The sequence below is a fragment of the Cryptomeria japonica genome, chromosome 3, assembly GCF_030272615.1.
Source record: "Cryptomeria japonica chromosome 3, Sugi_1.0, whole genome shotgun sequence".
NCBI lineage: Eukaryota > Viridiplantae > Streptophyta > Pinopsida > Cupressales > Cupressaceae > Cryptomeria > Cryptomeria japonica.
The window spans coordinates 593,601,357-593,673,445 of record NC_081407.1 but is presented as its reverse complement, the minus strand read 5'-3'; the positions used below and the strand labels follow the sequence as shown (position 1 = coordinate 593,673,445).

Sequence of the window (72,089 nt, the reverse complement as noted above, 5' to 3'; positions counted from 1 at the left end):
TTAATGTTTGAAAATTAAAATTTGTCCATCTTTGTCAAATCTTCTTGTATCAAATAACAAGAATAAAAGGAATTACATAATAATTAACCACGAGATTTTTTTCATATGCCGCATTTCTTACTCCTTTACCAATACCTTTACTTCACATGTTACTCTTTCACTTTATTTTTATTTTTTGGTGTCTAGAGACTTTGGATTTTACATATTTCTAATTGGATATAGACACTCTTATTTTTCAAGATCTACTTATTTTATAGAGACACATCTAGCATGTACTCCTTGAGTGGTGACCTCCTTGTAGTATTCTTTGAATTTTCTCTATATTCTCACCTTTATATTTTCCTTAGATTATTAGTGTTGTTGACACCTCACGTGCAACAATATTTCTATCTTTACCTTTGACATCTACTTGTCTATTTCATAGCTAGTACTCATCCCATGAATCTATATTATTGTCCACAATAATTTTACATCATCATTTAGCACTTTCTTTTGGTGATTTCATGAAGAGCTTCATCGTTGTCTTAATCTTCTATTGCATTTTTTACAATTATATTGATGAAACATCTTAACTGATATTCACCGATTACATAATTGTTGCCTTGGAATTTTGGCATCTTTCCCTTAATCTCATTTGTAATGAAATTAGAATATCCTAGAATGTTCCAAAATTCTAACTCCTTGTATCTTTACATTCTTAAAATTTGTCTAACTAGAACAAACCTTTGAGCTTGTTACCTAATATGAAGATTTACACTCTATTAAACATTGGGCTATTGATGGTACTTTTGATTAGTATTTGTTTGATTGTATTACAAGTTATGTACTTGCTAATTTTAAATCTTTTGATCATTGTTTTGGTTCCTATTTTTTTTTCACAATTTTTTTTATTTTGGTGCAATTGATGTGCATTTAAGGCTATTTGAGCTTACCGCATTTAAATTTATGCCCTCAATTTATATTTCCTTTTCCTATGTATATTGTTTGATTGAGTGGCTACATCAACATCAAGAAAATGAAGATCCATTTCTTTTTCTATTTTGTGGGACAAGGTAGGAGAATTTTGATGTGTAATTCCTCTAATGTTCCTCACATGAGGTCATGGAAAGTTAGTGTTTGCATCTCCAACATGCATTCTATGTGATAAATTTCTATATATAACATTAATGTTCATTTAATTTCTTTGCATACTAAAATAATGTCTAAGACTTCTCCTACCATTCATAATCATGTTATCAACTGACTCGTCAAATTTATATTGATATTGATTCCTTAGATCATGCATTGAATCTCCTCTACCTAACTAGCAACTATTTATAAATTGTAAGAGATTGGAATTGAGGAATTTCCTAAATTATTAGGTCTCCATGTAGTTGGAACTTGGATGTCATATGTCTCTAAGAGGTCAAGTATTATTACTTATAGTTCTTGAGGATTATTTTAGATGGTGTAGAGTAAGTGAAAGGATGCACATTGAACTAAGGGTTTCTAGGTAGCTGAGATGCAGATAAAAGCTTCAATCCAAAAGGGATCTATGGATATGTACCTTAAGGTGAAGGAAAAATTTTTGTATAAATTATAATCATATGAAGTTGCGCACACTTCAATGGATCAACCAAGAAACTATCCAACCACACAAGAGAATGATGCAACTTGAGCAATGGAGAACAATGGAGATCAAAGAGCAAAGCTTGATATTAACCTACAATGATTTTTTGTGAATTGATATGTTACAATGTACAAATGATCCTTCTTATAGAAGCAAGAGGCTAGACAATTGAGAGCACAGGTAATGCCATGTGGCTCAATAAGATGAGAGAGTGGTTAGGAGTAGGTACAACTACCCTGTAAAAAAATTAAGTGCATTAAACTAACTCATCTCTATCTAGAATGACACCTAAGATAAATAATATGAACAATATTAAATGATTGTTTCATGAGACAGCTAAGATATCTTAAGTAAACATAACACGTGTGAATAGGTTCTAACTAATAACTAGTTAAGAAATATCCTTATTCACACCAACACCCCCACTTAAGTGCAACTTAGGGATAAAAATTATTATGAATATGATGCAAGACTAATGTGAAGATGCAATATATGAGTCCCAGAAACTAAGCCATGTTAGGTACTCATGTATAACTAATCATGCAACTAATCTCTTACAAATAGAGAAAAGGAGAAAACCTTATGGGACAAAACTCCTCTCCAAAAAAGAGATGCAAATATATACAAGTGATAGATCATGTGATGTATGGAGGTCTCAAAATCAATAGCTCCCAAAAACTATATCCATCACAATAATCCAATCAATAGCTCCCAAAAACTATATCCGTCACAATAATCCAATCAATAGCCCCCCCATAGAAGGGAAGATGAGAGACTATGTAGCCCTCCATAATGGATAATCACCTGCAAGAATGGTAAGTGTTTTAAGACAAAACATGATCCAATGCTTACAAACTACTTGTCTCCCCTTAGAAAGAAACAAAACCATATATAGATGCTTCCCATTCTAGATATGCAAAGAAAAACATAAGCATGAAGAATGAAGATGGTGTCTCTAAAAACTACTCATGTGTCTTCTTTTCCAAGAAAGATGATGATGACACACTTCAATCAAGAACAAACCTAAACATTTAAGAAAGTGACAAGTTGGAAATTTGTAGAAATTGATATGGAGCGAGATTTAAAGATGAATATACTAAAAAATTTCCTCCAACCAAATGGGATGGACAATGATAGTCCCACTGGTCAAGAATGATAAAAGTCTCAATCAGTTACTCTGGAGAAGAAATCATTGATATTGAAGGTGGATCAACTATATCTGAAGAAGAATAGGGAACCTTTGAAGCAACCTCGACTGAAGTGTCCAAAAACTCCAAAGGATCTGTTAGCACCTAGGAAAAATAAAATAATTTCCCTATGTAAGGTTGTCATATAGGCTTGGAACCCCCATTATTATTCATTTTGGTCCCCGTAGACCACAATAATATTACTTAGATACATGTAAAGTTGTCAAAATACAAGCGATGTGTCCAGTGAATAAGCCTAGCATTTAATTTTAGTAAAGCACCTCAAAACAAGAAAATCAACAAGACCCCCACTAAGCCATACCGATTAGACAGCTACTCTTCAAACTGGCATTATAGGCATTTTTCAAGAGGACACCATTGTGTTATACCAATAAGAGATCTAGTTGTGAAAAGAGGACTTTCACTGTCATCGAAGAGAGACATACCAATAAACAGATAGACAAATTGTAACGGTTTGATAACCCTTGTTGGTTTCTTACAATGCATTAGTAATAAAGATTTATTTCCTTGACCAGAAGGCTTAATTATCTACTATCACTAACTTGTTTATAAGGAATTCATTCAATTTTCAACCTGGGAACATATACTTGAAACAGGACTGCACTGTATGTGTACTAAGAGACTTATGAGGAACATTGATTCAAACTTGAAACAACTAAACAAGAAAGTAATGGAAAACATCAGATTTTAACATTGCTTCTACTGACATTAACTTGGATTATTGAATGTGAAGCTTATAATTCTATTGGAAAAATAAACTAACCCAACCGGTAACTAAAACTTTGCTTTCCTTTGGCTACAAGAACAATCACAGAATGAGGTTTCTATGACTACGGGACAGTCAACCGAAAGACCTTAAACAACAAACTTAAGCTCGATAGTAAACTTACTTAACAAAGCATAGAAATGAACAAGTGTGGATACTCTCCAATTGGGCCCCCTTAGTTGAGCCCCCAAGATTCTAACCAGACCTAAAGATTATAACATCATCTCATGCACATTGAAATCTTAAACAACAGATATGACAGAACTAAAATATCTTTCTTTATTAAACTATGAAAGCAAAGTACATTAAGTATTTGAAAGATAAAAATTGTATTCTAAAATTCATTCAGAACATCTTTAATGGCTTGAAATAAGGGTATTTTGACACAAACTTGCTTGAGTTGGTCTAGAAAGTCAAAGGATGGCTCTACTTCTAGTTCTTTGATTATTAATCTATGAGGAAATGGAGGGTCTAACTCACATGTTTGTGTTTTCTCAATGTGTCCTTTAGGAGTAGACTATGTGACCTAAGGATGATCATTTTCTAATTGTTCCTCCTATTCAGGAGAGAGTTCAGTAATAATTGGTGAATGAGGAACCCGTAAATCCTTTCCTAAGTGGAGTTATATGTTGTTGATATTCATAGCATAAGTAGGGTATTGGATAGGGTCAGTAGAAAATGCCTGCTATTGTGGTTTACTATTAGGATTTGGTGCATATTGTGCTGGCAATTGAGTGGTTCTAGGTGGATTTGCATTTGGGCTAGCTTAAGGTAGTAGTGCTTGTTAAGGAGGAGGAATAGGTGGTTGCATGTAACCAGCAAACTGATTTTTCCATCGTTGTCCTCCTCTCCATTGAGGTACTGAGTGCTAGTTCCCTTGAGGGGGTTTCCAATTCCCTTGAGGTTGTTGCATGTTCATATTCAGGTAATTTGGCCAGGAAGGATTCTAGTTTCCCCAATGGTTTTTCCCATAATTTGACCAATCAGTAGTATTTTGGGACTACCATTTGTTATTAGCATTGGTATTTGCATAAGGATGATTAAAAGAGAGAGGGTTTGAAGGAAGACCTTTTCGTGGTGCCCATGGTCTCCTTTGTGAAACAAATAAAACTTGTCCTTCTTCATCCTCAATTGGTTTGAATTCTAGATACTCTCACTTGCTTTCAATTCTTGAAATATTCTTGCATCTGCAATCCCTCTTCTTTTATCTGCAATGGAGGCAGTACTCTAATAACATGACTCCTGCTTTAGCATGCTTCTTATTATCCTGAAGTGTGTCCAATTCTATTCCATGTTGTTGATAATGTCTTTCTTGAAATCCTTGAATAAATGAGTTATCTCCATCCTAGAGACTGTTGAAGATGCCTTTGTAGATGTAGACCCGGCTCTATAGTATCTTCCTTTCTTGGCAAAAGCTTTGGAATACTTCAGACAAATATTTCTGATATCATCTCATTCAGCTTGAGTAATGTCTCCTCCTCCCATGAGGTCAAGTGCTTCAATACAGTCCTCATTTATTCCCCTTAGAAAGATTAATTTAATAGAGTCTGCATTCAAGGTGTTATGCTTGGAATTCTTGACACTGAACAGGAACCTCTCAATATAATCTTCTAGGCTTTCATCTTCTTTTTGTGCCATTTAGAAGAAATCATCACCATGTCTATCCATTCCTCTATAGTAATCTTTATATTTTTCCAAGAATTTTTCCTTCATCTCATCCAAATAGTTATTGTATCCCTACCTCGACTCATGAACCACCTAAGAGTGGCTTCTTTCAGGGCAGCAAGGAATAGCTTGAGTTTATGATAATTAGTTGTATAGTCATAGCTTCTGTAGAGGATAAAAAATTCGAACAAAAAGGTATATGGATCTTCAGTGACCAGGCCATAAATTTTTGCAAGAGAGGAGGCTGGTATATTCTTCAAATTTTCATTATCATGTTGATCAAGAATGGGGAACTCAAAAGTAGGAGGTGGAGCAGCTCCTCCTCCAACATCTGCCATATTTGGTTGATAAAGAACCAAAGGTAGAATATTTTCCTTAGGGGGCTCAATTAAGAAATCAAGATCACCCTTTTCTAGATCAAAAATACCTTGGTTCCTAACTGCCACAAAAGCTTCAACAAAAGGATTTATATCAAGAGCTTGGTAAGGATTTATCTCAAGGTTATACTAAGAGGGAAGAAATTTTCCTAATGCATCCCTTCTTCTCCTTCCCATATGCATGTAGATTTTGCTTCAATTGCCAATATGCCTACACAAAATATTAGGTAATAGTTTTGAATTGTATTTATCAAGTAACTTACTTACTCAACTAACTTTTAATAACATCAAACTTGGGCTTAAAGATTCAAAATTCTATATTCCCAATAAGTTCTTGGTTAGACACTATCCCCGGCAACAGCGCCAAAAATGTTGGCTTATTACAATGCATTAGTAATAAAGATTTATTTCCTTGACCAAAAGTATTAATTCTCTATTATCACTAGCTCATTTATAAGGAATTTATTCAATTGTCAACCTGGGAACGTATACTTGAAACAGGACTGCATTGTATGTGCACTAAGAGACTTATGAGGAACACTAATTAAAAATTGAAACAACTAAACAAGAAAGTAATGGAAAACATTAGATTTTAACATCACTTCTACTAAAATTAACTTGGCCTATTGAATGTGAAGCATATAATTCTATGTGAGAAATAAACTAACCCAGTTGGTAACTAAAACTTTGTTTTCCTTTGGCTACAGAAATAGTCACAGGATGAGGTTTATGTGGCTGCAAGATAGTCAACTGAGAAACCTTAAACAACAAACTTAAGCTCGATAGTAAACTTACCTAACAAAGCATAGAAATGAAAAAGTGTGGATGATTTCCAAGTGGGCCCTCTTGGTTGATCCTCCAAGATTCTAACCAGACCTAAAGATTATAACATCATCTCATGCATATTGAAATCTTAAACAGCGGATATGATAGAACTAAAATCTCTTACTTTATTAAAATGTGAAATAAGAGTACATTAAGTATTTGAAAGATAAAATTTGCATTCTAAACTTCATTCACATTTGATGAATTTATAGGAAATTCAACAACTAACTAACTACGTAGCCGATCCACACCCAAAAGACTAGGAGGATGGCTTTTATTGAAAGTAAAAGCATAGAAGGGTGAATCGTCCCAGGACTTAGTCCAATGCACAAATATAGGACATGACACCCTCTAGATATTCTCAACAGACCAACACATGTTCTAAAACAACAACTAATCAACTACAACTGGGAGATCTGCTAGGGCCATCAACTGCAAAATTGACTGGTTCAATAGTTCTTATTTGAGTAGGACTGCAACTCTCTTAAAACAACAACTAATGTCTCTTCGTTGGCTTAGTCTCTCTTCCAGCTACACAGACAAAAGTTAATGCACAAAAACACATATTTGAACAATATTACTTTCAACCAACATTTCATCAAGCATTCCCATATCATTAAAAGAGATTTATCACATCATTAAGGTTGTTTTAATAGATGGCAAAGTTTATAGGTTCAAGCTGCAAAAAGACACATATCCATCTTAAATGAAATGTCTAAGCTATAAAATGACAATTCTAACATACCATAAGTCCATATAAAACAACCAAAAATACCACCTATCAACCCTTGTCGGAGTGAGCATGAAACAGTCAACCCAATCTCATATGTCATGCCGATACACATCTGCAGGTGGAAAACTATCAGGAAGAGTCTGGCCAATGAGTTTGACACTGGCGGTAGATATGAAGTAAGAGTGAGGTTTCAGAAGTCATCCAAACATTGAAAGTCATCCCAACAAAACCACATGAAAGACATATCGAGTTGATTCACTCTGATACAAATAATGAGACAAGTTAAGTAAATCAGCAAGACTAATACCATCGGGATGAAACCATAAAAGACATACCGACAAAGGAAGAAGTTAAATACATCGATAGGAGATCCATTCGTCATCCTGAAAAGGTAAAATGAATGATTATCTTCGTCATCTAGACTTGCTCAAATCGAAAAGAAACATTCACAGTTAGCCCGACTTTAGGGGTCACACAGATAAGGAAGAGTATTGAACGACTCTATGTCTAACATAATGTTCATATCAGCAAGATAATAGCCTTCAGCCAGAGTTATCTTTTGTGATTCCGACATCCACTGTCCCTCGGATGATGTTTGATCATTGTAACTCTCAGTGATAATTATAAGGAAAGGAAATCCAAGAGATAAAATGGATCGAAGAAGGTTTCCCCGATGAGAAAAGCATACCAAATTGAAAGGTCACCAATTGAATCAAAAATATTGCTAATTTTCAGCCCGAATCAAAGGAAGACGACCAAAAGACATCCCCCATTGACAACATATAACTCAAGTCTTGGCGATATACAAGCAAATGGTGTTACACCGAAAAAGGAAATTGTCACATCAGTTTGATGGTTTGATTTTCAAAATTTATTGAGGCATTAATCGTCGTAGATGACATTAATGTTGCACAAATAGAAGTGCTCTGTATTTTAGCCTGAAGCATACTAGCAAGCTATCACAAGGAGTCAAGGCGGGAGAACAAACCAGAATACTCAGGCAGTAACAAGTAAGCAATTGTGTTTTTTTTCGTAACTCTACGAAATTCATTTCAAATTGCATTATGTCATTTAGAGGAATGGCTAGCCCTACTACATCCAAGGGAAAGAGACAAAAGGGGGAAACTAGTAAAATGAAAGGCAAGAAACAAAAAACATAGAAAGAGAAACCTCCAAAACAGTCAGAAGTAGTTGAATTAGAAGAAGTGGTTGAAGAACAAAGATTGTGTCAAAACTTAATAGACCAACTCCTTGGTTCAGGGATAAAAGCCAGAAGATCAATTTAATTAGACCCTAGTGCTAGTAAATTTGAAGACAAATGTCAGGATGTAGGGGATGTATGGACCAACATTGGGGATATGAATTGTTTCTTTTCCATTACCATAGGAGGACCAAACATGAACCCAAATGTAACCCTTGGAGAATGAACCTAGGAAAGATAGTTGTTTCAAATGTATTTGTAAATGTGGACTTGGTAAAGCTTTTGGCCAAATATTATAATCCAGACCTCAAAGCCATATGTGATTTGCAAGGAAAACCATTTGTGCACTTATCTAAGGAAGCGATTGAGGAGGTATTCGAGTTTGAGGATGTATGTGATTATCAGATTGTATATGAGGATTTAATCAAGGAATATTAGAGGCTAGATACTACTTACAAGGGTTGGATATCGACACTGTACAGACCTAAGGTGGATGAAAATTTAGTGCCCCTAGAGGATGATGATGGACCACCATTCAATGTAAGTTTATTTGAGAATTATTTCAATATACTCATTATTCTGTTGGACAAGTGCTGGAATTTGAGGTACCTGAGTTTATGTCAATTGAACCTATGCTAGTTACTGCAGATGTCCAAAGCCATAACCCTATAAATTTTGATTGTGTAGCCCTAGTTCATCGACTAATTGACTTAGCCCTCATGGGAATCAAGAAGAACCCTTCCAAAATGTATTTCAATCATTATTCAATTCTCATGCATATGATCCTATACTATGGATATGAGAAGGGTATGTGGCTAGATGAGTTCAAAATAAGGCAGCTTGATCAAGAAGGTGAGCCTCTACTAGTCTAATTGTGGACATCTATTTGGGATAGCAGGTTTTCTAGGCAAAATTATGCATACTTTGAAGAATACTTTGTGAAAACATTTTTTTAGAATGTTCAATCATCCATGTGACCATTCTCTATCAGAGGTGATTCGGAGATTTTTGAGACCAAAGGATTATGGTGGCCCTAAAACTGTGGAACATAATTGGGGAGATTGGTATTGCTATTCATATGCCACCATAATTAGAGTTTATGGGTTTGAGGATACCCCTTTTGTATTCCCTAAAATTGTTCCAGACAGATTTGCTTATTTTGAGATAGTAAGGGAGTTATATTTTTCTAATGTTATGGTATCGCTATTTAGATGCCACCATAATCAAATTTTATGGGTTTGAGGATACCCCTTTTATACTGCCTAAACTGTTCCAGACAGAATTGCTTATCTTGAGATAGTAAGGCAGTCAAATTTTTCTAATGTTATGCACTTAAGATCTTATGAAAAGCAGTCTTTTATGCCAGTTGCTTTGTGTTTCAGTGATTTCACTATACCTTCTAAAGAAGGATGTGACCAAATTCTGGGCAAACTGATGCCTTACAACATAAACAAAGCAGCACCAAGAATAGGGTTTGATCCAGAAGGATTCATTGATCATGTTAAAAGAATGCATAAGTTGAGTGGCTATGATCATAAACCTTACCTCGAGGAAGATGTGATAAGAAACCTAAATGAAATTGAGACGATAAGGACTATTGAAATATATAACATGGACATAGAGGCAAGAATGAAGGAGATGCAATACACACAAATTCTCTCCTTTGCAAGTGAGGGGTCATTCGATGAAGAAGTTGCACCTCCTAAACCAAATAGAATTCCAATTCTCAAAATTGAGGCATATCAGCTAGTGAGAAGGGAGCAGGAAGTTAGAGAGCTTACTAAGGAGGATACTAGACAATTGGCATGTAATCTTTTTATTTTTTATGACCAATTCATCAAGACTTCAAAATTTAAATCCTTTTTGTATAAAATGAAAGGAAAGGCCTTAAGAGAAATAGTTGACACAATCACAAATAGCAATGAAGGTCAGCTACTTGGAATTTTAAAAATGGATATCGATCACGAGATGGAGACCATGACTCCTGAGAAGGGGAGAAAACTTTTAGAAGATGCAAGTGTTTTGATCTTCCTTGGGTGGGACCTGAAATATGCACTGGTTTTTGATAGTTTCCTTGATAACACTGATGCTAAACATAAACTGAGTCCTGCAAGTGTTACTCAAGTCTTTAAGGGGTCAAGATTTAATCCAAATGAAAATTTACTCTTGATTTGGCCACTCTATCCGCCAAACAAAAAGCCCATGATTGTTGACACTGAGAAGGCATTCAGGCATGTGATGGCTTTCAAAGTGGGTGAGATAGACCCCGTGATCACAGCTGACCTGAACATAAATGTAGCCAAGTTGAATAAGGCTCAAATTCAGTTAGTTGTGAAAGAGAGGGATGCATACAAACACAATAATAGCAAATTGATTAAAGAAATTGAATTCTTAAAAGATATGATCAATACCATCGAGCAAGCACCCATTCTCACTCAAGGAGAAAGCTCCCAACCGAAGGATAAGTATAGAAAATTGAAAATGGAGAACCAACAACTACAACATCAGCTCACCAACATCAAATTTGATATATTGTCAACATTCATCCAGAGGAGATTTACTGTTATGATGACATGGATGGACAAATATTGGACTACCTGTTCAAAGAACCGACTAGCCATCACAGAGCATGAAAGGTTAGAGGTGAAGGAAAATCTTGATGAAGTATAGAAAAGGAGTAGTTTCGATACCTCAATAATAAAGGATATTGAAAGTTTGATAGAAGACCACATGAAACATGCAAAAGAAAAGATTGAAGAATCTGAATATTTTGTCTTTGATAAGGAAAAGGGGATGCCACCTTTTCTAACTGAGAATGGAAAACTAAAGAAGCAGATTAGGTGGATCCAAGATTGCCAATTTAGTACCTAAAGGATGCCTTGAAAGCAACCAAGAGGGGAGATTCTGATGCAGTCAGCAACCATATGGAGGATATGATCATTGTAGAGAACGTGGCAAGGAACAATGTGGAAGATTGTGACACTCATTTGAGCCAGAGATATGTTGATCATTTAACGAAAGTGCAGATGTGCTTAATTAGATCCTAGGGTACTTAGTTGTCAGGTTAATTTCTATGTTAATTAAGATTCAAAAGACTCTTTGAAGGGGCATGACCCCTCGCTTTAATATAAGTATGTAATGTACTTATTTGAAAAGACATCGTCATCAGTAGTTTTATACACATTCTACAAAAAACCTTTTTCATTGCAGTAATAGAATCGGTATTTTACTTCAGTTGTGTTGTGGAAGATCTCTTGTTTCTGGATATCAGTTCTCTATGATTTTCATTTCTAGTAAATGAATGCTATCTTAAATTCTTTTATGAAAGAGTTACTCGCCATCATAATAATCTAATAAAATAAGATACATCTATGACGACCTTATCCTTATGTTCTTGTTGGTTGGTCTTTGTAAGGCAGAGTTAAATTCAATCAAACTCATTGTTGTGGTGACTAGTATTTCAAATAGTATTAAGAATTGGGTATGCTAACAGATTCATCTAAAGGGTGGATTAAAAAATTGTCTCATAGGGTTATATGTGACAATCCAAAAGAGGGTGACTCTGTAGCCCAAAAGAAGAAAGCATTGGTCAGTTGCTTGCAAAATTTTATTCAAAATACTCACCTTATTTCATATTACAGTAGGAAATATAAGTAAATACAAGAGTAGGAAGTAGGAAGATTAGAAGTAAGGATAATAGAAGTTAGAAAGAGTTAAAAAGCACGTGAAAAGATATAGACTGTTATAAAAAGCATTAGCTTGAAGAATCAGTTGGTGAATAGGTATACCCACCTCGGCCTTGCAAAGCCTGAAGTGCAGGGAGTGAGTAATCCCAAAAATTCACTCTGTTCGTTGGCCAAGTTAATTGGAAAGTTTGAGCATAGATTCTGATATACTTTTACAACTATCCAATCTGTTGATTTGAGTACCAACAGGATCACAATCAATGTTTCTAGGGATATGAGTGGCAATCAAGGCATAACCCTCTCCTTTGCAATCAAGAGATTTTTCCTCATGTTTGGGAGGAGATAAACTTGATGAAGAATAAATAGAAATGTTATGCAGCTTAAATAATTGTCGCAACTCATGAATTTCCTTTTCACGCAATTCAATCCTTGGGTCTTCCATCACATATAGGAACATAAAAGGATGAATTTTCAAGAGATAACCCCCGAAGAATAGACTTTAACAATTCTCAAATGTCAAATTTTCCAAGTGAACAAATAATTACAACTGTGACAAATTGGAAAATAGCTCATTAAGCTAGAACAAAGCACCTCAATTAGACGAACTTGGCTACTGGGAGGTGGTCGATGACGATTGATCAGCGTTGAAAGATGCTAGTTTTGATGAATTGTTGGTCACCAAAACACTCCAAGTATTTGTAGCCTTAAAGGAAAATATCACAATCCAATCAACAATTTCGCAGGTTGAATAAACAGTGGAGGAAAACACTATGTCTCTCCACAATAGAAATGTATGATTGAAAGAAGACTATCGCTACCAATAATAGCGCTGGAGGAAATGGACTCTATCGCCAATGTCAATATAGCACTGCCCCAAAAATGATTGCTCCAAAGACTGCAATAATATCACTAGCAAGAAAAATTCAATGCAAATCACCACCCAAATCGTAGCACAGCCATGAACCAAGTAAGAGAATATCACTGGTGAATATATCATTGTCGACTTGGGTAGCAAGGTATTGCAGGAAGCATATCACTGCTAATAGTCTCAAACTAGTTGATATATCACTCCAGGTTGATATGTATCATTATAACCGCAACACGATTGGAATAAATCACTCTTTCTAGTCGTCACAAGTATGTATGTCACTGTCACAAACAAACAGAAAGAGGAGAATATTGTTATCGCTACAACACAAATAATAATAATTGCTACAGGTAATGTAAGCCATTGTGAGCAAGTGGATTTGCCGCTGCAAATAGGAAAAATTAATATCACCACGGTCGTTATGATAGATTGAATGGAGGTGACTTCTGAAAATTCTGAGAATTTTCAACATCGAAATGAAGTCAAATATGCAAACAGGATTGTGGGAGATTGAATAATAAATCGCTCTCTCTAGTCATTACAAGTGTATATGTCATTGCAACTGACAAAAAGAAAGAGAAAAAATGTCGGCACAATTAGGAACAACAGAGTGAGGCGACTTCTAAAAATTCCAAGAATTTTAAATGCGAAATTGATATCAACTCTGCAAATTGGTTTGTAGGAAGATAAATAACAAATCTCTTATCAACTGCTCAATTCTTTGATCGGGAAGGTAATTTGCCTAGATGAAGCTCCAATATCATGTTGTAGAAATTATAAGCTCATGAAGTTGTGCACACTTCAATGGATCAACCAAGAATCTATCCAACCACACACGATAATGTTGCAACTTGAGCAATGAAGAACAATGGAGATTGAAGAGCAAAGCTTCAGATTAACTTGCGATGAATTGCTATGAATTAATATGTTACAATGTACAAACAAGATTGCTTATATAGGCAAGAGGCTAGACAATTGAGAGCATAGGTAATGCCATGTGTCTCAATGAGATGAGAGAGTAGGTAAGAGTAGGTAGAACTACAATATAACAAAATTAAATGCATAAAACTAACTCATCTCTATCTAGAATGACACCTAAGGTAAATAACATGAACAATATTAAATGATTGTTTCATGTGACAAATAAGCTATCCTAAGTAAACTTGACATATCTAAATAGGTGCTAACTAATAACTAGTTAGGAAATATCCCTATTCACACCAACAAAGTTTTGGGTGTTTGCAAAAACTAGGGATGCACAAACAAAAGGCTTGGAAGGGAATAGGTGTCTTTGTACTAAGTGCAAAGGGGAAATATTCCTCCAATACTCTAAAGTTTGAGGAAGGGGGGAGTTTTCAAGTTTCAGACCAAAAAGAAAAAGGCACTAGGGAACATGAAGGAGTTAGGGTGATGGACTATGAGGAAAAGTGAGGACTTTGCACAAATTGAAAAGGTAGAAATTTCCTTTAGGATCCCAAAGTCTAAAGCACAAATACTTATCTAGATCAAGTATCTAGAGGGGAATGATAAGAGGGACGAAAGTGAGGATGGGGAAAGGAAAATAAATGAGAAGAGAATAGAGATGGGGCCTAGAAAGGATTAAAGAGAATGGTCCATCAAGGAACTCGGGGTTTTTGGGATGTATAAAACTCTCTGATGGAAAATAAGGAAGGTCAAGGTTCCAAGTTCTAGAAAAAATTAGAATCCTGAAATAAAAGGGAGCACAAGTAGAAGGGGCCAAGAGTTAGGATTTTAGGATGACCTGGGACATTGGCACTTGGTGCACAACTACTAGTACCATTTAGAACTCCAAATATAAGGAAGAGAAATAAGTAACACCCTAAACTAGAAAAACACAAACCTAAGATAGATTTTAGCATGCACTCTAAACTCCACAACAACAATTCTCAACCCCCAACCCAATTTTAGCAGGGGAATTGAAGATAAAACACTTTAAGTGAGTATCTTTAAACAACTCTTAATATAGTGGATGCAAAAGGAATATTTCTCATATCAGCCATGAGTAATAGGCAAGATGGGCAAATATAAGGAGACTAGAAAATAGATAGACGGGACAAATTAAAATAGATTACCAACACATTCTTTAATCCCATTATCTTGAGAGTCGTTTAGAGTTGTCTTATGCCTCTCTATGGAATTCTCCTCACATTATTTGTCAATCTATGGAACAATACTTGCCACCATAATTAATTCTCAATAACTTTATATTTTTAAGAGTTAATTTGTTGAGAGAACCTATAGCATCATAAACCAACCAAAGACATCAAATTTACTATGAAGAAAATATACCCATGTCCTTTTAGAATAATCATCAACAAATAATACATAATATAAATATTTTCACGAGAAAGGGACATCTATAGGACTTAATATATTAGAAGGATTAAGATCCAACAACAAAAAATATTTATAAGAACTATGGAAAAACTAAATATGATTCTATTTTTTTAGGAATACAATGCTCACAAAAATCAAACTCAAGAAAACAATCAACACACCCCTCTAAAAGAATTAATTTTTCAAGATTCGTAGATATTTCTAACCAATATTATATGTGTTTTGGTTCCATAGCATTTTTTCTCAGTTGGTAACTTGCTATCTAAGGTGAGAGCATGATTAGGTGCTCAAAATGCCTAACTCTCAAAACTAGATACAACATATCTTGTCACTACCAATTATGATGAATGAGTTGTAGACTCCACAAATATATTTATCAAATGTACAAAATAACAATTACATTGTATGTATTGGAAAACTGGTTGAGAAAAGGGAGTTTTGTAGTTTGAAACCTTCTTCGGCAAATCAAATGTGCTCTCATCAGCAGTTTGTTGATGATTCTATAATAATGGGAAAGGCCACTGTGAAGGATGCTAGAAGACTAAAAAAAAGCTTTGGATATCTATGGAGAGGCTACTGGTCAGCTTATAAATTGGTCTAAAAGCTTTGTTTATTTTATCAATACCCCAGAGAGAAGGAGGATTAAAATTAGTAACATTCTGGGTGGCCAAATTGGTAGCTTGCCTGCCTCATATTTGGGGCTCCCTTTAGGTCAAGATCCTCCGGATACCTTTTGGGGAGCCTTGGTGGATAAATTCCATAAAAAGTTGTCTGGATGGAAGGGAGCTCTACTTAGTCAAGCAGGTAAGGTTCAAATGCTAAAAACCACTCTTCAAAGTATCCCTCTCTATGCCATCAGTCTGTTCAGGATTCCTACTAAGTATGTTGAGGCCATTGAAAAAAGACAGAGATACTTTTTATGGACAGGGGTTGAGGAGAAGAAGAGAATGAACTTAATTGCTTGGGAGAAGGTCTGTAAGCCTATGACTATAGGCAGTTTTGGCCCTAGAAGAATAAGAGACATAAATGAATACCTTACGGCTAAGCAGATTTGGAGAGGATATAGAAATCAAGGAGAGTGGAAAAAAATATGGGACAACAAATATAAAAGCCAATGTCCAAATCTTCAAAGTTTCCTCAAAGCGGAGATTATCCCAATTGGATCCAATATTTGGAAAAATATCTCTAGGACTAGAGACTTAATCATCAAAGGTACAAAATGGAAGCTGGGGAAAGGGAATCTTATTCAGTTCTGGGAGGATCCTTGGCTTATGGAGATCCCTTTAAATGAAAACCCTGAGTGGAAAAGATATCAGAACCAATGCAAGGAAAGATTTGGAACCAAGGTGGAGGATTATTGAAAAGATGGACAGTGGAAAGACTTATCTCGAGTGGATCAGTCTTTGGGTAGTTTGAACAAAGTCATGAACTCAATGGTGAGGATTGAAGAAGAAGACCAGTTAATTTGGAAACTCACTGCTAGTGGTACTTTTACTGTGGCATCTCTTTATCATCAACAGTACAATAAAATGGAAAGTCCTTGCTGGGCTAAAGCATGGGTGAAAGGCCTTACCCCCAAGATCAACATTTTCTTTTGGATAGCCCTCCAAGACAAAATTCTTACAATAGAGAATATAAGAAAAAGAGGTATTAGCATACCAAGTTTCTGTACACTCTGTAAGCAGAATGAGGAGACAATAAATCATATGCTCTTTCATTGCCCCTTCTCAGCTGATGTTTGGGGAAGTTGTTTGGATCAATTCAATATCAGTTGGAGCTTCCCCAACTCGATTCAGGAGATTTTCAAGTCATGGCATCATCCTTCAAAAAACAGAACCACTACCTTGCTATGGAGAATTGCTTTACCACACATGTGTTGGGGTATATGGAAAGAGAGAAATGATAGGATTTTCAGAGAAAAGTATACTAAGGCTAACATTGTGTTTGAAAAAATAAAAAGAAGCATAGTGGAAAATATGAATATTATAGGTGGTATTGATAATCCTAACACTAAGGAGGATCAATTTGTCTATAAAAAATGGAGATTAAAACTCAAGAGAGTATCCAGAGTAACCCTATAGAGGGAGTGATATGGACCATCCCACCTAGGGGATGGATGAAAATCAATTTTGATGGGGCCTCTAAGGGAAACCCGGGGGTTGTAGGATGTGGAGTGGTCCTAAGGGATGAATGGGGAATATGTAAAATCATAAAATGTATTCCTATAGGAAAACAGACCAACCATGTTGCCGAAGCCATGGCGGCTTATCATGGGATTATCCTCGCCCAAGAAGCCAAATGCACTAAAGTTTGGTGTGAAGGAGACTCCTTAAACATTATCAATTGTTTATAAATGAAATTCCTGCCATCATGGTCGATTAGTAATGCTATTAAAGCAACAAGGAAAATCAGCGAAGAGTTTGAAATGTGTGTTTTTACACATGTTTATAGGGAGGCCAATTCTTGTGTTGATTGGGCAACCAACCTGGCTTGCCAATTGGGAGACATCATCACTAGTTATGGTGAAAAGGAGATTGCAAGTGAAATGAAATCCTTACTCAATCAAGACCGAAGCTATACAAGGCAATGTGGTACTTTTAATCATTATTTCTAATGACCTTTCTGCCTTTTTTGATGCAGGGCTTGCTTGAAGATAATGAGCTATTAAATAGGTGTCATATCATAATTATTTGGCACAGATTATGGGCGCTCTTACAGAATAACCAAAGAAACCAGAGGAAAAGTTATCAAAAAGAGAGAAGGCATTGCAAGGAAGGTGCTGGAAAAATGGGAGGAAACAAGAAGAGATTTGAACCTGCATCATGCTCTGAATGGAGAAAGAACGAAGAAGTCTTGAGTATCTTTCAGCAGGGGGGGCTCAATGTTTTCATGGAACGACTGAATGGGAAGGACCCCACAATTACCAGCTACTTCATCAAGAACTGGAAAAATGGAAAAGTTTTGATTGGATCACATATGATGAATGTAGATGAAGAGGTTATCGCTGAGGCCACGGGGATGACTACAGAGGGTATGAAATTTTATAGGGACAGAGGGATATCAGATAAGGCTGCAGACAAGTTTCCTGTTACGGATGGTGAGAGAAGAAAGATGATCAAAATTGGCAACTCCTACCACTACCGAAGAGAATTTGTAGGCCATGGAGGTTTGTCTTATTTGCTTCTATTGAATATATTACCTTAGATGGTAGGTTTACCAGGGCTTATGGGCATCACTTCGTCCTTCTTAACCATTTCCGTCATGGTGAAAGGGTTAGCCTACCCTATTACCTGGCTTGTTCAATGGATCATACTATAAAGGAGATCCAGAAGGACCCTAAAGGCGATCATGTCCTCCACTAGGGGCTCATGGTCCTGGTTTATAAAATGCTAAAGGGGAAGTGCATTGAAAAGCCTATTAAAGGCAAAAATGCCAGAGATGAGACTACAGAAAGTAAGGATAGTGGTTTCAACTTTGATTCTGAGACCGAGGAGAGTCAGAAGAAACTAGCAAAAAAGGGAGGACTAGGGCTAAGAAGAGGAGGATTATTGTGGAATCTGAAATGTCGGACTCTAAAACTGATTCCCTTGAGGAAAAACCTGTTAAAAAGAGGAAAGGGAAAGCCTCTGGAAAGAAGGCTCGGAAAAAGAACACTAAAAAGGGTAGCAATCCTGATCTCAATTATATTCTGGTTGAGTCTGAGGAGGAGGATGATGATAATAAGAGGATTGATAGTCAGGACAAATGAGGGGAGGGTAACCCGATTAAGGATAATTTAGAAACCGTGGAGACCGTGAAAACCACTAGACTACATAACGAGGAAAAAGGGGGTCAAAGTGATAGTGGTGACAAAGTTACCATTAAGGCTTTCTGTGAGACCATCACTACTTTGGTGAAGGATATTAATAGTTTAAAAACAGACACACGGGCCATGGCAAGAATTACAGTTGGTGACAAGCCCTTGGCGGAGCATGTTAAAGAGTTAGTGGTCATTCTGCACAATGCGCAAGCTATTGAATGTATGCGTGGAAAAATCTTAGCCACGGAGAAAAAGGTCAATGAGATGGGAGATAGAAAGGAAATGGACAACAAACTGAAAGATTTTGGCAGCAGAATTGACAAGCTGGAGCACAATGTCAAGCAGCTTGCTTATCAAAATTTCCAAATTCTTAAATCTTCGATGGACAACATGAACATCTTTATCAACAGGTACGAGAACAATGCAGAGAAGGAAGGTGATAAAGAGCGGGTGAACAAGAAGGGTCATGAAAGGAGGACCAGAGCCAACACAAAGAATAAGGTCGACATCGAAGGTTGTGAGTTGGAGGATATGAAGACCTCAACGAACAACATGAAACAAATGGTTGTTCACGTTGAGGAGATCCTGAATAGTATTTAGTTCCAGCTATTGTCCTTGGTTCTGTCTCTTTGTTGTCTTTTGCTTTCCTGTTGCTGTCCGTTCCGAGTTTTATGTAATTATGTAATGATGTTTTAAGTTGTGCCCTTCCGGTGGGTTCATTTTGACTTTTTGAAGTGATCAGGGACTTTTTTATGCTTTTCTATTCTCCTAGCTTGTAAAAGGTTCGGGTATGTTTCAAATACCTATTTTTACTTAATCAAAACAATTACATTGTATGTTAGTGCATGCGTCAAGTCAAAACATAGTACCAACTCAAACACCTTTCATGGGCACCATAACGCCTAAAACCATCTTATTACATGCATTATCTAAAACCACTTCCATATCCATAATATTCATTTTACTTACAAATAATAGGTTTTGCATCCAACTAAGGATTTGTAAGAATCTAACTATCCCTTTGTTCCTACTATTTGAAAATATCATCTCGACTCACGCATAGCTAACAATTTTCAAATATGAGTTGTCAACAAGGTATACCTTCCCACCATCACACTTCTTGTAATTTGAAAACCACTCTTGATGGAAATGATATGTAAATAATCTCTAAAGTCAATCATTCATACATGCATTGCTAAGGTTAAAAAATAGCATCTTCTACATCCATCTAAGAATAATTTTCAAAATCATCATCAAGTTTATCTTTTTATTTTTTCTCTTTACAATATCTCTTGAAGTGGCTTGTATTGCCTCTATTCTAATATTTACCTTAGACTTTCTCATAGATTTGGATCTCCCATGACATTTAAAGTTTTTCGTTGTCCTTGTTATTCTTAACTTTTTCTTTAGACCACCCACAAACAACCAAGGTTTCCTCAATGGGTTCAAGAGCCTTCCAACTCATCTACTCTAAAATAAAAGAAACCATGATCTTGTCAAGCACCAATTTTTGGATAGTGCTTCCAATAGTTATTATTAGGTTGTCCCACGAGTTTAGCAAAGAACATAGAAGGATCGTGCATCAATTTTCCTCTTCCATCTACAAAACCATGAATTACAACTAATTTTTAATCATGTTGAACATATTCAAGTGCTCAATAATAGAACCACTATTACAATCCTCAAAGTGTAAAAATTGCATAAAATTTTCTTATTAACAAGAATTCAACCTAGTACAATTTCCTCAACTTTTTCCAAAGATTTTTGTAGTGTATTATTCACAAACATTCAATAACACAAAATCTACCAAAAAGATTAATAAGGCTTCTTTCCTTCTCTTCCAATATTATCCAATCATCTAATGACATTATAATGAATTTGGAACTAGATATTACAACCCATAGATCTCAATCTACAAGCAAATCATCTATTTTGAGTTTTGACAATTAAGATTGATGTCATAAATTTGCTTTGCATCTTCCCTAAAAACAAAGATCTTTCCTATCCATGTTCTCACTCAAACCATGACTACTACAGAAAAAAACTTTATTCCTACCACCTAGTCCATGTGAGTTGATTAAACTCTCATACTAGATGAAAGGAAGCTAAGGTGCAAAAAAATATCTATAGTAATCTAGGAGAAGAGATGAATACAAAACTCTCTCTAAAATAATTTGTAGGAATGAAACACAATTAAATAAATTATTGTAACACAATGATGTATGTAGGGAAAATTGTTTTGAAAATAAATTGTATCCAAACTTTGAGACAATATATTATTGATTAACAATATTAATTACAATAATATATAGGCAAGGAAACTTCACAGGAGACAACATCACTTAGCAGATCTAGATTAATACTAGCAAAAATAATAATACCCACAATATACACCATGTGAACTTCTTCCCAAGTACCCAAGAAATAGAAAAACTAATACATGAAACCACCAAAGAAGAATATTGCCACCCAAAACTAGTGCACAAACCCTAGGAAGACGACTCCTACAATATATGAACATATTCCTTATAGCTATCATAATAATATGTTGTATGTCACGTTTATCTTTCTAACTTGAGCACTCCAAGTTGTCTTATTTAAACCCTTCAAATATGCTTTATGGAATGTCATAGTTGGTGAATATTCTTAGTCAATGTGTGTAACTCCCTTTTATAGCTCATTTATACTCTTAAATGCTCTTACATTTTCGATGTCAGGACCTAACTTCTAAAGGTCATTCATTTTTATCTAAAAAGTGTTGGCATTTGGTATTATAACAAGACAAGGAGAGATTGTTGGCATTTCAATAAGGATATTGAGAAGGTTGTTGATGATTATGGGTAAAACTGATTAAGGATGTTTACTGTCTTAATATTATTATTTTGTCATTGATGTCAAGAAATTGATTTTCTAATTCAGTATGATGTTGCCATATCTTGAGAAGTATGATTTGATGAGTATAAAGATGTCGGTAAAAGACAAAGAAAGAATATGATGAATAAGGGGAGGAATAAGTTATTCAATGGGCAACTATTACTGAGTTAGACAATGATGAGATCATAATGTTTAGATTGTTTTGATATCATACATATGTTATTGATTGTAAGGTTAATACTATACTATGTTACCGAGCAAAGAACCTAGTCGGTAAACCCTAAGGTTATTGCTATCGGTTAATGAAGGCAGAATGTCTACCGAGTGAAGTTTAGTATTTACCAAGTTGCAACCGAGTAATAACAGAATGCATTGACTGAATAAAAGCATTATTTAATGAAGGAAGCTGATGAGCTGGCTATGATTAAATGATTGGTATGTCGTGAATGAAGTTTGTTAAAGAATCTATGGCAAAGGAAAATCGGCAGGAAGATCTACAACTCAGATTGAACCGCAATACCCTAGCACAAGTTCCAAGAAATGTATGCAAGTTCCAAGGTGGGGTAAAACGTTTTCAGATCGAAGGATACATTGAACCTGGTCAAAGTTTGAAGATCTGATGGCTATGATTGATCATGGGAAATATGATCAAGGAGATTAAGCGGTTGGCGAATTGTTTATAAATAAGGAACTGTTGATAAACAATGTATGCGGGCAAGTGTAAGCATAAGGGATGCTACATAGTATTTACCGAGCATTGAAGCTTGAAGACCTGTTTGAATAACAGAGTATAGAGCCTAGCAGATGGACAAGATTAGTCCTATTATAGTGAGCAAATAAGAATCTGCTTTAGCATTTTAGATGTGAAGTTGCAGATAGATTTTTATTACTGTTATTTTGTAAAGTGACAAAAAATCTCTTAACCGAGTGGACTTAACAATCTTATTTGTAAAACCCTCTAGCAAGGTGACATTCTGATTGAGTGTTTGAAATCCTTTAACAAGGTCACTTCTAACAAGGTGAAGATCCTAACAGATCTGAGGGAAATCCCTTAACCGGGTCACATCTAGCAATGTGTTTATAATCTTTAACAGGATTTGCTTTTAACCGAGCATACTCTAGAAGAGTATATTTCTTAGTGGGTCTGAAATCCCACAGTGGTTTTTGCCTATTTGGGTTTCCACGTTAAATCTGGTGTTATGAGTGTTATGATGTTTATATGCTTTTGAGTTTGCATGTTTAGCAGTTTTGGTTATATTACTGAAGTATATGTTACCGAGGTTGAATTTGTTGTTTTTATGGAAGATTAAGTTTGTATGATTCACACCCCCCCCCCTCTCATCTTATTAGCTTGGCATCTGTACTTAACATTAAGTATCAGAACTATCAAAAAGACAATTGAGCCCTTTTTTTTAAATTAAAGATCTCAAAGAGTTCACCCCACCATAGTATAGTTTAAACAATTAAAATCCAATTTCAATCATTTTGAAAGAAATAAATCACATCTATACCCTAGAAATTATGTGTTTGGTGATCATCTCAATATTAAGGTGCAAGGTTAAGACACCTTTCCTAACAAACACAATATCTACAAAGTAGTACTATCATTAAGGACTCGATATTGTACAAAAAACAAATCCAACATCTACAAAGTGTTACTCTAATTACAGACTCCATGTTGTACCAATGACAAATACAATAAATATAGGTAGAAGTACATAAGAAAGAAACAAGAGAAATTTGAAGCATGGTGTCACTCCAATTAGCAAGAGCGTGAGGAAAAAGTATGGCCTTTCACATGATGCAATGCATTTTCCACACTTCACACCTCTAATAGACAAATTTGAGGGATAAATGATGTATACTAACTAGCAAATGCGGTAGTGAGCATTAACATCAAAAACACAAGACTTAAATACATAGTTGAGTTCCTTCAAGAGGGTGCAAAAGTAGTCAACACTTTATTAATGTTAGAGGGTATTCATTTTCCTACACATTATATTTAAGCTTGCTTAGGTTATTAGGAGTGGTTAATATGAGCAAAAGTGGCAAAAAAAATTTACTCGATGTGTAAGTCCCACCTACTCATGGGTAGTTGAGTTACACACCCTATTCCTTGGCTTTTTGTGCCACCTCACATAACCACTACTTTGTCATTTTCTAAGTGGGTTATGGGGTAGTTGGGTTTCTCACCCTCTTTTGGCTTTATGTGCCACCTCTATAACTCCTTTTTTGTTTTCATGTAAGGAGGTTATGCCACATGTTTTGGCATTTACCAAGTAGGTTAAATCTCCCACTTTTTATGGGGAGTGGGAGTTAATGCACCTCTTTGATTTATATGCTATTATTTTTTTATATAATAAGCACTATATTGTCACCTTCACTAGTTTACTGATAGATCAATGAGAGTCTTCTCAAAATTCTCTTATTTGTCTCTATTTTTCTCTCATTTCAAATTTCTCTTCATTCAGCTATTTTGATTTGTGATCATCTATTTCTTGGAGGTGCATTTGATCTATGACTGACATCAAATCTTGGCTCAGTTCTTGCTTCTCACAGAATCTAACATGGTATTAGAGCCGTGTTGTCTAGTATAGCTCATTGTTTTTTTTATTTTTCAAAGAGATTTGAGACAATCAAATAGCTATTATTTTCTTTCAAAACCATGTATTATCTTCTCCTGCATTCTCGTGTGACCTAGAGAATCAGAACAGTTTAAAGGAAAATAAGCTTCTAGTTAATCTGGTTTATATATGCATGTGTTCTTATGAGATCTGGGTGATTGCAAAATTTTGGTAATATTGGAAGTTTCTTTAGCATTTCTAGAGTGTCTAGAAGGCTTAAGAAAGTCAACAGTGACTTTTATTTCAACAAAATCAAAGTTTGGAGGACACAGTAAAAAAAATAGAGTGAAATTTTTTTACTAGAGTTGTTTTCATTTTGGCTTCAAAATTATAGCTTCCACTCATTTGCAGGAAAAATTATTTCTGGGTTTGTTTCCCTGCATCGAAAAACTTCTACATTTTTGTTATTGTTTCCAAAAATTTATTAAATTTTGCAAAAATTGAGTCTAAACAAGGTGTGAGCCATTTTTTAACTGGCAGATTTAGCAACTTTTATTAAAATTGTATAACTTTTGCCTTGGGTGTCAGATTTTCACAAACAAGTACTTGGTAGAAAGCTAGAAATGAGCACTTTCCATCCACGTCAGCTTAATTAAAAAAAATTATCATTTTCCATCAAATATTGTAGGTTGAATCAGCTGCATTTTTTCTCTTTAACAGGCCATATCTTTCACCTCGAAACTCCATTTTTCAAAAACAAATAGGTGTTGGAAAGGTATTGATATCATAGTTATATGGATATTTTTTTCAAAATTTATGTCATAGTTATTTATATCAAAACTTTCCATTTTTAGAAAACATTTTAATCTAATAAAAGGCCTTGTAAATGCATTAATTATAAAGTGTCAACCTTGTAATATTTGGGGGGATGATTTTTGAGACTAGTGGAAAGGAGGGGTGTATCTTCTTTATTACTCTTTTCTTGATTCTTTGCAATCTTCTTTTATGCTATAATGGATTCATCTACAATTCCTCTTTCAACACCATATATATATTTTGAATTTGAAATCTAAGATGGCAATATATCTAAAAAAACATGGATATCATTGTGTTACAATGGGACTAAAATATGAACCTAGGGATGGTGCAGAAAATACAAAATGGTTTAACAAATGTGCTCAAGTCTTAGGTACTCTGTGTATGTCAATCTCTCCTAACCTTATTTTTCACATTGAATCTACCACTACACCAAATGGAGTGTGGACCACTTTGGAAAACCTCATTGGTAAGCAAGATGAGTTAAGAGTGCATCAATTAGAGAATGAACTCATAGGGTTGAGTCCAACCAATTTTGACACTATACAAGTCTTCTAAACAAAACTCAAATCTATAAGATTGTGATTGAAATAGTGTGGAACTAAGAAGGATGATTATCAATTGATCTTGAGCATCATTTCTAACCTTTGTCCTAACTATTTAGTGTTTGTTTATACATTTTATGCTACCAAATGTGCCCTAGGTACCACATTCAAAATACATTCTCTAGATGAATTTGTTGTAGAATTCACTAGGGAGCAGGGCAAATTGGCTCAAATACAATCAAACCCTCCAAGTCACATGCCTTAGCTGTAAATCAAGGAACAAAAGAACAAAAAGGGTTTAGTAAGCAACATATGAAACAAAAGAACCAAGGAGAGAAGAAGAAAGATCAAAAATCTACTACTTCAAAAGAAAATAATCAGACCTCTTCATCAAAAGGTGAACAACCTAAGAAGGAGAAGGTCACTTGTGTTCTTACTGTAAGAGGCCTAGCTATGATAAACATAAGTGTTTAAAGAAACAAATTGATCACCTTTCACATCTTCTAGAAAAGAATAATATCAAGGTGCCTGATTCAGTCAAACGGAGTTCATCAAAAGGATCTTCTAAGGACATAGATAAGAGTAAGTGGAAGGGAAATGGTAAGGCCCTAGTTGTTGTTGCTTCACAACAAAATTCTTGGATCATTGACTCGGGTGCTTCACACCACATGGCTTCTTCAAAAGATGATTTCACCTATTGACGTGTATGGGAGATGATCTGTTGATGTGGGTGAAGGAACATTTTAGGATGTCCTTTATCTTCCATCTTTATCAACTAGCCTCCTATTTTTTTATCAGATCACTCACACTGGTTTTGGCAAGTGAGTTGAGTTCACACCAAATACAATGGTAATCTATGAAATTCATAATGGGTCTATTGTTGTTATGGGAAAAGCAAATCATCAATATAGATTGTACTAATTTTCTCACTTCATTCCTAACTCTCCTTCGACAGTATTAAACACTCATGCAAATGAGGTGAGTTGTTTGTGGCATCGAGTTTGACCACTTGAACTATCGTTACTTGCAACATCTTAGTCAACAAGACGTGGTTTCAAGGTTGCCTTCTATTTGATTTTTTGATGGAGTTTGCCAAAGATGCATTTTTGGTAAGCATCCTAAGGAGAAGTATGACAAAGGAAAAGCATGGAGAGCTACACAGTTATTGGAGTTGGTACATAGTGACTTGGCGGGACCATTTCCACAACCATCCTTCAGCAAGCCTAAATATGTCAACATTTATTGATGACTTTTCGAGATATACATGGGTATACATTCTGAAACAAAAATTTGAGGTCTTTGAGAATTTTCTAGATTTCAAATCTTTTGTAGAGAAACAATCTAGGAATATCATCAAGATTTTGCGTACAAATAATGGGGGTGAATATGTTAACAATCAGTTTGAACAGTTTCGTGGTTGAAAGGGTATCAACATGTTGTACATAGTTCCCTGTAGTCTTGAATAAAATGGAGTTGCAGAACGCAAGAACAAGTCCTTGAAGGAGATGGCTAATTGTATGATTCACTCCAAGTCTTTCATACCTTGATATTGGGCAAAGCCCATCAAATGGTGCATGTTACATCTAGAACTGATTTCCTCACAATTAAGCACTTCGGAGTGTTTGGTTCTCTTGCATGGACCCACAATCCCGAAAAGAAATGCAAGGCTATGGATTTACAAAGCAAGCCTTGCATATTTATTGGGTATCCAAATGATGTCAATGGGTATGGACTTCTCCATCCCACTACTCATGAGTTATTCATTGAGAGGAGTGTTTGTTTTGAGGAGAGTTCTTCCAGTTCTTGAGATCTATATAGTACTTTGATTATCACAAAAGATGATGCATTTCCTACATCGGAGTAGATTGCAGACATCTTCACCAAACCCCTCACCGAAAGCAAGTTCCTTCATTTGTGAGCTTTGTTTGGGATGCAACAAGTGTCTACTTCAGAAGGGGCTACTTAGTCATTCATTTTCTCTCTCTTTTTAGGGGGGCTATTCCTCTTATTGGGGAACTCTATGTACATGGGTACCTAAGATGGCCTCATTTTTCGGGACCCGTCCTTTCATCCACCTAAGCTTTGCTTAAGGGGGGGTGTTAGTGTAGGTTTTTTATTTTTCCTTATGTGAAGGGATATTTATTTTCCTACACATTATATTTAAGCTTGCTTAGGTTGTTAGGAAAGGTTAATATGAGGACAAGTGGCAAAATACTTTGTCATTTCCTAAGTGGTTTATGGGGTAGTTGGGTTTCTCACCCTCTTTTGGCTTTATGTGCCACCTTTATAACTCCTTTTTTATTTTCATGAAAGGAGGTTATCCCACATGTTTTGACATTTACCAAGTACATTAAACCTCACACTTTTTATGAGTGGGAGTTAAAGCACCTCTTGGATGTATATGCTATTATTTTTCTATATAATAAGCACTATGCTCTCACCTTCACTAGTTCAATGATAGCTCGGTGGGAATCTTCTCAAAATTCTCTTCTTTGTCTCTATTTTTCTCTCATTTGAGATTTCTCCCCATTCAGCTATTTTGATCTTCGATAATCTATTGCTTAGAGGTGCATGTGATATACGATCGACATCAAATCCTGGATCGATTCTCGCTTCTCACAGAATCCAACAAAAAAGAAATGTGTCGAGCTACAATAAGCAAAGCAAACAATCAAAACATTGAAAGTTATGGAGCAAACTATTAAAGGTAGAGTTTCTCAAGTTGCGATAGCCCATAAATAGATTCAAGATGCTCTAGAAATTTGAACAAAGAAAAAGTATAATTGAAAATTTTAAAAATCTAGAAGGTAACTAAAAAGGCTGCCACAAATGTATTGCCAAAGTGGAAGAATTGAAAGTAGATCTCAGCCAAGAGAAGGCTAGTATAAGTTTCAACACTATCTATAGAAATTGGACCTTTAAAGTAGAAGGCATCGAAACAAGATTATGAACTAACAAAGATATAGAATCAAATGGACACCCAAGCCCAAATAATCAAGCTACTAAGAGAGAAAGATATTGACTTGGAAATTAGACTTGAAAGATTAATGGAAAAGTTAAGGACCTAAAGGCCAAGATAGAACAGCTTAAAATATCCACAAGTTCCTTTGAGTTTATTGGGGTCTTGCATAAATCTTACTAGAAAAAGTGCATCTTCTTTTGTTATGAACTTGTAGTTTATGGAGGTGGTGGAAACACTAAGTGACATGGTGAAGTAGGTCAAGCTCAATATCCCCCCATTGGCTAGACTTGTGGTCGTAAGTATTAGGAGTGGCACAAATATAGCACAAAAAATCAATGGCATACTACATAAAGACAAATAAAATCAAGAATACGAGTTGCAAATAGATTTTGTAGTATATACAAATCCAAATGCATCAATTGGTGCAATAGGGATTGCCCTCTCTTCTTACTAAAATAAAAAATGCTCCTGTATGATAACTTTTAAAATTTTATCAAATGAAAGAGATAAGTTAAATTAGACTTTAAGTCGCCAATTCCTTAATTAAGGAGCTCAACGCAATAATTAAGTCAATGGAAAAATTAAAGACACTTGTACACATGATTATGACTCAACAATAAGAAGTAGCACATGAACACACAATCAAACTAGAGCATTTCTTTGCAATCCTATGAAATAAAGAATGGTAGAATCTCTTAACCCCTATGAAGAACTTTAAGTGACAAATGTCTTCACCAATTTTAGTAAATTTTAAGTACTCTACACCCAATGAATATTTCTTCCTATGTTCACTCTTTCTCCAATTTAAAGAACCCCTACAAATCACCAAATTGTAGTGAATTCTTCACTGCATATGATAATTTTTTCTCTAACTAGTTCAACTTATGTTCTTCATGGCTTGCAACTTCAATGGACCTCTTTCCCCTAGTTACTTTATAAGTTTTTGGTGCACACAAAATAGTTTTGTATTAAAGTTTCAATTAGTGTGCACCATTCAATCATGTCATGAAACCCTCCATCTAATGATGCACAAGGATCTTTGTGTGACATTTGTTTATGAATAGCCCTACCACAATCCAAGTCATTTAGTAGCTCATTCCTTTTGTGCTACATATTTATTATTAGTAGTAACACCTAGGCTTGATTTCATTGATTTATTCTCTTAAATAGAAAAGCTATAATGCATTTCCCTAAGGACAATGTGATCCATATAATCTTACCACATTAGATCTCATTTGAGGATTTATAAGGCATGAGGCTACATGGTATTCATTTGTTGTCAATTCTAACAACCCAAGTTTGGTGCCCACAATTTCAAAGCAATTACATATGTAGAGTATGCATTAAGTAAAAGTCTTCTTTCATTCAATTTGAATTCCAACCTACAAGTGCCATGCTACATTTGTGCACAACTATCACTCCCCTTATACCATCATATCCTAGAAATTCACCTACTTAGTGTTGGTGTGCAAAGAAAAGAACTAAAACTTAATGGGTCGAGTAAATTTCATTTATTTCCAGATATTGCAACTACCTATAGGGGAACTCTAGGTGTTACACTTATAATTGAATCTATCCTTCTATAAATCGCACTTTGAATTATAAAAAAAGATTAGGTAGAAAATCTAATTGTGTTGAGTATTTTTATATATAATGGTCTACATGCCCTTTATAGTTTGGATCATTTTTTATATATATGTGATTTATTGAGCCTTGTGTATAAGTCACTTTCCCGTTTCTTTTATAATAAAAAATGGAACATCTATGAATACATGCAAAATAAGTGATGTTACATTATATGTAGATGTTCAATACTATGAGAAGCATTAATTTAAAAGGTTATTTTTTAAAATTCTAACTCTTAATTGTGTATGAATTTTTCTTATACATGCATGTTTTATTGCTAATATTTATGTTGTTTGAATTGACAAGAAATCTATTTGGTGTGAGCCTTATCATTTCATGTCATTTTCTTCTTTACAACTCTTTATTATTTTCCTTTACAATTAGGCATAAATTAGAAAAGATGAAGAGCCTTGTGTTATTTTCTTCTTTGCAACTTATATTTTTCCTTTACAATTAGGCATGAGTTAAAATAGATGAAGAGCATGTTGGTAGTTGTTGTCATTTATATCAACCGTCAGCTTCTATGTTGTCATTGATGACATGCTCAATATTGCGTTGTGATTGTCAGATTGAGCGAAGATTGTTGGAAATTGTTCTCATTGATGTAGAATGCATATAGATGATGGTTGTAGATGTTCCTTGTGGATTTTACCTTCTTGGTGTTTGATGTCTACACTCAGTATGTTGTAATGGTTCTTATGATGATGATGATATGTGATGTTGAAGATTAGTGATGGTGTTAAAGTTCATGTTTGGATAGAAGATGATAACATGGTGATATTATATTAAGATCAGGATTAGAAGCATTGAGATGAGGATTAGAAGTATTAAGATGAAGATTAGAAGCATGATGATGAAGTGGATGTGATGGTCACAATCTTGTGTGTGCTATAGGATGTTGGGTTGTCCCCTTGATGCTCCTGAGTGAGAAAATGATGTTACAAGCTTGTTCTAATTGTTGCAAGTTGATAAAGTGTGAAGATGTAAGAAAGTGTATTGAAGACTATCTGGGAGAATGCACTGCATTCCTCCATGTTAGAAAATATGGTCTTGCGGTTTGTAATTTAATGTTTATACTCTCTGGACATTGCAATCCTATCTTTTCAAGTCCCTAGTGTTGCAGTAGGTGTTGTTGGTAAAGGCTTTATGTTGGCAGTTTGATGGATCGTTAGGATTGGTCTAGAAAATGCTCTACATTGATGTTTTCATTGTTGCATCTTGGTGGATGTGCTTATAATGCTTGTGCAATTTCTTAGTTTCAATTTTAGTTGATGAAGTGCATTGCAAGTATGTTTGACAATGTCTTATCTCTAACAGTGTTTCTTGGCATTCCGAGTATGAAGAACTTTGAATCAGTTCAGTATTGCCAACTTATTTTGGCTTGACAGTATGAAAGATGTATTTGGAAGTGTTGATGGATGTTCAAAGAATGTTTCTATGTGGCCTATATGATGTTGGTTGATCTGTTTGGTGCCACATTGTGTTTGGAGTTGGTTTTCTAGGTAATTTGTGGTTAACCGGCTGACAAGGCTTATTCTCTTGCTTGTTCTATGCTTTTGGGGGGTCTATGCCAACATTGGAGGATGTGATAGTTTCATTTGGGTCCGACTATGCCTTGTGGTGATCCCCATTGAGATAATTCATTTGGTAGATGTGTGTTTGGGTCGATTAGTTATGTGCTACACATTTCTTCTACACATTGACCTATTGCTGATTTTGGAGGATGTGCACAAACATGGTTGATGTTTTTTGGCCACTTTAAAAGATGTGTTAAGATGATTTAGGTCATCTCTATCTCTTGGCTTGGGTCACTTTCACCGCAATTATGTTTTTTGGGTTGACTTGTTGGGCTTGGTGCTTGTCCCCTATTTTGGCTAACTTAATTGGAGTTTTCAGATGATGCGAATGGTATTAGAAGATCAAATTAGTGGTAAATTTGGGTGGAATGTAAAAGATGTGAAATTGAGGAAGATGTGGTGTATGGTGGAAGCTTTGGAGTTGAATCGACAAAGGTTGCCTGAGAGAAGCTATTATAAGGGAGATTATTGGATGCAGTGATGATGAAGGCCTATTCATTGTGAAGAAGTTGAGAAAATACAACTTCAAAGATCCCAAGAGCACCTGCAAGCAAAATACCTGTCACAAGAGAAGATTGGAGACAAAAACTTAATAATGGCTCTGAAGAAAAAGATTATCATTCAGAGAGGGAATCAAAATAAAAAGTACAATACAATCCTTATAAAAGGAGAATAGCAACCCTAAAGGTGTGCAACCCTAAAGAAACCCTAAAGGGATAATGTGTATTTAATAATTAAAATAATTATTAAATACCTACCATATTAGTAAATGCCTAAGTTTAGCTTAAGTGTAGAGGATAATAGACTAATAATTAAATAAATAATTATTAGCTAATACATGATAACTCTAACACATTGTAATTCACATTTTCATGCATCTTGCTCTAAGGTAGTGAGCCTCAACATGCAAGTCCTTCTTTGTATCTTTCCCTAAGGAAGTGATCTTTAGCAAGCAATTCCTTCTAGAGCAATGTGCTTCCTTAGGCAGTAAGCCTTAAAACAAATTTGTAATAGTTTTATATATTATGAGATAGCTCTCAATGTGGTTTTTCCCTTCTTGGGTTTTCCACATAAATCTAGTGTTCTCTTGTGCATAGTGTTCATTGCTTTATCTTTCTTTGTTACTGATAAGATTAAGGTTTTCGAATTTGAATTGTGTTTAGTTTTTGTTCAAGATTGATTCACCCCCTCCCCCTCTTAGTCTTGGGGTGTGTTCACTGTCTTTGTCACTGTCTTTCTAGCATTTTCTTTCTCCAATATGGTGCTTCCTTTGGTTACATAACATCTAATTCCCCATGCAAGATGTGACATTGACCAATATTCTTAGTATTTCGCTTCTTGTATCTTCCTCTAGGGCATTGCTCTTTCCTCATATGTGTCATTGTTAACTTACATTCAGAGTAAGTCCTCCTTTTAATGCTCATTTATACACAATTTACACATTGTGTTGCTCTCCTCTAGTTCCTTCTTGAATTTAGCATGAATTTCCTACACATGTTGCATAAATTCCTCAGCTTATGCTCTTATGCATCTACCAACTTCTAATTGCAACAAATATGTGATGTTTTTTGCCAAAGGTACCATAACCTAAAATGACATTTCCTAAATCAACCTATTCATTAAGTAGTTGTACACAAATTTTACTTGCACCAGTGTATAGTCCCACACTACAAATTTTGTCTTCTGCGAGACTTAAGAACAAGTTGGTTATCTTTCTATATATGTATGATATACACATACCCTATTTCTTCCATAGATTGCATCAAAAATGGATAAGGAATTTCATATCTCAATCTAATGTAATTGTCTATAGTAAACACAACCACACTATCTCTTAGAATAATGAGCTTACAATCTTGAATCATCAGTTGACTTCTAACAAGGAAAGAAATGTGTCATTTTAAAAAACCTTTCAACCACTACTAAGATCTAAGTCATTACTTTTTTGCATGGACTACAAACCAAGATTTAAAATTTATTAATAGTTCCTCCAAGGGCTTGTCTAGCATGAATAATGGTTCGCATAACCTGATGTATCATACCGCTCTTTGTTACATGATATGCAACATTTGGTGAACCTTTTCATATCTTTGGGTAAAATTGTTTAGTAGTATCTCTTAGCCAGCATTGCTTGTCTTATATACACCAAAGTGGCATCTAATATGTCATAATGTAGTACTCCATTGAGGTTCTACCTCATTGAATGTTGTGGGATGCACAATTTTTATATCCTAATTAAGTATCTCTTTTGAATGAAGTATAAATCAAATGTGCCTCTTGCACCATCCCACAAATCCATGCATGTACACCATGCATTTGCAAAATCCATGTGTGGCATATAAATCCTTCATATCTTCATGACCACTAGATTATCAATCAACATGGATAATAACATGTATTTGTTACTCAAGGCATCTACAACTCTAATTGCCTTCTTAACACAATAATTCAAGATAAAGGAGTAACCTCACAAACGTTCCACCCATCTCATGTGCCTCTAATTTAGCTTTTCCTTCTTGTTAATGAGCTTCAATGCTTTATAGTTTGTGTACAACAAAAAACTTAATAAGTGGCAGGCAATGCCTCCACTTGCACGAACATTGCACTATGGCATATTTTTCTTTGTTAAAGGGACCTTAAAACAACCATAGTCTTAAGAGCTCTACTATAACTACAACTATAACTTAGGAGCACTATTAAATCAAGTCAATCTAGGAACTTGAAATTGCTCATCCCACATCACAAGATATATTTCCCTTTATTTTAGGTTGAGGGGGATTGATACATACTTGACCATATCACATATGTGGGCATGCATACATGATCAAATTAAGATAGAACATGTTTGCTATCCTCAAATAACTTCTCACTAAAACATGTAATTGATATACCTTCCTAACTTGGTGTAACAATTATCATGCTTCTACTAGCATCACAGTAGATTTCCTAATGAACTATTTGCAATATCTTGCCAACCCATGGATATTTACAAACTATGGTTGCTTCCTAATTCAAGTCATTCAACTATCACCATAACATTTGCACTATCCCAACTTTTGTACTATCTATATAGACACTAAGTTGTTTGTGTTCCCTCAATTAATGATCAACTTGCAACACTTTACTCCAAACTTGCACTTAGTGTAGGAGTTTCTTCCTAAACCATGACTCATCATATGTGTAGGCTATAGAAAAACTTTGTACATCTCAAGTTAATCCCAACCTTCAAGGTTATGCTTTAGACTTTGCCTTATAACTCCTCATCATCTTGCCCAACATGCTTGCATTCATCTATGCAACCTTGATCTTGTGCACTATATAAGACTTATCCTCCTATGTTGTAAGTGTTAATTGATAAGTATCATCTATTGAAATGAATCACTAGCAAACAAATCTCATCTTGGATTGAGATGTGCATATCATGCACATGTATACATTTTCTACATTATCTTCTACATACTTGACTTGAATGCTAAGAGTGTAGAATTTGATCATGCACTCATTCACAAGTATCTCCCTTTAGTGCAAGTTTTGGAGTCTTTTGAAAATCCAAGTAGTTGGTCAATATAACTTCTTCATGAACTTAGCAAGCTCACAAATGAATGGTGAGCTCTCCCACAAAATCCTCTGTACAAGTCTCTTATAGAGAGAGTCTCACCCTCAAAGCAACATGCCCTTTCAATCTTGTGTTGATGTAATAGACGTGTCTGATGTCCTCAATTGCTTGGTATTCAAAGCATACCTTTACCTTAGTCATCCAATCTAATAACACTTCTAGATTTAAGCTTCATGAGTACCTTGTGTTCAAATCTCAATTCACTCCCTGGCTTACTAAGGTGATTGCATATATTTATTTTGTTTTGATGTCCTCCTTAGCATGAGAATCTACAACATTATCTCATGCACCATGATCATCTCTATCTTCACTAACATCTACTATCACAAACACTTCTCTTCACTATGCAATCTCAAGGGCTTTGGACATTCAACATATCAACAAGATCTACAACAAAAACTACTTGATTGTTTCTCACCCCTCTTTCAACATGAATATCATCTTTGGTGCATTTACAATGTAATAACACACTATAGAAATGCTTGCAATTCTAGAACTCTTAAGCTCACACCTCTAACTCAAAAACAATTATCCATTCTCAAAAGGAAAAATATTACATGGGTTGTTACCTTCAACATCACACTTTTCCTAAACCAATGAGCAAATCCTAAGATGCAAAGATTCCTACTCTTCAACGTACCCAATGCTAATTCCTCATAGCCCTAGTTAAAACCTCACATTATCAAAAAACCCAAAGTATTGACTTTTAGCTAATCATGTTATTAAATATAAATTAGTGACTAGATATATTGGAAAGAAGAAACCTTATTCGACTATTACCCAAGACTACAACTTCCAAACTACCATTAAAGCACTCTTAAAACGATTTGATCTAAAAGGTAACAAATGCACATTCAACCCATTCCGCATTGACTTTGAATCTTGTCTTGCTAACATGCCTACAAAAAAGTGGTGTTAATTTATGTATGAGAGAAATTATCCTACCACCTAGCCATATGTTCTAACATTATGAGAACCATTGACTTTTCAAAGATGAAGTAATTGATTTGTACAACAATGGATCTCATGCACCATCGTGTTGCACCAACACTTAAGCAAAGTTATACATAGATTCAAATGCACTCAAACAAGATTTACATCAGGATAATTAAGATTACTCAAAGTAAAACATGTTGCACATCAGGATAATTAAGATTACTCAAAGTAAAACATGTTGCACATCAAACAAAAGACTTGTAATGATCATGTTATAGATACTCATACAAAAGGCTAAAGAGAACCAAAACTTTGTAATTATAAAAAGGGACCCATGACCTTTAACCACTAAATATTATACAAGGGATAATTTTGGAGAAAATTTACCAAGACTAAAAAGCCATTACAAAAACAAGCCCTAACAAAGTTATGTAATGGACATTTTCAAGAGAGAATTAAATTTCAAAGAAACATTCCAATAAAAAACTACATTACTCAAGGACATCGTCCCTATCACGTTCACAACAATAAGACAACATGGCAAACACATAACATCATCAATGATATCAACATCATATTGAATGTAAACATGAAATAAGGGTTAGCACATGGCACAACATCGTAATAAATAAATGTAAGCCATATCACATGATAATGAGTATACATAAATACCCTAACATCATCATAGTCTTGAGCACACCATCATCCAACATAGAAACAATATATCAAGAGTCACCACATAGTTCTCAAATAAAAAGTCTAAAACAAGTCCATATGTAACTGTCAAATGCATCAAAACAAGAGTGTCACAGAAGGGCACTACATCCTTCCCCCTTGGTCTAGGCTTACTTTTGGAAGCCTTAGAACAAATAAGGAAAGAGCTCTCTCATTTGTGTTGCATCCTCCCATGTTGTCGAAGACTCATCATTCAAGTCCCATTGGACCCTTGCTCTATGTCGCGACCCCTAAGGGTCAACCCTTGACATTGAAGAATGCACATGGCATCCAAAGAAAGCTTCCTGTCCTCTACCTACAAGGCATTCCAATCCAAAACATGGGTCACCGGGTTTAAAAACCTTGTCCCGATTCTCCAAAATGCGAGAAGGGCCTGGAATGACCTAGGCATCCCCAATTTGTACTTTTTTGTTGGAAACCCAAGGACGGCATTCCCTAGGACCAAGGATGTTTAGCCATCCCAAGGACATTGAGCACAACCAAATGTCTCTGACGTCAAGTAGCCATTTAAAAAAAAATCATTTTTTTTATTAGTATTAGCAATCTCTTTTGGACTGCATACAACAGTAAAATGAGCAAGTCTAGTATAAAAAGAACCAATGTAATTACTATCCATGGAAAGAAAGCATACAACTATAGAATAAGAGTATACAAATATAACTCGTTCCAACAATGAGCAGCCATGCAACTACATACAATGTAGATTGAACAAAAGTACGACTACATAGAGTTGTAAATTGGAAGTATAAAACTGCAAGACAAAGTGAGAAGTTGTGTAATAGAAAAATACAACTATAAAATAAGAGAATGCAACCATAACCATTTTTTGATAAAGGAAAGGCATATGATCGTACGCAACTATTGAACGAGGATGTATCTCATAATTATAATGTTTTGACAATGAATTATGAATACTGAACATAAATGTTATATGTTTAAGATTCTATAATTTATATATGCATGTTTTATCCATGTTTTTGTATGAATATAATGTATATAGGCATGCTTTATCGATGTTTTCGTATAAGCATTTGAAATTTTCTATATATTTTAAATTTTTTAATATATTTTATATAGCCACCCCATAAATTGGCTTGAAAATTTTGGGACTTTGGCACACATCCCCCGACCCAAAAACTTGGGACAACCTTGATTAAAAACACATACCTAGGAAGATTTAAAATAATTTGAAAAGACATTTATATCTAAATAAATTAATATGTAGTTGCACAACCTCTCATTATCTCACATGTTCGCAAGTTTATTAAGATAAAAAAAAAAGATAAAGAGTTAAAATGTTAGTGTGTTCTTTTTAAAACATTTTTCATATCCGTACTATTCTTGTTTTAGTTGCTCCTTCACCTCTCAACTTACAATGCATTAAAATCATAAAAAAATTATAAGAGTAATTAACTAGTCCTCTTGAATCAATTGTTCTTAAATCTTTTTAATAGAAGATCATTATTCCAATTTGCTTCTAGATGCTATTACAAAAAATGGAAAGGACTATCAATACAATTGTTCTTCAATCTTTCACATGGAGAGATGATCTTCTTCCAATTTACCTTTTGAAGCTAACATCAATTCTTCATTGCGTGCATGTAATTGCATGGAATAAGTTGTGCAAGCTAACATTGCAAGCATGTGACGATAATACCCTTTTTTAGATTTGGACTAGATTTTTATCTATCTATAACTACAGTTTGGAGTTGTGCCTCACCATGAAACTTGCCACATCAACACATCTACAAAAAAATGTCCAAAATTGGACTTTTTGAAAATTCAAATGAAACTTAATCATGGTATCCCTAGCAATTTGGACAAAAAAATCATTTGTTTTGTTGTATAGAATATCGTATTTTTATTTTAAATATAGCTTACATAAAACCTAAATGCACCAAATATCTATTGATAACCACATTTTTTTTTCTCTAACTTTTATATCCAGCATAAATGGACCAATAGTTGAACATAAAAATTAATTGTTGTTATAAAAAAAACATTCATTTAAAATACAACTTCTATCTAACTCAAACAACCAATTATTGAGCACTAAAAATTTTTGACAATCCTTCAAATTTCTTGAGAAAATACCCCAATGCATAAATATTGCTACCCAATTGTACCCAAGGATGATATTTTTTCACTAAACCAATAATTGTCTAAATGAAAATAATAGAGATTTATGATATTTTATTTTAAACAGAAAATGTTTATTTTACTTGTTAACGAATACATTTATGCTTTCTAATTTAACATTCATAGATACTTCTATCTTAACATTTAAATATTTTTTAATTTACATGTGAACTAATTATTTATAATATATTGTATAAATACACAACAAATCCATAACAAGTACCATAACAATTGCACCCCGACCCCTCACCCCTAGTAAAGTTCAATTACTTTTTAAAAAAATTGCTTATTGTTACCTTGAATATCCCTATAAAAACAAATTTACCAATGACAAAACCTATTAACATCCTAAACAATATTTAGACGTCTTCTTATAGACTTCTTATTAAAAAAAAATCTCCCTAGATTATAATTTCATATTTTGCAAATTTCTTTATAACGTTTTCTCCTCAATTCTGTGCATTTTTACTGTTCTTAAATATCAATTTAATAGTTCGATCGAAATTTTAAATAGACCATTTGCATTTTTAAAATTGCTTTATAAAGTTTTCTTCTCAAGTATATGCATTTTTAATATTCTTAAATATCAATTTAATAGTTCGATAGAAATTTTAACTAGACCATTTGCATTTTTAATGTTAAAATTGCATGCATGTCTTCAAGCTCTACAAGTGGAAGCATGCAATATCTGACCTGGGTACTGCCACAGATCATATAATAGTCACTATTTTACTATTAGACAGATTTGGGTTTCATTATTCTAAATATTTTCCTCTTATACAGATATGGATTACAGTTTGACAAGTAGGCTGAATCTCCTAACGTGATATGAATGAAGCTCATTTTTTAATTAAAATTATATCCAAGGTAATTGTAATCACGTTCTTGCGTTTGCTTGCTATTAAAAAAACGGTAAGGTACTTCAATTTTTGTATTCATAATGGTGCCAGTTTTATCAGTACTGTTATATTTCCCCAGAACCAATGCAAAAAGTTTAGACGACTAGTGCTTTTTAAATAACAAATACTTCGCTCTTATGCATGTATTAAAAATCCTTGTTCAACTCACACAAAAGTGAATTTCCTTCAACCTGCCATATGGTAATTTCCATCTTTCAAGGTGACTTCTCCATATGGTTGATATGACACTACCGTGTGACCATTAAGAGTTCACTTTCATCATACATTTCCAAAATAACCACAGTGAGAATACGTTCAGTCAGATTTTTGGTTGTAATACTAAATGGCAGAATATGATCAGTAATCATGCATGCTATCAAATTATGAAAAAGCTCGACTTCTCTAATCAATTTGACCTCTAGCCTTCAGTCTACTACTCTTTTATTAATGGTTAGTTTACCTTACTTGGAAGTTTGTCCTCAGAAAACAAGAAGTTAATATAGTTGCCTGACAGAAAGATGTTGCCTTTATTTGTAACCATATAAGGGTAAGATGGATTATCAATTCTCATATTAATTAAAAATATTAGACTGGCAACCTTCAAGATCTACTGCATTTCCAATCATTAGTGTTGTACTCGATGTGTAACAAGGTATATTGAATAAACTTTTAAGGACAATAATAATAGCATACACAACCTTAATCGATGCAATTGACTTCTTTTCAAATAAAAAATTCAACAAATCTTTAGAGCAAAGTGAAAAACATAATGCCTCAAATGGTAAACAAGAGTTAAAAAAATTTAAACTGTAACGAACTTTCAGTAATGTTTAATGTCATGGTGCTTCTTACTGTAACATTTTACTATCACCGTATCAGAAATTGCATTATAAGTGTTTCAAAACATTAAAAGGAAAGAATTTGTATGAGATTTGTCTTCCGACACGTCAATAACATGACTATCATATTTTCATGTGTTGTCAATATATGGATCTTTCAATCCCAACTAGGCTTCAGACTACAAATAATAAAATGGTGCTTTTTATGGATCTTCATATCTAGAATTTGTTCTCTGAACTTGATAAATGTTCAGGAATATCCATTAAATAGGTATATTTTACAGTAACTTGCCGTGAAGCATGTTTGGGGACCAAAAAGGACTGCCCAAAGTGCATAATCTTTTATCGGGTCAAGAAGCAACAGTATGGCTTGTAATACAACAAATGAATCTACCCATTCATCGCCAATATGCACAAAATCAATTTGGAAGAAAGCTTGTTCCTGATATGTTTTACAGGAATCGACAACGAAATCATAAGAGGATATGTTACTCAAATGACCCAAAAAAAGGGCTGAATGAAAGCTCTTTCTATCACGCGTTGTTTTGGACATTAAGGGACTACTGCTTCAGCACAATAATTTAAGGTCCAGCTTTACTAACTAATTAAAACTTCATGATTCCATATCCACTCAACAACATTGATAATATATTATAACCTTATCACAACTACCTAAACTTTAAAAGGTGAAATACAACATAGTCAATTTTGCACATTAGAAAAACAGTTAAAATCAGCCCCTCAGCTTCCCAAAAGACGAAATTTCTTGCCAATTTTAACCTTTGCCCCTTCAGAGGTGTAGGTGCAAACAAGACAAAATACTTTGTAAGAAAAATATTCTATCAAAAAAGGCCTTCGACAAAAACACTTAGATTGTAGACCAACTCTCTCTACACAACAAATAATTCACTGACAACGACTCGGATGCTGAAACAACAGAACAATACTATATCTTCTACTGTCACTTCTACCCTTCAAATTTAGTTTGACTTCCCAGCACAATAGGAAACATTCTCTCTCCATGTTTCATATTTAGATGACATTGTTCGGTTTCGCAGAGTAATCAGTTAACTACACAAGCCACTCTTGCTGGCATTAGTTACAGCCAGCCTACAAATAAAGAAATGTTAACACAATAATAGAATTAAACCTAATTAAAGTTTCAGGACCACAGAATTTTCCAGGTGTGATACACTGACAAACTTTGTCTATCATACAAGAATGATTTAAAAATAATATAAAATATGATTTTTATCGGAATACACATTGTGTTGACTTTTAGTATCTATTGGCAGTGCCAAACTGTCACTTTAAGGTATCAGCATCAGATTTAAATGTTAAATGCTTCTTTTTTCAACCTAATTCAATGTGAAACTCACCTCTATTCTTATCATAATTGACTGTGATACCTGCAAAAACATTTACAAGGAAAATATTTTTACTAAAAGAATTGCAGCTACTGCAAAACCTGAATTGGGGAAACTATTATGTTGCTAATGCCCAGAAGAACTTTTGTCTACCCACTGCCTAATTATTATTAAACATCATATTAACTTCTAATATCTAGATTACTCGTGATGTTCTTAAACAATGTGATCCATGGCATCCTGCTTGCCATGGAACTTAATCACACCAGCTTATCATCTGCTGCATTCAAAAAAAAACTACAAACTGATGCATATATTGGATTTGACAGTGAACCTCATATTATCTTCTAACATCAAGATTTCTCATATATCACAACATTCTTAAAAATTGTGACCCATGGCATCCTACTTGCCGTGCAACTTAGTCACATCGGCTTATCATCTGCTGCATTCAAATAAAACTATGTAGTGATGCATATATTAGATCTGAGAGTCAACCAGCAACCTAAATATCACTCTGATAACCTCAAATATCAATTCAGCAGCAAGCACAATTTTTTCCTTTCAAGTGCCACTCATAATACATGTTTGAATGTACAACATCAAAAATTGATACTGTCAATGCAACTTAGTCACAACAGCTTATCATCTACTGCATTCAAATAACACTACGTAGTGATGCATATATTGGATCTGACAGTGAACCAGCAACCTAAATATTACTCTGATGACCTCAAATATCATTTCAGCAGTACCAGATATCTATGTTAGAATGTCCAACATCAAAAATTGATACTGTCAATGCTTGTATCATGTTGGACCATGAAGATTGACTAAATGGTTGGCTAACCAATACTGTTTGTTTTTCCTCGACAAGAGTAAGTATGTGAAATCAAAAAACTAAGCTCTATATAAACAAATCTCAACAAACATGTGAACAAGAAATCTATCTCCAGATTCTCCACGAAATCTTCATAGGACATACTATTTAAAGGACTTCAGGTGGTCAGTAATCAACTTCACAAACTGTCTCTACAAGAAATCCACCTGTGCCTATTTTCTTTCTTTCAAAACCCCTATGCCTCTTTTCTTTCCTCTATGTTTCCAGTCACCTTGTCCATATATTTTATTTTTAAATTCCCCATTGAAAAACTAGTAGTACGGTTTACCTCTACATTGGTTGTTGCAAATGTTTGGCTTTGTGGGTCAAATTGCCACGCTAGAAAGCATTCTTGCTAAAATTACTACCGCAGAAACTAAATCCAAACATGGGTTTAACTTCTATCACATTTTAGAAACCTCCCGGACAAAAATGTATCAACAAACTTGGTTTAACACACAAGATTGATTTTATGAGGCTGGTTAATAAATAAAATATATAGCTTTTACTGGACAAATAGAGTGTATTAGCTAAGCTGTGTGCATTTACAAGTTCAAACTTGCATTTTCAAGCTGAGGTGACCTGCCCAGATTCATTTCTTGAATGGCACTTATGAGCTACGTCCTGTTCAGAACATTCATAAAGGCAAAAGAGGTGTATTTTCCACCCATGACATCAAAGTTTCTGCACAACCTTGATGATAATGAACTGTCCTGCTAATGCCCAATCGAATTCCCTACAGCCACTATCTCTAGACAGAAAAGAAATAAGGGAATCATCGCAGCTCCTATTTCCCCTACAAATACAAGATTTGAAACAAAATGTCTTTGCTCCTAAGCTATATGCACCTAACAAAATATGATTCCACCATAAATAAAATGAGCATCAACTTCCATAAAATATGTGATCCAACTTCATGGATGTGAGTCCTACATGAATGAGAGAAATTACTTCAAGCATTACCGACATCAATGTAGCCTCAAGCTAATGTCCAAACCATAATAATAGTCAATTATCATGTTTCTGAATCTCTAATCTTCATGCTTCTGAGACACTGAGGTCTAACTTAAGGCAACGGCATTGGCTAGAAATAGCAAATCCCTGCAAAACAAAATTGAAAGAAACCTTCATGTGACTAAATTCTAATTCAGAAGGCCAATGATTGAGACTTCTGAATTCTGAGGACCTAGTAAACTAATATAGATATCTTAGATATACCAATAGAATATAATTGATACAATATATTGCTCATACAATTATGAATTAATACTAGTAGGTTTATAAATATGCATCTCCATAGCAGAAAATATTATTGGGTCCACCTTGGGTCTGACTGTCCTTCAAGGCCAAGGCTGCTGCCGCTCCTCACAGATTCAAAATCTGGTGTGCAGACATCTATTACTCCTTGCCGATGAGAAATTAAATAGGTATAAATAGCCGTTAAATATATATCTAAGGTACTTAAATATTTAAATAAATATTTTTTATATTTTATGTTGTAAATGTTTTAAAATAGAAAATAATGTTAGTCATATTTTAAATATTTACAAACACTATATACATTTAAATACTATTTATTAATTTGGTGTGTAAATGGCCATCAAACTAATGTTGGGATTTTTTTGCTAACACACATACACTATAAACATCCACCCCTTGCTGCCATGTAGCTACACTTCTTGAAATAAAATAACTTCACTCTAAAATTTGAATTTATGAAATTAAAGCATCAGCTAACTGTATGGGAACTTGGAATTGAGTGTAAAATAACCGAACTAAATGTACTTGAGTATCATAGCATAGATGTCAACCACTTAAATGCTTCCAGGATCAGCTTTCATGGTAATTGTTCTCCAACAAATGAACAGGATGCTCTTAAAATGAAAGATATATTTCAGTAATGCCGCACCTTCCTATACAAACTATCCAGCAAAATTAAATCAAAATCGCCGCAGCATCTGTGTAATGGCCCTTGAAAAAATCCAAGTATATCTTTACTTCTTGCAGCACTTCCCCGGGAAAAATCAAATGGTTCTTATATGTTCTACATTAGCTATTTTTTGGGACCAAGAAATTTGCAAAACCCTTGAATGGAACTACCATGTTTTACTTCAAGAGACAAAAATTGGATGATAAATAGTTATTAAATTGTCAAAATCCTGGACTGCCTAATTTGCTTGATCATCTCCGCACCCTATTCAAAGCTATTACTGATAAGTAAAAACCCTACCAGCCTTTTAGGATTCTGTTTGTATTATCGATTTACTAAAATTTAATATATTAAAGCAATCAAAATAAAAGTTGAAGTCTAGGTAATCCACCAAGCTGAGATGTAAAAAAAATAGCAATCGTTATAAATAAAGCATACGGACAAAAGGTGATTGCAAAGACAATACAAGATGTAATAGAAAGACTAACTATGCAGGCAAATAGACATGCAATCACACCACCAGAAAAATAGACATGCATACTAAAACAGTATCAGCAGAAATGATGTCAAAATGCAAACAATAAAACATCGGTTGAAGAAACATGAAAAGAATGAAAAAAATTAAAAGCTTGCCCTTCATGATGTCCTGGAAGACACATATGCAACAGAATAGGAATGTTCAAAACACTCCATCAATCCAAATGGAGAAAACCATAAATCCTTACCAGCCTTTTAGGATTCTGTTTATATTATTAGTTTATTAGTATAAGAAAGCAACAAAAATTAAAGCTCGAACAAATAGAAATCATTATAAATAAAGCGTATACGCAAAAGGTGATTGCAGGGATAAATAAAGTGTATACGCAAAAGGTGATTGCAGGGATACTTGAAGCAGATATAATAGAAAGAGATACGATCAAACCACCAGGCAAAAAAGACGTACATTCTAAAACAATGTCAGCAAAAAAGATGTCAAAATGTAAACAATCAAAAGCCAGTTGAATGGGAAAATATCAAAAGATTAAAAACTTACCCTCCATATCATCCTTGAAGTAACAAGTGGGACTGGTCCAAATGGAAGTCTATCAGACACATGCAACACAATAGGAATATTCAAAACACTCCATCAATCCAAACACAGAATCCTAAATTCTTTCTGCAAGTACTGCTTAGTGGCTAACATTTTTAAAATGGAATAGTTCCAGTGTAATAAAAGCAGCAAATTATACAATATTGGGACTCAACCTTAGGCTTTGAAAAAGGGACAGGTAATGTGACATACAGCATGTAATTGCTAACTAAATTTTCAATTTGAATAAAGGGCCTTTTCACCTTCCTAATTTATTTAATTCAAGTCCTCCTGAGGTGAATGCCACGATATCGGACAACATGAAAAAATAATCAGAACCCAGGTTCCTAGCAAAATGAGTAAACAATTTCATCCCACGGTAGGCACAATCCACATTTATAAACTGCAAATTTACCAATAATCAAGGGGGCAAATGCTTAAAATTGTATGATAAATATTCGAAAATCACAAACCAAGTTGACGGTTTGTTGACAAAGCCAACTCCATGCTAGAAGAATCCAGTCTACAGCATTATCAATCACTAAACTCTTAGAAATATGCATGAACTACCATGCTACACAATAAGTTCTACACACCCCAGCAAATATAAGAAAACTAGGGCACCTCAACAGAAGTGATCATATTATGTTAACAAACACCATCTGCTGTGGCATCAATCTCTCTCCTGCTTTTTATTATTGCCTTTTTTCTCATATCAAAATCAAGTTTCTCGAGATCGCCAGCAATCGCAAAATAACCATAGAAGACCCTCTTTTCCATCTTAGTTTTTTCATCAATCTGAACTAAATCTGGATTCTTATCATCATTTCCTTGATTTGTTGTTGAAGCCTGCACTCGTAACCAATCTTTCCGTCCGTGTTTATTAACTTCAAAATATTTAACCAGCCGATCTGCCTCTCGCACCCCAGAAGAAGAGGGTGAAAACTTAACTACTACAGTGCCTCTATAGTGCCCATCTTTTCCATACAGTGCCTTTGGCTTTCCACCGCTAAACCCAAGTTCTGCAAGCAGTAAGCAACAAACATAATCTCACAAGCTAAATCACAGTTCCCTAAAAATGAGTAATAATCTGTGATCTTTAGAGTTATAGATAAATTAGGCATTGTCAAAGCATGCAAAAGCACAAGGATCTTTCCTTAAAGAGCTAAGCCGCTGAATATACAAAGACTTCATATACCACTCATACACGTATGCAATAAAAAATAATTGTCATGCAATTATAAAATATACAAATCTAAATAGCTGTTCAGGATGATGTCATCATGCCACATCCAAAAGATAAAAGTGACAACAAAAAGAGGAAATACTTTGTGCTGTTCAACGAATCCATTGCCTATATAACTGTTCAACAGGAATTTTACCATCCATATTACAGACATGTACACATGCATGTCTCTGTCTTTGTGCGTGTTTGCCTGAATATGTACATGTATATATGTGTGGGTGTGGGTGTGGGTGTGTGTACGTATTCAGGTGCATGTGTGGGTGAGTGCATCCATCTGCTTACCTGGAGAGTTCAAGAAGCCACAAATTAAATTGCCTTGAAGTCCTTCCAAAAGATTTCACTTCCTCTGTGTGTGTGCTTGTGTATGTGTATGTGTGCGTGGGTGTGGGTGTGGGTGTGGGTGTGGGTGTGTGTGCGTGTGTGTGTGGGTGGGTGTGTGTGTGTGAGTGTGTGTGTGTGTTCAGGTGTGTGTGTGGGTGGATGTTTAGATTTAATTTACCAAGAGAGTTCAAGGAGTCGCAAAATACCTTGTCTTGATATCATTCAAAAATATTTCCCTTCACATTTAACACACATAATTACTGAGGGCAAGGAGACACAAAATAAGTTGCCTTAATGTTTTACAAAGAAAGGAGAAGTTGGGGTGATTACCACATTGAAGTATGGACACTCACACAGTGACACAGCTATTCAAACATCCTTTAGATTTTCCATTTTTCATCAGTCTACTCACCCACAAATTAAATTGCCTTGATGTCCTTCCAAAAGATTTCACTTCCTCTGTGTGTGTGCTTGTGTATGTGCATATGTGTGTGGGTGTGGGTGTGTGCGTGTGTGTGTCTACTCACCCACAAATTAAATTGCCCTGATGTCCTTCCAAAAGATTTCACTTCCTCTGTGTGTGTGCTTGTGTATGTGCATATGCGTGTGGGTGTGGGTGTGTGCGTGTGTCTGTGTGGGTGTGTGTATGAGTGTGTGTGGGTGTGGGTGCGTCTGTGTGTTCAGGTGCGTGTGGGTGGGTGTTTAGATTTAATTTACCAAGAAAGTTCAAGGAGTCACAAAATACCTTGTCTACTCACCCACAAATTAAATTGCCCTGATGTCCTTCCAAAAGATTTCACTTCCTCTGTGTGTGTGCTTGTGTATGTGCATATGTGTGTGGGTGTGGGTGTGTGCGTGTGTGTGTATGAGTGTGTGTGGGTGTGGGTGCGTCTGTGTGTTCAGGTGTGTGTGGGTGGGTGTTTAGATTTAATTTACCAAGAAAGTTCAAGGAGTCACAAAATACCTTGTCTTGATATGATTCAAAAAGATTTCCCTTCGCATTTAACACACATAATTACTGAGGGCAAGGAGACGTAAAATAAATTGCCTTAATGTTTTAAAAACAGAGAAGAGAAGTTGGGGTGATTACCACATTGAAGTATGGACACTCACACACTGACACAGTTATTCAAACATCCTTTAGATTTTCCATTTTTCATCAGTCTGCTCACCCACCTGTTGAATGCAATGATTGTACAAAATATCCACCACTTGAATTTGCAGAATTTAGGTCCCTTTTCAATACATGGTGATGGTGACAACAGAAATGAAAATTTCTAAGACAAACACAAATTCATGGAAAAACTACCATATCTGTGCTAAATTTCCAATTTCTTTGTAACATAACTTATACTCCATTGCACCATGAGGTAAATATCTTGCATTCAAATCCTTTCTGGGGCTTGTTTCAACTTTCATAATGCAACATAGATCTAATCCACTCCACAATAACACTCTTTACATAAATGAAATCTAATCCACTATCCTTTCATAAAGTTGCCAATTCTAGCATGCCTATTGGATAATGGGGATTCTGCTACACCAAATTCTGCTAGAGTAATCCATTCAACATATTTAGAATCTTCAGCTTTAAGCATGTTTAGTAGTTTCAAATCCAATATTTCATGGTCAACAGATCAAACCACACAGAGCATAGCAACTTTAATTTGAGACTTACGAAGAACAGTTATAAAATCTATGAACTTCTATTTTTCATATTAAATGATTATTCAGAAGGATCCATTGGAGTAAAGTCAATCTTTTATATCACATAAATGCCATTCCACTGACAGAGTGGGTTAAGGAGGAGATATTTCTTCCTTAAAATGTTGAATTTTATGAAGGCAAACAGATTTTAAGGAAATCAATGCCATGCCACTGACAAGGTTGCTTAAGGAGGAGATAGTTCTTCCTTAAAATATTGAAATTTACAAAGACAAACAGATTTTAAGGAAATCGACACACCTAGTGATGATGACATGAAAACACACAAAACACTTTAGCCTAAATTTCAAAAGCTGGTGCCAGATAAACACAATCCTTGTAACAAACATTCAATATGGGGGACCATTTGTTATTTGTTCAGCAGATTTTTCTTGTTGGGAGGTTTATTATTTTGCAAGCACCAACATCATCATACTTGATATACCTGTCTTTGAGTTATTTTAATGATTTAAAAATCAACATGATTTCAGCGGACAAGGTGCATTGTCCCTAAAAAAATATTTGCAGCTACATTCTTCATTTCCTTATTCCTATAATCTCAGTGTCGTGGATGTTACCCTTTCTTGAAAATGCTTTACAATCATATTCTCCATGCCTTTTATTCCAAGAATCTTAAGTCAAAAGGCTTGATTCATGTCGACATGTATGTCCATCACCCATTGCAATCAATTGTCAATACACCAAAAGCTCTTAACCGTTAGTGAGTGGGACATTATAAAGTTTAAAGAAACTGGGATCCCCCAAAGGCAGGGTTAATAGTCCCATAACTCAATAATTTAGCCCTGCCAAGCCAAGAGCTCCACCAAATAGGACACAATCAACCATAAGGCAAGTAAACTGCCAAGGGTGAGAATCAAACCATCCCCAGCAGAGTTGCCAGACACATTAGCCCACTATAATTTTGCCACTATATCAAGATCTCAGACTGGTAGTAAGTACACCACTGTCAAGGCTAGTGTTTCTGTGATTCAGATGCAAAGATGGCTATTTTATTTGTATATGCAAGTTATTAATTCTGGACTTCATTGATACAATGACACTCAACTGATGATAACCAATTAACCTTGTTTAGTTAAGATGGTTATAACATCTAATATGTCTATCCTGGAACTCAACAGGCTGTCCTTGTATTCTTCAATAACTTTGGCCATGCCAGCTCATCAAGGTTTCGCACTTACTTACTATTAAGAGTAGACAGGTACCGTGTTATATTCTACTGTTGCCTTTGCAAAGTTATTGGCAATTGCAAAGACAAAACTTAAGTTGACTGGATGTGTCAAACTCAAGCATTTCTGAAAAGTTATGTACCCTAATCTGCAGGAACTCTGGCTAAACGCAAACAAGTCCAGACCAAGTCCAGACAGGATCCTGATCCTGGTCTGGGTCCCGCCTGGGTTTGCCCAGTGTCCTGTACCCTACTACTAGAGCTATGAAAGAACTAAAAGTGAGGATACTTTAACCTTCTTGTCTGTGAAGTGCTTCTAACATTCATTCAACCATCAGCTTTAATAAAAAAGGACCAATATGATTGACTGCAATGATAGTAAAATTTGGTCTATAGGTCCCCTCTAATAAACTTTTAGCTATGACATCTGTCAATACACTGTCAAAATATGTTTGCTGTTCTACTTGGCAGATGTCATTTTGGCTCCAACACTGAGAGCTTCATCATTTCTTTTTACAGGGTATAAAGCACGATGTATCTCTGGATTAATGATCAGATGCAGATGTGCTATTCTGAAACATTTTGATTTATCTTTGATGTTTGACAATTTACACTTATATGTGTATATGTACATATATAAGTTTATAACATCTACATATATGTATGTACATATATATACATTCTCACACACAGAGTACTGCTGAACCCAGCCATGCTAAACCTAGGGGAAGAAAATCAGCAAACCACCAAACATAACCAGCAACATAGCAGACAACTACACATAACATATAATATCAAGAATGGTAATTTGTCAAACATGCTATATGTATGACATAAGTCAAATCATTTAAAACATGTCTGATTTCTAACTTTGAACAAAATTCAAAAAACCATTGTAGCTGTGTGACCAATATTTATTGTTTAAAAACAGATCTTCGACAGACCCCTTGATCATACTTGATTATACACATTACAAAAGTATGTGTGTTTATGTTTCTCAACATGCTTGTATATGAATGCAGGTGTATGTGTGTGTTTATGTTCTTGTGTTTCCAAGTTGAAACATGTTTGTGTATGAACGCAGATGTACATGTGTGTTTAAGTCCTTGCGTTTCTCGACATATTTGCAAATGAACGCAGGTGTTTGCATGCATGCACAAATATGTGAGCACATGTGCTTATGTACGTGTGCGTGTCTGTGTGAATGTTGGTATATGTGCATGAATTTGCTGTTGTGCACTGCACGCATGAAAATGGGTTGCACTTGGTGCGCCATGAACATTGGTTATTGTGTATGAATGTGAATGAATGCATTAAGCATAGAATGTCTGTATGAACACACGAATGTGCACACCTGTGAGTGGAGTTAGTGTGCAAATAGAGCAACAACATATTAATTAATAAATGATCTAGCAATCATTGTGAGGACTCAAGTATGACCATCACCTGGTGCATTATGGATATCATTAGTACATCACATTTAACATTTATCAGCAGCCTCATTGCCATTTGAGCTCACAAATTCTTGGGTCTCACCGATACCCACATATCCCTTATGATACAACATCCTTAAAAAAGCGCAGTAACATATCTCCTAAAGCCACCTGAACAACTATCCTATTCAGGCCTCCCAACATCACATTTGAACAGTGTAATATAATAACTATACCTGAGGGTCTTTACAACCACCAAATCCAGAATTAAAGGGTCAATTTTAATAGTCATATGAATTCATCATAGAAGGGATGGTATAGCTACAAAATAACTAATGAATCATCCCAGGCATGCATCCAAGGCTTCTATATGTTTCTGATCTCACCATATAGACATTCAAAGGATACATACTTTGTAATTACTAACAATCAATAAGAAGTTACCAATGACAGATACCCTATTCTCCATAGTGTAAGTTCTCAATTTCACATAAGAAATATAGCCCTCAATCTGAAAATATTCAGAGTCCCCTTGGATTCAACATGTAACTGTTAAGTAATATGGTGAATGACTGTGAAATTCACATTATTTCTATATCAAATCATGGAAAACAATTTCAATAACCTGAAAAGTGCTTATGTATTAGGCACATCCATATCCATCTATTCCTATGTTTTATTAGTGCATTGAACAAGCAAGGTCAACTCCAACAGTCCAACCAGATGGGAAATAACAAGCTCAGTTCTGCTGTCAGAGTAAAATTATATGATGACCTACAGGGTACCAGTTCTCATTGTTTAATGGTTAACAATACATACAATAAATTAACACAAAACATAGCTTGTGATGGTGCAATCCTTAGGTCAAGATTTATCATAGGTTTTCATAAAGACTTTGGATTTGCACTATAGAATGACAAGAGAGCTCACTAGATACAAATGATACTTAGGAAACATGCTTATTGCACATACTAGACATTTCTTGCAATGTACATCACCTAGATGTATATATTGTATAGTGAATCAAATATTATCAAATGGTTCTAAGAGATCACAACATCTCAAACTGGACTGAAATAAATCATATCTTAAAGGGGATCCAATGTCTAAATTGAAGTGACCTATTGCATACTGATAAGAAGCTCAAGATGTTGCACCAGAAGTAGCATAGGTCCACCATTGCTAAAACTTCCTAACACATCAAAATGCCACAAAAGTTATTGAGAACAAATAGGGCAGCCATTGCTAATACTAGGTTACTTCGCAAAATGGAGGAGCTTAACTGACAGAGACACCAAGATCTTCTATAAAAGTCAACTACAATGCAGTGATTTTGTTATGCAAAAGAAAATTAAACATATAAAAATTCCATGGGTATCACAATATGCAGAATAGACTTTTTTGAATTTAACTTATTTGCAATGTGTTAGCAATGAAGAGATTAAAAAGGATTTTACCATTTCATTTGCTTCACGAAGAAAAATTAAAGGACAATCCTAAAATAGGTCGAAATTACTAATTGTCTCGTCAAAGAAGATTGAGGTTTTTATAACATTTTAGAGGGATGATTTCGTAAGTTATTTCAAACCATTCAAGTTTGTCTATTTAGCAATGTATAAATTACTATTATAAAATTTGTCCATTAGATATCTCTGAATTCTGAATTCAATTTCAGATAGAATGAAAAACCCTCAGCCAAGGAACTTGTTTATGCCTATGCCTGGTGTAATTATGAGAGTAAGGGGAAAACTCTTGGAAAATCTGCTCCTATTACTCTATAATAGAGCAATTGGCAAGCTCAAATCAAGCCTTATATTATTATGCAGTAACTCGATTGTAATTAATAAAATACAGGCATGCACGTTTCAATTTAAAGTTGCAATTTCAAACCACTGATATGGCTAATGCCACAGCAAAAAATATAGCTGAATGTCAATTAACAATGTCCTCTACTAGGATTTAATTGACATGAAACGCAGATCAAACTAAATAAGCCTACGTGCAAAGTATCTATGGAACAAATGAAAGGCTTACTTTTTAATGTACGCCTTCAAATCGATGTGTTGGTAAGGATGAAGTTCTCAAAAGTCCACTATTTCAGTATACTCCCATAGGTTTAGCATAGGAGATTTAAACTTAAGTGACAGCTTTTACAAGAACACCCAAAATAAATGAAAAGATTACTTTCCAAAACCAACCCAGAATTCTGATGGACTAATTAATAAGACCCCAAACCTCAATCACCTTTAGTCCAACAATAACAGAGACCTGATCAAACTGGAACTGAATATTTAGTAACATGTTTCATATTAACTTCCAAAGTTCTTAAATAATGCACTGTAAGGACTATCATCCAAAGACAATGACAAGGTTAAGTAATAAGCTAAGTTGCCGAATCGGGTACGGGAACGGGAATGGGTACGTGGGTACGAAGTGCCGGTACGGCATAAATTATTTTCGGGGTTGGGTACGTTTTCGGTACATTCATACAAAAATAATATATGTATGTATGTATGTATATACATACCTTATACACACACACACACACACACAAACACACACACACACATATATATATACATGTGTATATGTATATGTATATGTATACTAATATACATATATAATAGAATTAAGTTTAGAATGTCATATACCAATACATATGCTAAACAAAACCATTACAAATCTCAAATTTTGAAGCATAACATACTAATTTAAATTCAGTTTTCAATATCAAATAGATCAAACTAGAATCTCATGATAGATAAGTTCTGAATTCACTAATCAGCACTATAGGTCTTAACAATAACAAAACGATCAAACTAGAATCACTAAACATTTCAGAAACATTTTGGCATCTAAAAATGCGAACCCTGGATGTACCCACAGGAGATTCGTTTCAGAATCTGATTCCGGTACATTTCGTACCCGGAATCGCCCGAAAAATCCCAAGATTCAGTAACTTAGGTAATAAGCATCATCTTTACTCAGACAAAGCATAATATGATAAATTTTAGTGTTCCAACTCACTTCCACCAATGCATCCCTTTCCTCTCCTCTGGGGCTGTCCCAGACATTTGTTAGATCCGAGGATGTAAAGAAGACATCCCCACATGTCCCTTCTGAATATTATTCTCACATCATTCTAATTGCAGGGATGTTTCCCATTTTGAGAAAAACATTCTTACAACCCTGGCACATCAAATCGATATGTTGGTAAGGATGAAGTTCTCAAAAGTCCACTATTTCAGTATACATCCATAGGTTTAGCATAGGAGATTAAAACTTAAGTCACGGCTTTTACAAGCACACCCACAATAAATGAAAAGATTACTTTCCAAAACCAACCCAGAATTCTGATGGACTAATTAATAAGACCCCAAACCTCAATCACCTATAGTCCAACAACAACAGAGACCTGATCAAACTGGAACTGAATATTCAGTAACATGTTTCATATTAACTTCAGAAGTTCTTAAATAAGGCACTGTAAGGACTATCATCCAAAGACAATGACAAGGTTAAGTAATAAGCATCATCTTTACTCAGACAAAGCATAATATGATAAATTTTAGTGTTCCAACTCACTTCCACCAATGCATCCCTTTCCTCTCCTCTGGGGCTGTCCCAGACATTTGTTAGATCCAAGGATGTAGAGAAGACATCCCCACATGTCCCTTCTGAATATTATTCTCACATCATCCTAATTGCAGGGATGTTTCCCATTTTGAGAAAAACATTCTTACAACCCTGGCACATCAAAGAACATCCTAACATCTCCCAAATTTGCCCACACCCACTGCCAAATTGTGGGATCTATTTTTTTTTGCCATGCAAGAAATGCATCCTCACATCCCCCATACACATGTCCTATATCTTGAAGAAATATAAATGATAAATGAGAATTCCAGGGTCCTTATGGGGCATTATTTATCTCTTATCATTCAACTTACTATCGCACAGTGCATTAAGACTCCATATAATCATAAAATTCAGAGGCATATCTTGGATATCTCAAAATCTAAAGAATCACACTGTCTGCATATAAATAGCCCATCTTCAGAAATGCCAACCATTAAAGTTTGTTAAGTGGGATAACATGAGTTCCTTTGCCATCCTTGCTTCCTCTGGCATGCCAAATTCATTACCAAATTGTACCAATCACTGCACTTCTTTGGTAAAATCATCACAAACAAGTTCTTTTGCCAGTGTTACTGTTAACTACAAAATAGTTCAAAATTGGATTTGGAATTCTCTTTGTATAAAATCTATCTTGATTGAGACAGTTTCCTCACTTAAATCATATGGCCTAATAAAAATTATTAAAAAATTAAAAAGACTCAACTGGCACAGAAGCATACCAAAGCCAGAGCAAAGGTACTTGGCAAAAACAATGTGCAGCAAAATGAAGAATTCTTGTGAGAAAAGCTAACAAGCTTCCTGTACATGTTAGACAGACATCCACTATATATGAAATCACTAGTTAAACAGACTTCAATATTCATACGATAAATTAGCAAGAGAAACCAAATGTAAAAGTTTGCAAGTTTTTCTTATGCACCTTTGAGTTTCTCCTCCATCTCTCGATTTCCGATGCTGTCTCTTTTCTTTCCACTGTATGCATTGTTAATAATAACAAGAGGCGGCCACAACATTAGATCTTCTTTGTTTGCTGCTGCTTCAGGTGATGTGAGAGACTGGTATGACTTTGCACTATCAGGTGGCAAGGCATAACTCCATCCCATCATAACGCACAATGCTTTATGTAGTCCTAAGTGATCTGTTCGCAGTGCAGGATTCTCAGCATTATATGCATGCATTACAAGGCTATGAGTATCGATAAAAAAATTTGATTGCCTGCAAACAGAGCAACCAGTGCAACTTAAACAACCAAATCAACATAAAAATCTGAAAACTAGCCACTAATAAATAACACCATAATGTTGAATTGACTTTCCTTGTTATCAAAAAATTAAATTAATTAGATTTAAGAGTGGCCAAATTCTTATTCTAGCATCTCTTTTAAGCAATTGGTCAGAATTTTCTAGATGAATGAGATGATCATGAAAACACAATAAACGCCTCAAAATATGTAGAATGCTTTAAGCATGCTATTTATAGTAAAGGCTCATCCATGACCAATGTTGTAGCAGAAAGCATATTACCATTGGGAATCATAAGCAGAATTTTGGATCTATATGAATGCTACTGAGACACATAAAAACAGAATAAATTCTAATGATGCATCACCATGTGGCAGACCTAATAGGAAGATTTCTGCGCAGTCACAGACTATAAATACACTGATAAACACAGACCACAGACTACAGTAATTGCAGTACATGAAAGACAATCTACATGTTAATCTTTATTGACAAAAATTCTTATGACTGTAACTGTAGAGTTTTGATTTATAGGTTATTTATTATTCCAGGAAGCATTTATCCATCCAAATTCTACAAGTTCAAAAACAGAACAATATAAATGAAGAAAAAATGTATTCACAATATTATTCTGAGAGGCTTCAAACTATATAATTAAAGGAAATGAACCACAGACCTTAATGATACAATTGCAGTCCTTCAATAACATTTCTTAATATTAGGAAATCAGAGAACACACTGATATAAGTCCTGGGATAGAGATGTACCCTAACTTCAGAGAGATAAGTGATTGTTTTAGTGTGCATGGGTGGGTGCATTGCATATGAGTTTAAGACAATACACACACTTGCTATATCTCGACTTATGTGCCAATCTTGTTCACGCCTACAGACAATCAATGATGAAGAGTCTTATTATACTTCCCTAAACAATTCAAGCCTTTTTCAAAACATTTAGCCTTAAAATATTATTCCTCCAAATGTTGCACTACTTTTTTTTGCCTTTACATTACTTTATTTCATGCTTCCATCACAAAACAATCACCTACACTAGTCAAGTGCTGAAAGTAACATATTGCAGCGAAACCATTCTAAATAATCAGCTATATATAAAAACATAGTGGCAATGGGTGATAAAGAATATGGTAAATGGTGCCAATATTGGCATGGTGTGATGGTTAAGTTGCAGTATTGTTGTTCTTGCCATCAAAGTTCAAACCCCGTTGGGGTGCTATTATTGAATGGATTAAATGGAGATGAGGTCCCCCATTTGTGACCTCACTGGTTCATAGCTCCAGGTCAATAGAATTTACCCCCTTTAAAAAAAAGAATATGGTAAATGGTAAATGGCAAATGGCAAGTCAGTAACAATCGCAAATCCATCAAAGCACAATCCAAGTTTTAATGGGTACCACATACCCATTCAAACCTAAGAAACAACAGAATTGAGAAATGCAAGTACCAGAAATGTAAATAATAAACCCACATACCAGCCACAGACAACACACCGCACTTGACCAGCTTTTCCATCCTCTTCATATTTGTGGCAGTGTTCTGGATTTTCATAAAGTACTTTTGACAGTCGAAGAAAGGCTTTCTGAATATTTTGCTTGAAATCCTCACTAATATCAGCAGCACCTAAAGCATGCATAGGCTCGCTACCAAACTGCACATCACTATTATGGGGGCGACCATCAAGCGGTGCCCTATCATAACCATCATTATGTTTCTGATATTTGGAAGGCCGATGGTAATCATGATCTTCCTCCCTTTTCCTAGTCAGTGGACTGTTGTTGTACTGCAAATCTTGTCTCCCTCTGTTTGTAAAGCCACTGGGTCCCGCCATGCGGGATGGTGAAATCCACTGTTCCCTATCATGAGGCAGCACCCCTGACGCAGATGCCCCATGTGGACTGTCATATGATCTTGCTATTGCAGGCATCTTCTGTCTCATTGAATCATCTTCCATGCGGGAAAACCTCGCCCGTTCCTGTTCTTTGCTATAATAATCCTGTGCTTCCATTTCCCGCATGTGCCGCATATACTCCATGTCATTGCCAGAAGCTGCTGGGCCCGAATTCCTATAAAGATGTTCTTCCCTGCCGGGCCCCTCGGGCCTGAAGAAATCCCTATCACGCCCAGCCTCAAAATACTGAGAATCCCTATCCCTTGGAACTGAACCTTCAACAGGTTGAGCTTCTCTAGGAAACGACTCACTATTTGCACCAAATGGATTGTTTGGACCATTGAAAGCTGAAGCTTCATAAACAGGGCCGCCAGGCCGCGTGGGATTTGCTGCGTAGAACCTCTCAATCTCAGCTTCCCTTTGAAGATTTTCAGGCCGGTTATATGGATTATTTATTTCTTGGCCAGGGTAAGGACCGGGGATTGAATCACGCATACCAAAGTTTGCATTATCAAAGTAGGGGGTAGATGCATTGTTACCTGCAAGTAAAAAAATTAGGAGTGAATAATTTTTGCAATTATAAAATGGCATGCGAATATTTTTAATTCAAAAAGTAAGAAATGTACGTCTTACAACCTAATACCATAGAAGAACATACGATTTATCCATAGCAGCAAATATGTTTTAACAAAAACGTCAACCTGTGCCGGGGATCAAAACTCTCTCAAAAATTTAAGGTGTTCTTACCATTCGGGACTCAAACATGGGTTTTTCGCATATCAACGCCCCGTTCCAACCAACAGACTCGGGCCAAAAGTATTTGGGTGAATCTAATAAATCGGTGTACGTCGTATACGAAAATTCAACCAATATTTTTCCAGAATAGGAGGGCACGATGCTTACTGTATGGGAGCGTGGATATTTTGGTACTTTTGCTATTGCTCTCAATACCACGAATAATCCGGTTAAAAGAGAGATAGGCGCATCTACAATGGATGCAAGGGACGTTGTAATGGAAAGAATGAGTAACAAAAAAAGCACCTCGACATCAATTTGACAGTCATTTAGGTGTCAAACATTCATTACATCCGGCTACTTATACATTTCTATAATCACAAATCCAACTCCTATCTAACCTATGTCACCAATCCAACATTTATACAAAAATGATAAGAAAATAGGGCACAAGAGCAAGTTGATTACCTGCGAAGGAGGGTGATGGATGCGAAGGATCAGAGGGTACAGCGTAGTAAGAGCGAGAGGTGCCATCGGACATGATGATGGATCGTTTTTCCAACACCTCGAAGCCTATCTGAGGCGGCGCCTGTGGTGCCTTCCATTGCGCAGGGCTGTTTGCATCACCTGCCGCCTGAGGGTTCTGAGAAGATGTCGATGGTCCAGCTTGTGTGCGCTCTGCAGGTTGCGGGGTCGTATCTTGCGGTTCCACGGCCACCTTGGCTTCCTCGGGATCTGCTGACGGTTGAAGCTTGGAAGAATTTGGCTTCGATTCCTTGGGCTGCTCTTTGTCCCATCGGCTACTTCTTGATTTGCCTTTGCCTGCAGAAATTTTAGGGTTCTCTGCTGCTGCTGGTGGCCCTCCTCCTCCTCCTTTTTCTCGCTTCATCTTCGTTCCTCTCATCAAATTGTTTTCCAATCCTACTTCACGCTTGGATGCTTTTGTAGGGGTTCGATAAGTCAGTACCAAAGCATCAACATTCTTCGATGCTAAAAATTATTCAAAATTAGGTATTAGATAAGCATGTTGATGGCTTGGGTGAAAAGAAAAGAAATAGAGAATTTTATATGAAGGGGAATTTTTTCAAGTCGGTAGGGTGAGGAAAGTTTTCTATATACGTGGTTCTATCTAGGGGAAAGGACCCAGTAGTTGAGCATGTACCAATTGTTGTGAGGGTTGTTGATACCTTTTGTTCCAAAAATTGAACAAATAAAACCTATTGTTTGAAACAAAAAATATCAATTTTTGTTAGGAAATGTACCAACAGTTGTTAGGAAATGTACCAACAGTTGTTAGGAAATGTACTAATATTGTAAAAAGTAACCAATCAGGTGATGCCATGTCAGCTGCACAACTATTGGGGTCTCTTTTGCACGCCTATTGGTCTCACTTTTTTTTGGGGCTGTTTTGGACACCTTGGCAAAAAGCATGCTGATGTGGCATCATATTTGATGACGTGGCCCTGAAACCTTAGTTATGAGCAGGGGACTTGCCAAGTAAGCTGCTGTAAAAAAATCGGAGTGATTTGAAATTTCCAAGTAGGATTTTGAGAAGCGCGAAGTTAGGGTGCACGACTACTGGGTCCTTTCCCCTATATGACACTGGAATGGTTTGAGAAATAGGAAATATTCGTTAAGGAAAGAATTTGTAGATTTCGTAATAATGAATAGTGGAGGTAGAATGGTACTTTTTCATCATGGAAATTTTAGCAAAAGAGTGATTTCATTGTTAATTATGAAGATATTTTGTAAGTTGATAATTTAAGTATCTTATTTGAGGAGGGAGGGTTTGACAAAATTGTAAACCTCGTCATCAAAATTCACTACAAAAGATGGTGACTTCATTGTCAACTATGAAGACACTTTGTAAGTTGATAAATTAAGTATCTTGTTTGAGGAGGGAGGGTTGGATAAAATTGTAAACCTCATCATCAAAATTCACTATAAAAGATCTGAGCTCGTGAATAGATTACAAACGTTATATGATCTTTTATGTTGGTTACGCATGTGTTGGTTGATCATGTGTTGTTCGTGGGTCCCATAGGTTGCTTTGTCCTCATGGATATTATTAAAATCTTTCATCTCATTTGCTTTGGCCTTTCAAAATTTGGCCTCTCATTTGTTCTCTTTTGAAACAAAAGAAAGGATGGTAATGGTACATAGGAGTTAAAATCAAATAATTAATGGTATGTTATCTACCTTGGATTTTATGCAAGATTAGTGTGAGTTTTTGGATCACTCATATCAGACTAGATCAATTTTGTATACATTAATATGTTATTTATTGTGTGGATCTAATTCTTGCAAATTGCACACATTTTGCTTTCCAGTTTATCCAATAATATAAGCTATTTTTTATTGTTTGAACTTGTGCTTCCAAATCACTAGAGAACAAGTTCTCTTAGGTTAACCCCAAAAACTGAATAATGTTACAGACATGTTAAGAATTAAAAACATTTAATACAATTAAGGTTGGAGGTTCCAGTTAAGTACATCCAACTATGTAGCCAAATGCATAAACACACACCGTTAAACTTAATTAAACAACATATAGCAGAATTTATCTTTGTTGATTCATAGACGTGATACATATTGTAGTCTATTGTGCAATGGATTGTACAACATGAGGCATTGGCCTTCAATGATCTATATGGGCACCAATATGAGCAAAAATTTAATTATCTAATAATATTGCAATACAAAGTTGTATTGTTAGTAAACATTCTAATCAACTTCTAATTCTTCATCTCTAATTTCTTAACACCTTCACCAACTTTGAATGATCATGAGTGATGCTTATATAGTGAGCCTTTAGCCTTATGAATGATTTGTGTTTGTCACTAGGTGTTTCAAAGCTTGATGTGAGATGAAATGTGTAGCCTTGAATCGTGTAGAAGGAAACTTTCTAGAATGAATAGTGAGAATCATGCAATGGGTCTCAATGCAATTTATAGCATGAACCTATTGTTAACTTATTTTAATATAGATACTAAGATAGTGTAATAATTTAAAAAAAAGACATGGCCTGCTAATGGGATTTTGAGGGCTTATCCTCCTAGGGTTGGTGAAAAAAGTCATGTGTGGATGCCGCCAGACAGGAGATGGATCAAGATCAACTTTGACGGGGCATCCAGGGGGAATCTCGGGATCTCCGATGCAGGGGTCATAGCTCGAGATGAGAAAGGTAGTATTTTAGAACTTGGAGCAAAGAGATTGGTGGATGTCACTAATAATGAAGCTGAGTGTCAGGCGGCAATTGAAGCAATTTTTATGGCAAAAAAATTGGAGGTGAAAAAACTACACCTTGGAGGGGACTCCTAGCTAGTGGTGAATGGCATCACTAGGGGTAGGATGGAGGCTTGGCACCTGGATAAACATATCAAAAGAATAAATGACCTCGTGAATGGGTTCAAGGATTTTAAAGTATCACATGTTCTAAGGGAAAAGAATGTTGAAGTTGATGTGCTCTCGAACATAGGTGCAAATGGTTCCTTGGCTAAACATTTTAAATTCTTTGAAGACTTAAGGGATTTGGATCCCTTTGAATTTGTATGAAGGTGCTTTGAGTATGAAAGGGGAACCTGAGAAGTTGTGATGAGCTATGTGTGAACCATTTTAGATATGCATGTTGAGGGGTGGGGATGGATCACATGGATTGAGTTCTCCGCAATGGCAGCAAGTTGTGAAATGGCGGCGTAGGTGCAATGATGATAGTGAATGGAACTTTGGATTGTTGGCGATGTGTGGTGTGAGGTGGTGCATGCAATGAAATAAATGGATGGGGTGACAACGGGTTGTGTCATTATGGTCCTCGTTTTCTTTTTGGCACTGCGCAGAGGATTGCAATTTCTCTTGTGAGCATTATGTTTTGGTTGTGTGGCAGGGGAACGATGGAAGCAAATTTCTCATTGCTCACACTGGGCCAAATGCCTTCCTTTCAAGGCACTATTTCAAGCCATCGTCTAAAGAATGTTTTTAGGGTGGATGAGGAAGAATTTTGGAGGGTTGTTCGCTTGATGTTTGGGGACGAATTCCTGGACACTAACTGTCACCCGCGAACTAATTTGGACGTATCATCCCTGTTTGTGGCTCTGGCGCTAATGGTGGGAAGTTCAAGGGAGGAGGTGTCGTGGGTGGCGTCTCTAGTGCTGAGACCAAAATGGTCGGGTGGCCTAGCGGAGGTGGTGGAACGTGTGGAGATTGGTGTGGGTTTGAGAATGGAGCAAGGATCGTGGAGGCACTTAGGCGGGCGGAATGATGTAGTGCAGCCTCTGGTGGTGTGGTCTGCCTCTCGCCCGGTTGAAACCTAGTTGGAGGATGCAAGGAAAGGGTGGCGGGAACTGTTGGACTTTGTGCGGAAGATGGGATCGACGGAGTGGGCGAAATTGCACGGCAAGAAGACCCCGGTGAAGTCGCGGGATCCGATTGGTGAAGATGGGCGGTTGTTGGTGCGTCACCAAATCTCGCAGAAGAGTGTGAAGATCGTGGGACGCAGTGAGTTGCGAGAAGGATAGTCGGGAACCACGACAAGTGTTGGGATGGCGCAGCCCAATGCAGGAGCCAATCATGCCATCCCCAACTTCTCCAGGGAGGAGGCCCTTAGTTGGTTCCGGTAGGTTGGTTTCCTGAGTAGGTTGTCAATTTTTTGGGTAGTTTTTCCCTGTTGTAAGGAATGTAACCTTAGTGGTAGGCATAGCTGGTGTGGTTTCTGTCTCGGGTTTCATTTTGATTTTGTAGGGGCGAGACCCCATATAGTCTTAATATAGTGGAACGTTGCAGAGCAGCTGAAGGCATGTATTTTTCCTTTCAAGAAATATAAATATTAAACATGTTACCGATCAAAAAATAATAATTAAAAAAAAGACACATTAGAAGGTATTGGTTCACTATCTCACCATACACTATAATGGTAATCACCAAGTTACCTTTATTGTCTTCCAAAAGGACCATGCACCTTTATGATGGAAATTTTTGCTTTGGAAAAAGTTGTCTTGTTGTTTTTTTGAATTTGGAATGGTTCTCATCCATGTTGCATGAGAAGATTAGGTTTTTTTTTCCTATATTGATGATGATTCCCTATTTCTACTCTTGGAAGAAACACTACTCTATTCCAGCTTCATCCACATTATAGGAAGGAGCAAATTTGAAAGGGTGTGTTGCAAGGAGCTAAAGCAATATGTTGTAGGAAATTAGTAGAAGTTTACGTTGTGTAGGAAGAGTTGAAAGAGTCTTGAGGATCACATCTTGTGGCTTATTCATAAGCATGAATGTGGTAAACATGTAATGCTCCACCAAGGAACCCAAAGGACAACAGATAAAAGAAACAAAAAGATAGATTTTTTTTTTTTAAACATCAGTAAGAAGCACGATTCTCATTAACTAATGTTACTCAACATAATGATCAACTTTCCAATGAACATATAATCTTAGGTTACCAACATTATTCACAATGAAGTAAACCATTGATAACTCATAAAGTAGTAGCGGAAGATAATAGAGCTTATCATTTACACTTTACCTCTAAGTCCTCCTAGGTTCCCCAACGTTGTTACTTACAACAACCATCACAAGAAAGGATTATATTTCTTTCCTCAATCAGTCTACCAAATAAGGATAAACAAACTTTTAACATAAGAAAACAGTATCATGATCAATACATATTTACTAAAATTAAATCAACATCTTAAATAGTTTACTTTTTTAGGAACTTAGGTACATCATGATACATCCCTAGATCATCTTAATAAAGAATGATATAACATTTATCCATTAGTCATCCAATACCAATTCCTACTCCATACAACACTAGCCAAAGATCAATCCATTACATCAAAGTACCATGTTACATTCATTCTAAGGTAGGTTCGTTAACACCATTATGTAGTATAACATATATATAAAAGATACATAAATGATATTATCCATATATGAATCAGTAACATCATACAACAACCAATTAATCACATCACATTTCCTTATTTACTATAAGGAATAATAATGATACTAAACATAATCACGATGAATGCAAGGACAATAATTCTAGAGTGAAGATCTTTATGATACTACACATTGCCTTGACATAGTTTTCTATTACTCAACATGACACGCCATCATTCCTTATAGCATGCACCAATAAGAAATATGACTAAGTCATTCCTCATAAAGAATATGCCTATAGCAATTAACCATCTACTCATTCCAATCATTACATTTTCCATAAATGCTTATCCTATTTCATAAGAATGAAACATCCTTTAAGGGGTGTATCTCATGAACATACATCTCATTTAAGGTTTAGGATCTTAAGTTCATTCATTAGCCTGCTCATATGCCTAAGACTAACATTCATCATGACAAAAAAGATATAAATATCACAAGAGAATACAAAAGGAACATAATCAAATAACCTAGATCACCAACTATCATCATTAGCCTCCTATTTCATTACATCATAATACATTATCCTCCAACTAGGAGTAATCCAAGACTCATGTACAACTAGAATAATCCAATTATAAAATTTGGTCTTGAAATATAGGATCCAAATCATGAAGCAATAAGTACCAAAAGAATCATCATGCGAAGACACTCAAATCCATCCACGCACTCGATCAAGGACACAGATACCTGATAGAGATAAGCAATTGCCAGACCACGTGGAACGTAAAGGTCCACCCTCCATGCTAGGAGATAAGGATAAGGCCATCAAACAAACAAGAAATCAAAGAAGGCCAACTACCTATAACCAAGGGCTAACATACAAGGGAACTCAAAGGATACAATTTAGACAAGGGCCATTTCAAGGTCTTAGTAGCCAACTCATAAGGGTAGAACATTGTACTTACCTAAACCCAAGGTTCTATACAAGTGAAACGTGGGTACAATGTCAAAATGCATCAAAATATGATTCATAATAATTCATATATACCCATGAACAGTAATAACATCACATGTACTAGTAATCCGATCCATGTCCATCTTTTAGGTATACATTCCATCTTGAATCCATCCAAAACACATCTCAAAACATCAAGAGGTCGTAAAAGACTTCAAAAGACATAAAAAACCTTTCCTACATAAAGAAAATAGATCCATATACATGCTTTAAACAACATCATAAACTGAACATTCAAGTCTTATAAACAAATTTGTTTGGAAGTGCTCAAATCACCTCCTAACCTCACGAAACTCATCACAACTTTATAAAACTGAAGGGCTACCACTATAGGACCATATAGGACTAAATTATACTCCATAAACCTTTCATAAACAAGAATTATAGACCCAGAAGGAAAATAAATTCATTTAATAAGTTTTGCAAACATATCTCCAAAAACAACCCTTAAAAATCTAGAAACTGAGGACGGTGAAAGGAACATTCATAAGCCAATAAAAGGACGACAATACCTTCATTTTCAAAAGTAAGAATACATAGAAAAAGCCATGAACAAATATCATAAATATTCCATTCCAATATCATTTGAATGAAAGGATAAAATTTTAAAAAACCCTACCTTGAATGGGGAGAAATGAAGACAAGAATGAGAAGAAACTAATGTAGAAATTCCCAACCCCAATGGCGAAGCAACCAACCAATCTAGAATAATCTCCAGACTAGAAAAAAACTAGCAAACAAATCCACACACCCTCCAAAAATCTCTTCAAAATCCTCCCCACTCTCCTCTCAAAATCCTCCCCACTCTCCTCTTAGAATTCTCAAAAAACTTGTCTAGAATGAATCCCAAAATGCCCTCACAAAAACTCCCCCAAACTTCCTCCAAATCTTCCAGCAATCAATCCAAAATTTCCTTGCTTCCATACACAGCAAAACATGTTATTTCCAACATAAAACTAGTTGAAAAAATTGTATGAAGGAAGCCCCAAAAAATCTCCCCTCAAATATGAAATCCAAAAGACTCTTCAAAAGCCACCTCTCAAAAGCTATTGAGAGGAATGTGAAATCAATTCCTAACTAAAAGGTAATAATTAAAACCATGAAACAATAATAAACTCCCACCAAATATACCAAAACATAAGAATATAAACTTAAAATAACATATATAAACTCGTCTAGGGTTTCCCACCAAAAGATTTAAATATTTAAAAGTGGGACAATTCCCCTATAAAATAGCCACTCCAAAATATATAATAAACCAAAATATAAATATAATTATATGCACACCAACAATATATAAATATATATTTATTACAAACCATTTTAATTCAATAAAACAATATTAGATTAATTATCACATTACAACCATATTATTCATAACATAATATATTCATGCACACATGTACCTACATAAAATATAAATATAATATCTCAAGGAGATAATTAATAAGCCATAAATAAATGTCACAAATGAAATATGGTGAAACATTTAAAGTACTATAAAACACTCAAACATAACCATTCAAACAAACCCATTCGCAAGCTAGGGGTTAACGAACAATGCCTTGATGGTATTCCAATCAGGTGAATAAGACTAACAACATCACCTATTATAGGACAATGGTTTAAGGCTAGGACAATGTATGGCCATTACACTATCTCCGCATACCACCATCGAGATTGTTTTTAGGCATGCTCAAACTTGTGGTACCAAATGGAGTCGATGCCTGGTACCTACAAACTTGCACCACAGAGCGAATGCACATGCATATATACAAATATAACTTAATACATATATAATCACATTGGTGGAGGTGAATCATGACATCACATGTCCCTCCTAAGAGGGTGACGTGAGATCATCCCCTCTCACCACCAACACGGACACTCATAATGCATAAATCCATCCAAATGTAACATCTATGATCATCTATACTAGGGTTAGTGGATCATAAATAATGTGCCTACTTAACATTTATACATTAGGGAAATGAGAATATCTAATAGCAACATGCACCATAATCATACTACGCACTATACTCTAACTTTATCATGAATAAGGTCAAATATGTAAAATCCATCATCAAAGCATCACACTCCTAGAACCAAAACACATCTTAAACATAAATTAAGAATTAAGTAGGAGGAATAATACCATCACTAAACTAGGGCTCAGTGCCATAACACTTGATAGCAGTGCCCGAATTGGTGGGATATTACATCAATAGATGCTAGGTGTGTTGCTTTTCAAACAAACCCCTTATCATCATAAAGATACATAGTGTATGTTGTATGGTTCCTTTGTATTGTTATATCCTTCTCATGCAAGAATAGAAATGGGGTTTAATGTCAATATTTCAATGTATTCAAACTATATTATAAAAGGACACAATGAGTAGTTACTTTTGATAATCCATGGTATGGACACGAGGAAACAATGCAAAGTCATGAAGGTCAAACAAGTGTAGGAAACTATATCAAAGAAGACCAATATGTGGATGATATGGTCATTCAAGATTTACTTGATAGTATGTGTGTGGGGGTCTACAAGACCCTTGGAATTCAAAGAAATGGAGAAATAAAGATGATAATCAAACCATATGACAGTTTATGTCTCATTGTCAAAGCATGAAAAGGATAGTCATTACAAAAACATAAAGGTTGATAAGTTTGTGTGGCTAGGAACCCCACTTGGTTCCAAATGTCATAGATTATGAAGAGCATTCTACTCATTCAGTATGAAATGCAATTTCTTGTGGTCCTAGTCAAGATCAATTCCATTCATCCTGTGACGAGGGCCCTAGTATGTTGTATAAACTATTAGAGCATATTTAGTTATTAGTTACTTTTTTACAACTAGTTATGTTTTTTTAATTTTTTACTTAAGTTCACTTAGGAGTGCTTATTTTAGTTGTGCACCTGTTGTCATGAGGATTTGCACCCATATGCTAAGTGTGATGCTCAACAATCCCATAAAACATGGGAACATCTTTGAGCCTGTGGATTGCTCATAGTGAAGATGAACCTCCAAATTGTGGGTTCACTCCCCTTTAGATCTCCTAGTAAACTAATGTCTTTGATGAGGAAAAGGGATAGGAAGAAGCTTAAAACTGAATAATTAAACTAAAAGGTGATACACCAACTAATTAATGACTTGATCTACTACCTAGACTTACAAACACTTCAAAAAATGAGTCTATATCTACTCACAAATCAACAATACATGCTTTGCATAAATGTTTCATATGAAAGGTTTGAGTTTTTTTATGTTTGTACAAAGGAAAAACAATGTTGTTTTCACAATTTCATTCATAAAAAATGACAACACATTCATTGACCTGCATTAGAACATGTTCTTCTTGAAATGAACATTGACAAAATGAACCAAAATAAAGAGTTTTCAGATAAAACTACAATATTTCCACTAAATCACTCATGAACAACACATAGACAAGGGGATATTTTGAGAAGGAAACTCAAATTCTTTATTGAATATCAGAAGTCACTTGCATTACAAGACTGAAAAATTATTACAAAATAATTGATATTGCTCCAAAAAAATGTGTTACAAAGTTCTTTCTTGCTGCTACAACAAAGACAAAACTCAAAACTAGAGAGAAAAGAGCTCCAAAATGTCTTTTATCGAGAAAAAACTCTTAATTGTCAGATATTCAAATTTTCAAATTTTTGGCTCTCTTTGAACTTGATGTCTTAGTTACCTCACATGGACTAAAAGTGACTGACTGAGAAAGCTAAATATGTAGCTATTTTGGCTTCAAGCTTTCCTTCAAATCAGGTGCTAACTAATGCATCCTCAAAATCAAGAACCAAGTATTTCCAAAACTTCAAAAATCAGTTTCTTGGTTGTGCATCATTGAACAACCCACCAAAAAGGGCTTGAAACTAAAGTAATTATTTTCTTGTGGCTTCAAAATCCTCCTTGATTGATACTTGACTCATGTGGGGTCTCCAACTAGATGTAATGCTGCTACATTTATCAAAAATTCAATTTTTTGAGGGCTCCAACTAAAATTCAAATTCGATTGCATGAAAACTTGATCTCTTGCACCTCAAACTAATCACGGAAGTGTTGTAATGATGCTATGATCCATTTGAGATATACTCCATCCTTCATAGGTGTGGAGCTCCTTTTAAATAAATAACACTCCATACAACTTTGATGAATAATCTGTCAGAATTTTACATGTTAAGTATGAGAACCTCTACCTAGGGTCTACTTATCTTGAAGCTTTAGACTGTCACTTTTCTGCTACTGAATCTTTCCAATCTTTGATGAATCCATTGATATGACCCATGTCCTGAATGTTTCCATAAGAAGGCTAAGATCATAAAATATTTTATCTTGAATACACTTGTTGTATGGATATGATCCCGAGACTACTTTGGTAGTTTTTTATCTATCATTGGTCTCTATTCCAAGAACAACAAGTGTTTCATCATTGCTTTGGAATGCCTTTCATGTAACTACCCTCTATAGGTCTCACATAACAACTCCTTTGGAGTATCATGAATATATCCTTCCATTGAAAGTCTTGTTCCAATTAATCTAAAGACCTTGGTTCATTATTGTCCCAATCTCTAAAATCTTGCCCTTGCACATTGTTCTTTTGGTCTTTCATCTTGTCATATAGATGCCTATCCATATTCATTCTTACATTGTCACACCCAATTGTTTCTTATATGAAGAGTATCACTGCTAAGACTTTTCTTATGACTGTTTACCTTCTTTGCACTGTCACATTCTTCTTATCTCTGAATACTATCTTTAAGCTTTTAGATTGTATTTGCACATGTTCGTGGTTCTCTCATTCCCACAGTTTGCTATCAATGTCTCAAATTTTCATCGGTCCTCTTTATCTGGTATATGCTCTTTGTGATTGCAACAATGTGATTGTTCTGATTGTCCTTGTATCACTAATACATTTGGACTAGATTTTCGACTGAGGTTTCTGACAGAGAAGGTATATTGTGGCCAAATTTGATTTATTTTTGAAAAAATGCCCGCATTCGTCATAATTTCAACGGAAATTACCCATTTGGTTTCAACGAAGAAGGCATTAGCAATGAGAATTTTCTTTTTTTCAAAAAAGTGCTCGAGTTCGTTGTAATTCCGACGACAGCGGCCATTACAAAATAAAAAAAGAGGCGGGGAATTCATTTGTGAATTGCAATGCCGCGTAGGCATCTGTGGCGACTTCAACCCCCAAGAACATCAAACCCGTGTCGAAGGCAATCCCACGCAGGAGGTAGATTCAAATTGCCCTAGTTTTTAATTTCATGTTGCAAAAAATATA

At 35.3% G+C, this 72,089-nt stretch overlaps 1 protein-coding gene across 1 annotated transcript; it reads right to left on the bottom strand.

Moving 5' to 3' along the window:
- Positions 1–46,879: 46,879 nt before the first annotated feature.
- On the bottom strand, positions 46,880–60,918 carry LOC131078621 (uncharacterized). The gene is made up of 4 exons (XM_058016369.2): positions 60,348–60,918; positions 58,729–59,683; positions 56,918–57,213; positions 46,880–47,491 (listed from the first exon to the last, which is right to left on the bottom strand). The coding sequence occupies exons 1-4, from the start codon at positions 60,781–60,783 to the stop codon at positions 47,118–47,120; spliced, it is 2,061 nt and encodes a 686-aa protein (XP_057872352.1). The 5' UTR covers positions 60,784–60,918; the 3' UTR covers positions 46,880–47,117.
- Between the last annotated feature and the right edge of the window lie 11,171 nt (positions 60,919–72,089).

Coding starts and splice junctions, on each gene's coding strand:
- LOC131078621 (XM_058016369.2), bottom strand. CDS start 60,783: ATGAGAGGAACGAAGATGAAGCGAGAAAAAGGAGGAGGAGGAGGGCCA. Junction 59,684..60,347: donor TCCATCACCCTCCTTCGCAG/GTAATCAACTTG, acceptor TTTTACTTGCAG/GTAACAATGCATCTACCCCC. Junction 57,214..58,728: donor CGGTGTGTTGTCTGTGGCTG/GTATGTGGGTTT, acceptor CTCTGTTTGCAG/GCAATCAAATTTTTTTATCG.